General features: G+C 39.8%; 1 protein-coding gene across 4 annotated transcripts; it reads left to right on the forward strand.

Moving 5' to 3' along the window:
* Positions 1-18,347: 18,347 nt before the first annotated feature.
* Positions 18,348-56,301, forward strand: LOC124788332. Of its 4 annotated transcripts, none has more exons than XM_047255580.1 (3): positions 18,348-18,438; positions 29,962-30,625; positions 55,473-56,300. In XM_047255580.1, the coding sequence occupies exons 2-3, from the start codon at positions 29,975-29,977 to the stop codon at positions 56,028-56,030; spliced, it is 1,209 nt and encodes a 402-aa protein (XP_047111536.1). In that variant the 5' UTR covers positions 18,348-18,438; positions 29,962-29,974; the 3' UTR covers positions 56,031-56,300. The 4 variants fall into 4 exon arrangements, with proteins under 4 accessions (XP_047111536.1, XP_047111537.1, XP_047111538.1 ...); XM_047255581.1 differs by lacking the exon at positions 18,348-18,438 and adding an exon at positions 18,574-18,715 and having other exon boundaries at positions 55,473-56,301; XM_047255582.1 differs by lacking the exon at positions 18,348-18,438 and adding an exon at positions 19,043-19,251 and having other exon boundaries at positions 55,473-56,301.
* The last annotated feature ends 15,788 nt before the right edge of the window (positions 56,302-72,089 follow it).

A 72,089-nucleotide genomic window follows, 5' to 3' on the forward strand; every position in this document is an offset into this window, starting at 1 on the left:
TGGAACTGATCAAGTAAAACTGACTGTAAAAGTCAACAATCTCATAACTTCCCTGAACGGAACCAGACCTGATGCAACAAAGTGGGTAGCAATGATTGCGTTATTTCAAAGAAGACATACTGTACATAAACAATGGCATTGCAGATGGTGCATCTGTTGCAACTAACTTGTTTGTTTCACCATATTCTTCAGTTAAATACTGTCTTATCTAGGAATAATTGTGTTGTTGTTTTTTAATTGACACCTAACGTTCTCTGGCAACATACTGATCCAAGAGAAAGATCGTAATGCTTTCAGATGAGTCAGCCTTGCGTATAGAAATTCAATAGCAAAGATCACATAGCCAATGGAAGAAGAATGAGGTTTATGAAATCACCAAGAGAAAATGGCAGAAAGTACAGTACCAACTGCAACGGATTTAGTTTTTAAAAAATCATGCTCTCCAGGGCGAAAGAATGTGGAAAATTTTGAAAATCTAAGCATTTATCTGCCGACTGTGAAGAGATGTGCTGGCTATTACTGTGTGACTACCATTCTGTGTTTTTGGAAATGCTTCCAAACTAACTTTATCAAAGTGTTCAAATTATGTTTAAGTCTCATAGACATTCATGGCAGTTTTAGATAAATTTGACTGTAAGAAACGTCAAGGAACATCAATAAGCTTGGTGTATAAACTGCTTTGATATCACCAATTAAAAACCAAGAACAGTTCGTTGAACGGAACATATGTCAGAATATAGAAGATCTTTGATTTCCACACAGAGGTAAAGTAAGGGTAAAAGAAAAATTGCTGCCAAACTAGATAAAGAAGATACATTCAGAAGAGAAGGACCTACTTTACCTACCTTCAAGAAACCTCATTTGTAAAGAAGTCTTGCCTCACACTTTGGAGTTGTGTCTTTTGAGGCTAAGGGATGGAAATTGTAGGTTTACTTTTTGCTGCTCTAAGACATGACTTAACACTTTACTATTGTAACAATTGCCACATTTGATACATTTGACAGTCCTTCTGCAAATACACCTATATCACACAATTTTACAGAACTGTTCAATACGTTGCTAGTAACCTTATGAATGTCCTTAGAAATAATGACAGGTTACTAAAACGCTTTCGGCTCCTGCACACCATGATATAAATTTTCCTTTTTTCAGTCTTAATAGCCAGTAAAAAAGTAATGAAAGTATGAAAAAAATATATAACTCACCTTCACATAAGATTATTGGGCATTCTCTATGCACATTCAAAAGAAGTAGCTGATGAAGAAGATGAGTGTATTAATGAGGAAATCAGTTGGTTTCAGAGAGACCTGAAGGAAATTTAAAGATTATTTGTAACCTACCAAACCCAAAGCAGAAGGAACGAATAGACATCCATGTGAATCATGATAAGACTTCAAGATGGAATGCAGTGGTCGTTTAGTAAACTATTTCCCTTCATTTTAACAAAAAGGTGACATCAAATCTTATCATATTGCAACGCCCCTGATTGTGATTTAAATTAATCCATGCAACTATTATATTCATAGTAACATTTGCGTTGTTTGTTTTCGAATATTTTGCAGTCTATTACCTGCTCACTTTTATCCCACCTCCTCTGCTTCAATTTTCATTCAAACCAATCAAGAAGGTGTATGAAAGGTACCTAGAACTCTGTCTGTTGAATTCTATAATTGATCGAAAGCACAACCACTTCATTATTTTTTTAATACTCTGTAAAACTTTTCTAACGATAATAGATAGTGAATAACCAAAGGAGTTAGACTTCCCTACATTATTTGTAAAATGCTCTTCACCTATTCAAAATACGTCCAGTGAAATTCAGCATACAGCATACAAGTGAATTATTGGAGGTGTGTATTAAATCAAGAACAACAATAAAAGGTCTAGCAGCAGTAAATATGATATCCTTTTATATTCTTAAAAATCTTTGAAAGTGCAGTATTATCCTCTTGGAATGAGGTGTTAGCTTCATTACTGGTCTTTTGAAAATGGAAGTTGTTAAGTGGTGTGTACTGAATGAAAAGGAATTCAGAAGTTTGAATATTTTAATTTAATGTTCTAATGGAATAGACTGGTCTCAGGATAACCAACAGAAATTAGCTCAAGAATGCCTCAATATAGGACTCAATAGTAAATGTTGGAATGGATACAGAAAATTGTTTGAATCTTATTTAAAGAGAATGAAATTTGCTGATGAGACACTAGTGAGAGCTGTTTATTGAAGTTAATGCAATGAGAAGATATGTTCATGTCATGAGATGAATGATGGGAAGGCAGTGACCTAGAATAATTCCATTCTCATTTACTCATATCAGTTAAGTATGTGGAACACCACAACAAAGAGGAAACAATCGAATAATTATAATAAACAAGTAGCCATAAGTAATGGAGCAGTAAATGTAAGCAATTTAGCAATAAAAATAGTCTTTATGCCAAATAAAAGTCAGAATTTTGATGACTGTTGTACTAAAAAAATTGTTAAAGCTACAATCTCTTAAAACAGTGATTCAATATTTCAGAAAATACTTCACCTAATTCCTGGAGCTCCATTTTAATTTTAGCTAATGCATTCTGTGGCCTTTTTTTGTTAAGGGATTCTAATGTTACATATACTTTATCTAATTTGTATATTAAGTGGAGTGGAGCAGTTCCCATTACTCTTTTGTATGTGTTAATGATAACCAGAAATTTTCTTCTAAGATCAACCACACTGTTACCTATGTCTTTCTTGATGCTTCATTATTTTTATCCACTTCATTTTTTAAATGAGTCTTTTATCAGACTACTTCATCACTGACCTGTTATAAATCTTCTTAGAGTTGATCTTATTCATCCTGAGACACTTCTGCATGTTACTTGAGCTGATTTATAGTTATTATTAAATATATTTTTGCTAAATTGCTATTATTTTTCTCTGTTTTTGTCAGTTCGTTTATCACAATTAAAAAATTCTCCTATTTAAGTTCAGTTTTTCTATTCAACAGATTATTAATGTCTTTTTAAATTATGGTAACTTTATTTTAGAATGAAATTTTCACTGTGCAGCGGAGTGTGTGCTGATATGGAACTTCCTTGGAGATTAAAACAGTGTGATGCATCGCGACTCGAACTTAGGACCTTTATCTTTTTCAGGCAAGTGCTCTATAAACTGAGCTACCAAACCACAACTTGGAACCCATCCTCACAGCTCTCATTCCACCAGTATTCTATCTATTTTCAACATTCATAGAAGCTCTCCCACAAAACTTGCAGAACCAGCACTCCTGGAAGAAAGGATATTGCGGAGACATGGCTTAGCCACGGCTTGGGGGTGTTTCCAAAACGAAATTCTCACTCTGCAGCAGAGTGTGCGCTGTTATGAAATGCCCTAGCAAATTAAAATTGTTTGCCAGATTGAGACTCGAGCTTGGGACCTTTGTCATTTGCAGGCAAGTGCTCTACCAACTGAGCTACCCAAGCACGACTCATAACCTGTCCTAACGGCTCTAATTCCGCCAGTACCTCGTCTCCCATCTTCTAAGCCTCACAGAAGCTCACCTGCGAACCTTACAAAACTAGCACTTCTGGAAGAAAGGATATTGTGGAGACATGGCTTAGCCCCAGTCTGGGGGATGTTTGCAGAATGAAATTTTCACTCTGCAGCAGAGTGTGCTCAGATATAAAACTTCCTGGCAAATTAAAACTGTGTGACAGACCAAGACTCGAACTCATGACCTTTGTCTTTTGTGAACAAGTGGTCTACCCACTGAGCACTTGCCTGCAAAAGGAAAAGATCCCGAGTCCGAGTCTCGATCTGGCACAGTTTTAATCTGCCAGGAAGTTTGAACTTTATTTCAGTTATCCATAGTAATTCATGATGTAATTTTTATACTTTACCATAGCAGTAGTGTCGTTTTTGATCTTTTATTGGTACTCTCAAAGAAAATTCTGATGGATATTCATAGGCATTTGTATCCTTTAGACTGATTTTCGTTAAACTGACAATCAATATGAACAATGATTAGGTTTCTTGACATTTCCTAGAATTTTTCTGTTCATCACCTCTGTCACACAATTTACATAGCGGTACTTTGCTGACTCAGAATATATTCAGAGAGTTTACATATTAGGTGCCTATCCCACTCAGTCTGCAAATGTGTCGCCTCATTTGTGGCTAGAACAGTAAATGGTTACAGTGACAGCATGACACAGTGATTGTAGTATAATTGTACTCAACAGTGGAAGTAACATTGGAGCTGGAGGCTGTAACAATTTGACAGAACCTGTGCTGTCAATCATGGATATGACTACTATAGCTGTACAAAGCTAACTTCTCACACTGTACAGTCATTTTCGAAGAATCTGTGTTTTCATATTAGTTTTCTTAGACCTGTCACATTAGAATGGATGGCACAGTATTTATTTTGTGATTTGGTTTACTTTTGTCTTAACTGGTCTTGGTCTACAGGCTGTATCAAACTCGTCATGTTAGGTTGTAAGAAGAATGCACCAATGCCATCACATTGTAATTTTTCCTCATCAGATTGTGAACTAGTGTTGGTAAGGTTAAGTTTGGTTTGGAAGACAAGCACTTTTTCTTTAGGTATTTTTTGATCTCTTCAAAAAAAATCTTGGAAAAAACATTTCTTAAAAATATTTTTCTGCATCCAAGGAGATTTTTGGTGGACATACGTAACAAGCAGTGCAGAAGCAGTTACATTTTTTTGAAAGTTCTAGGCTTAGCACACTTCTGTATTACCAACAGTTTCAGTTTATGGTTTCCACTTTCATTGGCTGCAGCAAGAACTGTTAACTTGGCTTTATGCTCTTTGTAGTCAGGGCAGCCTTTTCTTCTTTTGAGGCTAGAGTTTTAGATGGGAGCATTTTATAATTTACCTCTCTTTCATCGCAGTTCTACAGTTGATCGGTAGGAAGATTTCCTTCTTATGCAATTTTTCTTAATTTCTCACGAAATTGTGTAACAGTTTGAGAATCTGCAGAAAGTTTTTCACCACAAATTCCAAGCTGCCTTGCACTGTATCGCTTCTTCCAGGGATCCAGCCATTCTAAATTTGCAGTAAAATTGTCCTCATATTCCTTTAACTCACTTCTAAAAATAAATCTTTTTCTTGCAGAATAGGCCCTGAAATTGGATTTCCTTTTTGTCTTTGTTGAGTAAGCCAAAAGAACAAAGCTTCACTCGTTTTTTCATACTCAGATTTCGTCACTGATTTTCGTCCAGATGACGAAGTAGAACACTCGTTTGATGGAAACTTCTGAATTTTGTCTGTGTTTCTAATCCAATATCCAACTGACACTTCACCGACTCCATACTCAGCAGCGAGTTTTTTCATGTATCCGATTTTCTAGTCTTTTCAAAGCCCCCAGTTTGACATTCAACAGCACAAATTTCCTCTTACTCCTATCATTCATGGTAATGTATGAATTAAAACATTAAGAAACACACAGTTAACTATGTACTGTGCACTGTACGTACAGGATGTTTCAAAAATGACCGGTATATTTGAAACGGCAATAAAAACTAAACGAGCAGCGATAGAAATACACCGTTTGTTGCAATATGCTTGGGACAACAGTACATTTTCAGGCAAACAAACTTTCGAAATTACAGTAGTTACAATTTTCAACAACAGATGGCGCTGCAGTCTGGGAAACTCTATAGTACGATATTTTCCACATATCCACCATGCGTAGCAATAATATGGCGTAGTCTCCGAATGAAATTACCCGAAACCTTTGTCAATGTGTCTGGCGGAATGGCTTCACATGCAGATGAGATGTACTGCTTCAGCTGTTCAATTGCTTCTGGATTCTGGCGGTACACCTGGTCTTTCAAGTGTCCCCACAGAAAGAAGTCACAGGGGTTCATGTCTGGCGAATAGGGAGGCCAATCCACGCCGCCTCCTGTACGTTTCGGATAGCCCAAAGCAATCACACAATCATCGAAATATTCATTCAGGAAATTAAAGACGTCGGCCGTGCGATGTGGCCGGGCACCATCTTGCATAAACCACGAGGTGTTCGCAGTGTCGTCTAAGGCAGTTGTACCGCCACAAATTCACGAAGAATGTCCAGATAGCGTGATGCAGTAATCGTTTCGGATCTGAAAAATGGGCCAATGATTCCTTTGGAAGAAATGGCGGCCCAGACCAGTACTTTTTGAGGATGCAGGGACGATGGGACTGCAACATGGGGCTTTTCGGTTCCCCATATGCGCCAGTTCTGTTTATTGACGAAGCCGTCCAGGTAAAAATAAGCTTCGTCAATAAACCAAACGCTGCCCACATGCATATCGCCGTCATCAATCCTGTGCACTATATCGTTAGCGAATGTCTCTTGTGCAGCAATGGTAGCAGCGCTGAGGCGTTGCCGCGTTTGAATTTTGTATGGATAGAGGTGTAAACTCTGGCGCATGAGACGATACGTGGACGTTGGCGTCATTTGGACCGCAGCTGCAACATGGCGAATGGAAAGCCGAGGCCGCTGTTGGATCACCTGCTGCACTAGCTGCGCGTTGCCCTCTGTGGTTGCCGTACGCGGTCGCCCTACCTTTCCAGCACGTTCATCCGTCACGTTCCCAGTCCGTTGAAATTTTTCAAACAGATCCTTTATTGTATCGCTTTTCGGTCCTTTGGTTACATTAAACCTCCGTTGAAAACTTCGTCTTGTTACAACAACACTGTGTTCTAGGCGGTGGAATTCCAACACCAGAAAAATCCTCTGTTCTAAGGAATAAACCATGTTGTCTACAGCACACTTGCACGTTGTGAACAGCACACGCTTACAGCAGAAAGACGACATACAGAATGGCGCACCCACAGACTGCGTTGTATTCTATATCTTTCACATCACTTGCAGTGCCATCTGTTGTTGAAAATTGTAACTACTGAAATTTCGAAAGTTTGTCCGCCTGAAAATGTACTGTTGTCCCAAGCATATTGCAACAAACGGTGTATTTCTATCGCTGCTCGTTTAGTTTTTATTGCCGTTTCAAATATACTGGTCATTTTTGAAACACCCTGTACATATGTTATAATGGAAGTTTCAGGGAAAGTATACCATCACAGGTGATAGTGCACATTCACTGGCCCATTTAGTGAAAATGGTTACTGATTCCAGTTCTGTCAAACAATACACATTGATTAGGGACAGTGTACTATCACTAGTGAATGTATACCTTCACTGCCGAGAGGTAAGGAATGTGAACCAGGGGTGTAATAACAAAACTGTCGTACTTCGAAAATTGCATTTACCACCTGTAGTTTGAAAACATAATCACATTATCTACAATTCATTTATTGCAGAGAGGAGGGGTACCATGGCACTTTGAGCTGCACAACACATTTTTGTTTTTGCAAAAGCATCTCAGAGTCTGCCATTTTTGCTGGCAGTTGCATTTGAAGAATCCCTGGCCGCTTCCCGTCGACTGAGACATCAAAACTGCCCTCAGAGTAACAGTTTTCTCTGTTGGAACTTCCCCCTCTGAGATTATTCTTAGAGAGCAAATGCTGAACTGGGACCTGAAACAAAATGTTGTGGTTGTATCCACAGAGGCATATCGTATCGACCCTTCCATAATTATTTAAAAACAAACAATTTATTACCATGCATATAGTTGGCTCAACAGACCATCTCTCATCCCGATTCGGTAGAAGCCATCAGCCATTGTCTCGAGGACGACACCCAAGATCGAACTAGCATTTCCTCTTCCTCTGTCGAAGTCGGGTACTGCACCTCTCATAGTACAGCCCTCTGCCACTGTTGGAAAGTAGCGATCTGAACACTGCTTCATTCTTTGTGCTCGTTCTTCTAAGTACCTGTACGCTTCAGTTCTGTGTTTTTTAATAGCGTGAGATGACTCGTCTAAATCAGTCAGGCAGCAAAAAGTATTGTCAGGAACACTTTGATTCTCGCCGGCCGGAGTGGCCGTGCGGTTCTGGGCGCTACAGTCTGGAGCCGAGCGACCGCAACGGTCGCAGGTTCGAATCCTACCTCGGGCATGGATGTGTGTGATGTCCTTAGGTTAGGTAGGTTTAATTAGTTCTAAGTTCTAGGCGACTGATGACCTTAGAAGTTAAGTCGCATAGTGCTCAGAGCCATTTGAACCATTTGAACTTTGATTCTCTCTGTTCTCAACCTCTGTTCCTGTTGGTATGTTATCCTCTTGCAGTGGAGATTTACTGTGATCATTATCCGGCAACGTTTCAGTTACTGTGTCACTGCTAACATTCACTTGGTTAATTATATTTTCAAGGTCATCCTCAGACTGAACATGCATCGATACTTCAGGAGGTAAACTTGTTGAAGACAAACTATGTTTAGGAGGGTAACCAAACATCGCTTTGTAAGGAGATATTTTAATTCCAAAATGTACAGCGCTATAGCTGCACAAATCTTAATACACAGCTCCACTCTGCAGTGTTGCGCTCCTGCATCCATGTAGTTAGCATATTTTCTATGTTTTGATTTGCTCACTCTACGCTGCCTTGGCTCTGACCGTGTCTAGGATTACCGTGGACAGGCCTAAAATTGGGCCATAGTTCAGTTAAACTGCTAATTACTTTGTTAATGAACTCTCTACGATTGTCAGACTGCAATACTGAGGGAGCGCCTAACAATGCAAAAATGTGAATAATGTCATTGGATACCTCTTCAGCTGTTTTGGACTTCGGTGGCCAGGGAGCAACGAATTGAGTGAGGTGGTCCTGATAAACAATAACGAATATGTAATCTCCATCTGTTTACAATTGAAAGTCGATGACATCAAATTGACATCTGGAATTTAGCTCCTTGAACAGCATTGGGTTCACTTCTTTTCCTTTTTCTGACCTTTTTGCTTTCGTATACAAGGCTCACACAAACTAAGATAAATTTGGACATCTCTGTATCTTATATTACAGAACTTTGGCTTCAAGCATTTCATCATTTGATCGCATCCACTGTGGCCAGCCATTACATGATCATCACACAGTTCTTCATCATAAACATAATATTTAATCTTACCTTCTTCAGTTACCAGTTGTATTAATTTGGTTACTCCATTCACTTCCAGCCTTCATATCTCTTCAATAACTTGTAGTCGTTGCCATCCATTTTTCGTCCAGATTTTAGTGATTTAGCCTTGCTGATAAGTGACTCACACTTTTCTCTGTCCATGAAGACAGAATAATAACAGAGATTTCCCCATTCCACTCTAAAGTGCTCGCAGAACTTCACTGATTCAACCACAGCAGAAGCAGAAAGCTGAATATGAAAGCAGAGCTGACCATTCGCAGCATAGTAGACAGACCCATTGGGGACCTCTAGTACAGAGCCAAGTGGAGGGTCTGAATCAGAGGCTCAGACGGTTGGTATTAAAATCCATGGAGAATAAATAAAAACTTTGAGGTTCGCCAATGACATTGTAATTCTGTCACAGACAGCAAAGGACTTGGAAGAGCAGTTGAACGGAATGGACAGTGTCTTGAAAGAAGGATATAAGATGAACATCAACAAAACCAAAATGAGGATAATGGAATGTAGTCGAATTAAGTAGGGTGATGCTGAGGGAATTAGATTAGGAAATGAGGCACTTAAAGTAGTAAAGGAGTTTTGCTATTTAGGGAGCAAAATAACCGATGATTGTCGAAGTAGAGAGGATATAAAATATAGACTGGCAATGGCAAGGAAAGCATTTCTGAAGAAGAGAAATTTTTTAACTTCGAGCATAGATTTAAGTGTCAGGAAGTCGTTTCTGAAAGTATTTGTATGGAGTGTAGCCATGTATGGAAGTGAAACATGGACGATAAATAGTTTGGACAAGAAGAGAATAGAAGCTTGAAGCTTTCGAAATGTGGTTCTACAGAAGAATGCTGAAGATTAGATGGGTAGATCAGAAACGTGTCGTGAAAAAATAAAACGGTGACTGGTAACAGTAAACTTGTTGTTTCATTTAATGAGGAGGTATTGAACAGAATTGGGGAGAAGAGGAGTTTGTGGCACAACTTGACTAGAAGAAGGGATCGGTTGGTAGGACATGTTCTGAGGCATCAAGGGATCACCAATTTAGAAATTGGAGGGCAGCGTGGAGGGTAAAAATCGTAGAGGGAGACCAAGAGATGAATACACTAAGCAGATTCAGAAGGATGTAGGTTGCAGTAGGTACTGGGAGATGAAGAAGGTTGCACAGGATAGAGTAGCATGGAGAGCTGCATCAAACGTTTCTCAGGACGGAAGACCATAACAGCAACTACACATGCAAATAGTTGGGAAATGTCTACAGCCTATTCATATGGCCGAAAAAACTCAGGGTGACTGGACGATTATTGTCAAAGAGCTTTTAAACAGAACTGACTTTCCAAATTGCATTGATTCTATGGACAGAAAGCATGTAAGACTGAAGAACCCTGTTAATAGTGGCTCAGAGTTTTATAATTACAAGAATTTCTTTCGACAACGGTTTTTAGACTCGTATGGCGTCAGTGGGAATTCTAATGTATTCAAGAAATCAGACTTCTATGAAACACTAAAAGCTAATCAGTTAAACTTTACAAATCCTCAAAAATTACCTCATGACAAGGAAGGAGAACATCAGACTTAAAGTTTTGTAGGAGATGAAGCATTTGCGCTATCTAATGCAGCCTTATTCGAAGAGAAATCTAACAATGAAACAGTGTTTTTATAATTATAGAATGTTGGAATGTACTTTTGGGATTATGGTTGATAAGTAGAGAATATGTCATCGGACTGTTGATGTGGATACACATACTCGTAAAAGGATGTATTCTACACAATTTCGTAAGAATGAAATGAGAATGTATAAATCGATGATGAGTCATATGAATTCCTTCTGGAGCACTGAGGGCCGACAGGAATTGGAGTTGATATGTGTGGGATGCAGGTTAAGGATTACTTTGCAAACTACTTTGTGACTCCACAGGGATCAGGACCTTGCCAATATGACAAAATATAAATTATGGTAGTGACATTGTCTACGTGAATGAATTAAAATTAGTGGACTTTGAAGTACCTTTGTTATTCTTTCCTGGACCAGGCAATTCAGTCTAGTTCCGAATGACGCTGCAGCACACTTCACCCCATAGTTTCTCTTCCACGTTATTCTTTTAATATCCTGTTGTAGGGAGCTGACCTATTTTTTCCTTCTGCAATAAGCGATCTCAATACAAATTAAAATGTCTTCCGCAACGCAACTCCCATTGTCAGACAGGCTGCTGGCGAGCAGAACGTGTCTGTCTGCGAACACACTGCGAGAGCGACTGAGAAACAGCGTCGCCAGTGCACGTGAGCTCGTGCCAGTGCGTGTGATCCATTCAACATCTGCGACTGTCACGTCTCACGTGAATTAGAGCAGGCTGCGTTTCTGAAATCGGCACTGCTGTTTAATCACAGGTGCGCGCGCTCATATTTCAGCCACAGTGTTTCATTCCTGAGACAAAACTGATGGCACGACAGAAAATCGCCTATGCGCGCCTAGCGTAAGTGGGACAGTTTTGTCTGCATTGTACATGGAAAACTGAAAGAAAGTTCAAAATGCAATACATTCGAAAGTGTGTAAAACGTACACCCAGACATCGCATGGAAATGAGTTTTTATTCTAGTTTTACGAAAATTTTAATTTTCTTAAGACAGCTCGAATTACACAGAACCCTGTAATACCAGGGCTCGAATTATCAGGACTCTACTCTATACTTAAAAGTAGTTAGATCATGTTTAACATTTCGTTGCTGAAGTGTAGATAGACGATAAGGACGTTTTGTTCATAAACACAGGTCAGCCTTGCTATGCAACTGGTATACACCTCTGACTGTCTGTCACACTCACAAGCAAGTTTGGCATGAAAATAGAACGTTTATGTCAAATACATAGGTTAAATGAAACAAGTCATAGCAATAAATAAATAAAAGTCTCACTTCATAGCTTTTTAAAAAAACTCTTTCTTCTACTTCCCACCATCTATACAACTGTTAACAAAGATTGCTGCAACACTACAAAATTTAGGTTCCTACTTGCACAACAAGTTACTTACTAACTTGTCGCTACTGACAGTAGCTTCTTCTTTTCTTGTATTTATTTATACATTCTTTCCTATAGATTACCTTCCTTAGTTTGGTTGACAGATCGTCTTCTGCTATAGGTTTCTTGGAATCAAAAATTATTTTTACTGTAGTTAGGATATTCTTCTTCAAGATTATTCTAAATAGTATGTTCTATGCTATAACTGATTTTCTTTTTGAACTACTTTCGAACATTCAGCATTCACTCAATGATAGTCACCAGCTAAAAAATCAGTTTTCTTCCTCTGATTGCTGAAGTGGATCCAATCAACAGAGTTTTAGTCCTATTCAGCTTACCCAGAATGGAATCTTCCATTTTTTATGTCTACTACAAAATGAAGAACAAATATTCTCCAACAGTATCAAGTCCGTTAATAAAGTAATTTAATAATTTTCTTGAATCTTTTATTCATTCTTCTCAACATTTCGCCTGTTTGGAGCTAACAATTCTAGATAGCTATCAACTGACAACTAACCAATGAAATACAATATTCAGCAATTACGTGTAATTCTTATTCATGAATAATAATATTTTGCTCATATTTTCTTGAACATTTGGTGGAAAGCTTCTTTTTTGGATGAGAAATGGCTAGCTGTGAGTCTTTCCTTGTCCACTACTTGCTCTCAGGACAACTTTGCAACTGCTCATTGCTTACTGCCACTCATTTCCTCAAAAGTATCATAAATGTAAACAACTGATTAGTTGATATAAATTAATATAAAACCATCACATTAATCTAGCAGAGCTTTTTCATATATAAGTACATGTATACTGTATGATCAAAAGTACCAAACTTAAATAAGCTTTAACAGCAAAGATGCAGAAGCATATGCAAACCACCAGGAATTGTTGCAATACTATGAAATGAGTTAATTTCGGTCTAGCACCCGTAATTGCAATGTGAACAGCTAATGTGATAGTTTGTGTCTGTGCAATTCTCACACGTATTGTCTCCAAAGGGTAAATTGTTATGTTTCTATGTGTGTTCACTTTGTTTGTCAGGCACACTCCTAAGTTTTCTCATCTTACGTCATAGATATTATAAAAAGAAATAAAAGAAGTAATATTGCAAGAAAGGTTTAGTATTTGATATCTGTTATTTGCTTCACTGATTTTACACCACCACCGTTCTGTTCCTCAATGCATATTTTAAGGGAACCAATACATAGTAGTGGTTAAAAACGATAATGTTTTTCGCCCATCAAGTCAAACTGGTTAAAAAAAAGATATGTATTAATGGAATTTGAAACTTTGGTATGTGTTCATATACTCTCCAAAGTATTTTCCTGAAAAATTGTTATTAGCACATTTGTTTTATTTAACATTGAGTGTTTATCTCTCATGTCCCAATTTGCTGTGACAGTAAGATTTTATGTTCAACCTTTCCTCCATTAGTTAGAATCACAGTCAATAGTGATCTGTTGCGCATACTGTGGATGGATGGATCATGGGAGGCATATGCCAAGGTAGGGCAGACACTTGTCAAACTCAGATTCAAAGGGGGTTGAATCATCCATCACCTTGCATAAAATGGCGACTCTACCAGGAAGTTTTTAATCAGAATTAAAAGCTCTTTTGAAATGTAGCTAGAAATTTTTTGGGCAACTTAGTTCTACATCTTCTACAGCTGAAATTCCATGTCATGATCTCTTCCCAAAAGGTGACACATCATGATGCAAGTTCAACAGGGAAAAGGTGACAGGGGACTCTAATTCACCTATGCACAGTCTTTCAGCAACTTTTGTTGGTGCTATAAAGCTCATATTTGGATATCTGGACAGCCCTCAGCTACTGAAAAAGAGTTGGGATAGAGAAACACAAAATCCAAATGAGTGTTTCAGCAGCTTGATTTGGAATCGTCTATCAAGAACTGTGTTTGTAGATATGTAGACACTAAAAATATGAGTCCATGATGCTGTTCTCACATACAACTGCGGAAATATCGCGAATTGTTGGGTATTACAAAAATTAGGTATTATTCCTGGGGAGAATGTGATCCCAGGTCTTCATCATTACATATAGAGTGCAAGATGCTGAAAGACCTTTGAGAGCAATGGCAAAAATTGCAGGACAGTTAGCCAGATGTAGCAATTCAAAGCTGGAGCACACACTGTAGTCAGACAAAAACAAAATTTATGCATTAGGTTGTTTTTAATAATCTGTAAGTGTTTAAACTCAGCTTATTTTCTATAAAAATGTTTTCCCAGCTATAACATTTTTGTGTAAGAAAAGTTCCTTTTTCTGAAGAGCTATTCAAGACAGTTCATTGATTTTCAGTATGCATTTAGATAACAACTGTCTTCACCTCTGGTACCAGAAACAATGTAAAATTTTGTATTTTTAAATAAAATTATAAATGAAGAGAAATGTGTCAAAATTTTGAATAATTTTTTTTCTACACATTTTTGGAAAGGAAGCAAGGATATTTTTAGGTAGCGTAGCACACAGCAGGTACCTAATGTCTTACAGAAATTTCATTGCTGTGTGTTCAATAGCCTTCTGACACATTTGACATAAAGGTTTGGTGTAAAATTAACATGGAACAGATAGGAAAATATGCTTCAAGTATTGATTCCTTTAAGATATTGGAATTTTACTGAGTCAATAGACAACAAAATCCTCACTACATGACTACACTAAATCATCACTTTCAGCCATACAATTCTTTGCTACTAAGTCAGCACTTTTAGTTATAAAGATTCATCACATTGATCTGTGTTGCTTAGATTCTTGAACTGTAGACAATTCCTTTCATCAAATATAAAGTGCCTCTTCGATTGAGCATTCCACAGTGAAGTCACCGAATTTTGTTGATGAGGTGTGAATCATTAATTTACTACATGAGCTCAATTTATTAATTGTTAAACAATTCTAAAAACGAAAAAGCAATGTTGTGCAAGAAACACAATTTTTTTCAAATGATAAGTAAATATTTGCAAACTGTTTATTTCAACAACCAGTATTCCAGGTTTCTATCCAGTAATTATGGTGTTCCTCGAGTGTCAATTTTTGGACCAATTTTGTTAATGTTATATATGAATGACTTACAGAGCAGAAGAATAGACTATTCTTCAGACTGTTGTCTATATGAAGATGGTATCAGTTTAAGAGTTACAAGTTCTCTTAATAGCAGCTTAAATGCCTGTACCAAATTCAAAATAGATTTGCTGTCTGATTGGTGCAATGCTAATAGCCTGTCTATGAACATAGAAAAAATTCAGGAACTAAATATTTCCTACAATATTAGAAACACCTTAGAGAAGGCGACCATAAAGTTTCTAGACATTGTGATTGCAAAATAATTTAGGCTGGCAGCCACATGTAAATTATTTAACATGAAAAATTTCTGAGGGAATGTTTATGATCAGAAGGTTACAAGCAACAGTAGATGAGAAAATTTCGTTCTCTGTCTATTATGTTAACATTCATTCTCTTCTCACACACTGGTAAATAACTGCTATTCTGAATGGTCATTTTTAACTCAGAAAAATTCTGTCAGAGTGAGGTGCAAAGTCCCAGCTATAACTCATTGTAAAGATTTATTTATTAAGCTAAACATTATAACCTCCCTAAGTACATGCATATTTCAATCTCTCTTACACATTAAGAAAACCTTGTCCAGTTATCCTATGGATTTTGAGGCCCATAGCTATAATACACAACATTGCAATGACATGAAAAAACTTCTTTTTCTATGCCAAAACTCTAAACTACTTCAAATTCACGTCCATTAGGTTACTTAGTAAACTACTGTACTCAGTCAGGACTCTGGAGCTGAAGGAGTTTGAGAAACTTGTAAAAAATTTATTAATTCATAATTGTTCTATAATTTTGAAGAATTGTGTGATTATAATTTTTATTTATATATGCATACATTGTCTTCTTTGTGTATATTTACTGGCTTGCCTATGCAAGTGTTATACTCATAAAAATGTTTCCTTTTTGGGCAATAAAATTAATTATGTATGTGTGTGTGTGAGTGTGTGTGTGAGTGTGTGTGTGTGTGTGTGTGTGTGTGTGTGTGTGTGTGAGAGAGAGAGAGAGAGAGAGAGAGAGAGAGAGAGAGACAGAGAGAGACAAAGAAAGAGAAGCAAGAAGAGATGGAGGGCAGATTCAGTAATCGCGCACCCTCACTTTTGTTAGTAAATAAGTTGCCGATTGCAGCTCTCCAAAATTTATGGCAGGGATAGCCAAGAACTCGACTCATGAGCTGTGCCCTGGCATGAGTTCTATTGCGTTCATCCTAGTTGCATATTTTCCCCACCACTATGACACACTGTCTGAGCATGGGGAAGGGGAAAATTTGAATTCATCACATTTCAATGGTAATGAAATCGCACTGTATACAACATGTTTCATATTTCACTTTTCTCAACAACATAGATCACAAGCAAAACAAAATTTACTATTATTTAATTATATTTGGTACACTGAAGAAATAATATAACTATTATCTGGTATGAACTCTCAATATACGGACAAGAACAGACAACATCACAGATTTTCTCAGTCACACTGCCACATAATCGCGACTTATTTGGTTTCATAATCGATAAAAGGTCTTTCACACACACACACACACACACACACACACACACACACACACACACACACACACACTCACACACACACACACACTCACACACACACATACATAATGTAAGTGAGCTTAGGAAATTGGTCTGTGCTTCTCAAAATTTGTCCATCCTACAAAGTAATTTTCTGTTTACATGCGAACTCCACAGTGTCAAGTGCATTAAAAAATTCGCAAGCAACTCACCTTGAGAATGAGTGAAAGGCTATCAGCCAAAATATCAGTATATGAGTTAATAGTGTCTTGGATGCACTCTCAAAATATCATGGAATACATAAATAAATTGTTTCATATCTTGCAATATCTTACTGTGTGAAGTGGACAGTTAAGTTCTCATGAATGTCAGATCTGAAATCCATTCCTGTCGTTCTAATTTGCGGATTTCACATAAAAAAACTGTTCTAGGTATGGCCCTGTACTTAACCAATGTACTTTACAACAGGAAATAAAGTCTCCATACTCTCTGTTCAATTCCATTGAAAACTGTCACAGCTGACAGTGGTATAATATGTGCAATTTCAGAAACTTTACTGTTCATACCACCAATTTCTTCATAAGTACTGTGCTTGCAAAGTTAGCAGAAAGTGCTTATTGATGTACAGAACAATGAATCCCGCCTAGCGATCGTTGTAATTTTTTGCTCTTGCAGTACCCATCACTTATGTGATTGCATACTAGCTACTGAATATTCTCATACCTCTCTTCTGTTATCGCCATTCAGTTTTAAAGACTTTTGACAATAGATCCCTAGATTACCTCTTTTTGTGCAAACAGGCAGTGGATTTGTGAACGTCCCTTATACCACGAACAAATAGCGAAGGGTAAACTGCGCTGACACCACGATTCTGCCGGACAGAAGAGAGTTGTGCCGACCGGAAAATGCCACATTGCAACACTAAAGGAAGTATCGCGATGTACCGTTTATTTCCGAGAAGGACTGAGCAAAGCTGAGAAAGCCGAGCCTCAGACTGCTCACTCAGCGCATGTGTGTTTGGTCCTCCGTGGCTGTTCCTGATTTGTGACATTTGCTTGCCTGTTTTGAAGATGCTTACGTATGGCACACCTATAGTATTTAGACTTGGATTAAATTCGATCATGGAACCAAATGACTAATCAACGAAAATGTTTCTTCACCAATGAATATGTGATAGTACCAAGTATACACATTTTGCCTTTTATAATGTAAGCGCTGTCTGGTAAGGCACTTCCCATTTACATGGTACAATAGGGAAGAGCCCAGAACAGAACTATTGATTAGGAACACAACATCGAATAGCAATGGGCAGTAATACTTTTTTTCTGTAGACATATGTTGGGCTAGGTCTAGATAAATGGTGAAATAAATCCTCATATCGTTTAGCCCAGAATACTTGCGAAAATTAAGTCGTCTATTAGGGTCAGTCATGTTACAATTTAGGGAGAGTTTTCCAATAAATGCTAAGTAAAAAGTTCCTGTAACTACACTGTATGAATTGTGAGTGTACCCTCTACGGCTCTTACTTAATATTGCTTAAAGTTGTACCATATTGCAGTAAAAATGCCTCTTATTGTTGGCTATGTTAAAATAATGATTATATATACTTCACTCTTTTTACAGTATAGTTTTATGCTAATTTTTTTTCCTTTCTTCAAGCGCTTTATTTTTATCAGATGTTTCATGATACGCAGTGGTTTATCTTCAGCAAGTGTAATATACAACTGATAATGTTTGGAATAAAATAGTTGGGCGCTACTACAAAGTTAGAGTGGCGGACGAGTAGCGGAAGAAGTTGAAAGCCAAGGGGTAATAAGTGAGTAGAACACTATTATAATTACAATGTTATGCGTTATTGTGTACTACTTTGTTTCGCTAGTTTAATTATTCTTAATTGCTCGAAAAAATATTTCATTATTGTCGTCGTGAGTAGATAATTTGTGGTTGACACTTGAAGGAACCGCGCATTACTCCTTGCGTCTTGCTTTGGGTGCTTGTATGTTTAAAATAGTATTAGTACGCACAAATTAAGTCAAGTGCTGGCTACGCGTTGGTGGTATGTTATTAGTGTGTATTTGAAAGTACACACTCAGGTAAAGATGAATATTCAGTTAATGGGTTTTATTACGACAGAATTTCGATGTCATTATTGCTTAGGCAGATTAAACAATTCTTAACAGGTTGTAGAATATAATTTTCTTAGAGGTTCGGAAATTAATGTTGTGTTAAACTACATAAAATTATTTCTCAGCAAGTCAGTTATAAAGAAACAGCAGTAAAATATTACGCAGGCGAAACATCGTATAGACACAGGTGGCGATCGAGACAAATTTGTTGTGCTTATTTAAATTTGTCAATGGTAGACTGTGTGACGAAACTGTGTTATGGTCTTTGGGGAAAAACCAAAGTGGAAGAACGTCTGAATAAGTGCAATGTAGCGTCACATGGCAGCAACTTCATCCAGTCGTTTGTTACCGACTAAGTGGCATTGTGGAAGTACCGTGTTGCTCGTGGGACCTAAATCGGTTGTCATTACCAATCTGTCACAGTTAAAGGTTCCTTCTTCTGGCAGCGAATCGTCGGTTGAACTTGTTTGTGCGTCATGAAATCATCTGCTCACCAAAAGTCCGTAAATACGCTTTGTATCAACGTATACTTAAGTTCCAGATAATTAATACAATGTTATGATTGAAAACTTAATGACGATAACATTCTAAATGGTGAATTGAGTTCCGGAAACATAATGTACTGTTTGTTAGAGATACTGAGATTTGCAGTAAGTAGTGGAAATGCCGGTAGCGTAATAATTGCGGCTCTATAGATTAAGTGCGCCAGAAATATACGGTTCTTGCCGGATACCTATTAGGGACAGTCGCACAGGCAAGTTCGAAACTTAATGACTTTCCTTTATACTTACTAAATTGCACGTACTAGGGATTCCATTTCTGTTAGCTCGTTAATGCAGAATCTTTGTAGACTCTTACAGGTAGTTGAGGGAAGGGGGGGGGGGGGGGTTTGCAGTAAAGTAGTAGTAGTAGTAGTAGTAGTAGTACCACCATACTTGAAGTGAGTGAACTGTCTCATTTGTACCAGTTAAGTTACACACTGAATGCCTTTAGTTGTGCCATGTAGTATGCTTGTGTATTGTTATCCTTGCAGCGATTGGAAATTGATATTATATAGCCAAAAAATAAACTAGAGAGAAATTTACTAAGGAGAATAGAAAATCGCCAGTGACTGAAACTAGTAGCAAATTAACAAATTGTTCTGATGCAGCCAAGTGTAATGAATTTCATGAAAAATATTTGAAATGTGTTAGTTTGCTTGTGAGTCAGTAAAGCCGGCAACTGTGAATATGGAGTCTTATCTTTGATGACCTACCGGTCTGTAATGCAGGTTAGGTTAAATTTAATGGAAACAGTTTGGTAATGAGCTGGTGAAGCCAGCAAATGTGACAGCATGAAAGTCACTGTAAGTCTTGTTATGACATGAATTTGACAAATATTTGAATTTGACAAGTGGTTTTGCTGTTAAGTCAGAGCAGATGGACGATATTTGTAGGTTTAATATTTCCTGTCATGTAACAGGGTAATATTTTGAGCATACTTTGGTCAGGCAGAAATTATATCAGCCCAGAAGCGAGCTACCTAGAATACACACTGTGTTAATTTGTGTGGTTAAAGTAGCTTTTGGTTCAGGCCTAATAATTTGGGGAGTCTTAAATTAATGTTACTTGCCTGCGATATTTTATTGATATCAACAACGTCTTCAAAATGAAGAGCAGCATCTTTTCAATGAACACCTATAGAAAAATGATCTGTATGTTGCAAGCAAATGCTGGATACTTTCGAAACAGTATGGAGCACCCAACAACATATATTTTCGATAGGCTTGCACAATTCTTGAATGCTGTTAAGGAAAAATTGCTGATTTGCAAACTGAGTTGGAAGAATTTTCCTCCTGCAAATTTTTCTATATACTGCAGGAATGCTTGAGGTCCATTTCAGTTCGTTATAGGGGCATGTGATTCAGTGAAGTCATTGGAAAAGTAAATACACTTTTTTTATATACAGGGTGTTACAAAAAGGTACGGCCAAACTTTCAGCAAACATTCCTCGCACACAAAGAAAGAAAATATGTCATGTGGACATGTGTCCGGAAATGCGTACTTTCCAAGTTAGAGCTCATTTTATTACTTCCCTTCAAATCACATTAATCATGGAATGGAAACACACAGCAACAGAACGTACCAGCGTGACTTCAAAAACTTTGTTACAGGAAATGTTCAAAATGTCCTCCGTTAGCGAGGATACATGCATCCACCCTCCGTCGCATGGAATCCCTGATGCGCTGATGCAGCCCTGGAGAATGGCGTATTGTATCACAGCTGTCCACAATACAAGCACGAAGAGTCTCTACATTTGGCACCGGGGTTGCGTAGACAAGAGCTTTCAAATGCCCCCATAAATGAAAGTCAAGAGGGTTGAGGTCAGGAGAGCGTGGAGGCCATGGAATTGGTCCGCCTCTACCAATCCATCGGTCACCGGACTGAAATGTGCAGGAGCTCCATCGTGCATGAACCACATGTTGTGTCGTACTTGTAAAGGCACATGTTCTAGCAGCACAGGTAGAGTATCCCGTATGAAATCATGATAATGTGCTCCATTGATTATAGGTGGAAGAACATGGGGCCCAATCAAGACGACATCAACAATGCCTGCCCAAACATTCACAGAAAATCTGTGTTGATGACGTGATTGCACAATTGCGTGCAGATTCTCATCAGCCCACACATGTTGATTGTGAAAATTTATAATTTGATCACGTTGAAATGAATCCTCATGCATAAAGAGAACATTTGCACTGAAATGAGGATTGACACATTGTTGGATGAACCATTCGCAGAAGTGTACCCGTGGAGGCCAATCAGCTGCTTATAGTGCCTGCACACGCTGTACATGATACGGAAACAACTGGTTCTCCCGTAGCACTCTCCACACAGTCTCATGGTCAACGTTACCTTGTACGGCAGCAACTTCTCTGGCGATGACATTAGGGTTATCATCAAATGCATGAAGAATTGCTTCGTCCATTGCAGCTGTCCTCGTCGTTCTAGGTCTTCCCCAGTCGCGAGTCATAGGCTGGAATGTTCCGTGCTCCCTAAGACGCCAATCAATTGCTTCGAACGTCTTCCTGTCGGGACACCTTCGTTCTGGAAATCTGTCTTGATACAAACGTACCGCGCCATGGCTATTGCCCCGTGCTAATCCATACATCAAACGGGCGTCTGCCAACTCCGCATTTGTAAACATTGCACTGACTGCAAAACCACGTTCGTGCTGAACACTAACCTGTTGATGCTACGTACTGATGTGCTTGATGCTATTACTGTAGAGCGATGAGTCGCATGTCAACACAAGCACCGAAGTCAACATTACCTTCCTTCAATTGGGCCAACTGGCGGTGAATGGAGGAATTACAGTACATACTGACGAAACTAAAATGAGCTCTAACATGGAAATTAGGCGTTTCCGGACACATGTCCACATAACATCTTTTCTTTATTTGTGTGTGAGGAAAGTTTCCTGAAAGTTTGGCCGTACCTTTTTGTAACACCCTGTAGGTATGTTGGACATGCTTTATTTATAAGGGAAAGCCATTAAATTCCTTTGGTAGTGCAAAAAATTTTCTTATGAAGATGTTTCATCTCTGTTTTGTTTACCTAGCTCAGTAATCCTGATGTGGATTTCCCTTGTGTTAACCAAATCATTTCATGCATATGCCTTGTTAGTTTCATCTATTGGCTGTCACTGAAATTTCCGTTTGTATGCCCATCATGAAGACTTGCTGACTGTAGTAAAATCCTATACTTTGTTACTTTATTTGTACGGGCAGTTACTGACTATTGTCAGTTTTTCTTACTTTCGTTGTCCTCCACACCTATTCCCTTCTTTCTTCAATCAAAATTGAAGAAGTTGGATTTCCTCTTGGGTAATTTTGCATTTTTCCGTATCCTTTCTGTGTTTTTCTTTATCTGCAGGTTAGCTGTTTTCAATTTTGCAAAATAATTAATTTTCTTGCGAGTCTGTGACAGTCTATTCTTTGTTGTTTGGTTTTATGTTCTGTCAGCAAGTGATGTGTAAATGTAACTTTCATTGAAACAGATGTGTAATTGAATAAATGAATGTAGCAATATGCTAAGCAACCCAGCAGACAAAAAATTTGGTTCTGTCATTGCCTGGAGGAAGGTCATTTTCCGTGTAATTTGTAAATAGCAAAAATTAGAACTGAAATGATGAAAATGGCATAACATCTGGAAATAGAGCCTATTCGATGCAAAGGTTTATAGCAGTAGAATTGAGGGTTGTGAGCCAACTGTGACTGTAGACTGAATGCTGTGCATGTAGCTCTCAGTTATCAGAACCATAAAGAGCTTTACCCATGTGTTAATAAAATATTTCATAAATCTTTCATAAGCATTGAGGGTTTCTTCAGAGCACTTTGTTCTGTTTGATACAGATAGGGCTTTTTTCTTTCCGTTTTTTCTCCAGCTGGTTGCAAAAAGTGTTTGATTTATTGTAAATTAATTGGGATACCGAAAGTAATGAGCCTCAGTGTTTTTACGTCAATGTTTTAAGATTTTGAAGGAATACCCTCATGGGAAATGTGGAAGCATTTGATTTCACCCGTCTGCTTTGACCCATGACATGACAAATATGGTGGAAATGACCAGCGCCTATGATGTCATTAGTTAAAAAAGACAACAAACACAAAAATACACCTAAGAACGAAACACACACACACACACACACACACACACACACACACATTCCACAAAAAACCTAATCAAACTAACAGGACAAGAGTGGGAAATCGGGGTTTTTTGGGTGGGGACAAACTAAATATAAACACAGGCCACTACACCAAATGACAAAAAACACTAAAAACAAGACACCACAACCTTCCCAAATTCCACTCTAAACAAAATCCACTGGAATCGATCACTTCCCTTGACGTATATATGTCAATAGAAACAACTGATACCACACTATGAATCTCAAAACTTTCACCATCACCACACTTAATCGTACCACAAAAAAAAACCTAGAAAATCAAAACTGCAATCGAACACTTCCCTTGACCTATTATCCTTAATACACCTCCACATATAGCCGTACCTGGTTAGAGACGCCGGAACTTTAGTAAGCCTCATTTCTTGACAACACACTGAACACTTCACAACTTCAGCCAACAGGCCAAATAGCTGAAGAAATTTTATTAGAGACAACGCACTGTTCCCATCATCACTGACAACCAAAATCGTTAACTCACTGAAAAATATTCCGCTGAAAGCACAGTCACCACCGATACCACACATGTGCCATGCTAACACGCAAGTGAACCCCATATGCCCCATAACACACTACCCATAAACACACCACCAGGTAGAACCACTGACCGCAACAGTACGCCACCAATAAACATGCCACACACGCAAACTAAACCAAAAACATCACCTAACACACAACACACAAACACACCACCAGAGAGCACCATCGATCACATCAAAACGACGCCTACAAACACGCCACTCTCACAAACTAAAGTCCGCGCCGTCGTGATGTCATACGTAACAGCCTTACGTCACGGGTCAAAGCAGATGGGTGGAATCGAATGCTTTGGTTGACCCCCTAATGATGATTAGATATTGATCCAGACAGGTGAGCTCTTTTGTGTGCATCAGAAATACAGTACTTTTCTAGGATTCACTTAGCAAATGGATTTATAGTTTATGCTGTGGAACAGTATACGATATCAGACACTGAAGCTGATGAGATGTAAGCATGCTACAATATTCCTCATCCATTCTGTCTCCTCGAGTGCTTTTAAAGTTATTCAGTACGTGATCTTGGTTCTCCACCTGCATAGAATGGTGAGCAAGTAGTAATTCTGTTGGGTGCATTGGAGTTAAAACAAATTTGGCTGCAGATGAAGTTACGAAGGATACCTGCATGGGAATACAGCATGACAAAGTGCTGCACTTTTATTTGCTGTCACTTCATAGCCTATGACATAGTACTCTCAAACAATTACAACAGTAACTGCTAATGTTCCTCAGTGTCTTCCATAAATAAGTGTTTTATGTGCTTTGGTGAGCAGAGCAGTTTCATTTGTTCCATGAACACTTGGTTCAAATCAAATAAGAGTTGGGCCCATTAGTTAAGATTAGGTAAAGCTAAAAAAAGAGAGAATCTTCTAGTGATTTACCATGATATAGTCAGGCTTATTATTTACGTGCTAAAATAGGCATAATTCCAAGAAAAAGACATCGAAGACCAAGGAACTTGAAGTGGCACCCACCCCACTGCAACCTTCAAGCTCTGCATCTGAGGATGAGGTGGAGATCGTGGCGTCCGCTGAGGACCTGGATCTCACCGGTTCCTCCGACGCAATGGATAGCGCTTGCACAGGTGCTCAATCGGTGGTGGCGTAATCTGCCTCCCCAGTCCCTTCACTCCTTTCTTGGCCATGGCTAATGTGGAACTGCAGCAGTTTTTTCCACCATCTTGCTGAGCTCCGACAACTTCTCAGCCTTCACCCGTTCCTCTGCATTGCTCTTCAAGAAACTTTGTTTCCAGCAATGCGCACTCCTGCCCTCCGTGGCTCTCTGGGCTATTATAGGAACTGGGCAGCTTATGAAAGGGTCTCTGGTGGCGTCTGCATCTATGTCCTTCACTCCCTTCACAGCAGAGTCTGTCCCTCTGCAAACACCTTTAGAGGCTGTCACTGTTCGGGTGTGGACTACACAGGCTGTTACTGTCTGCAGTCTGTATCTTCTACCAGATGATGTCCCGCAGCATGTCCTGGCTGCACTGATAGCCCAATTGCCGCCACCTTTTCTGTTACTGGGCGACTTCAACGCCCATAACCCTCTGTGAGGTGGAACAGTGGCAACAGGCCAAGGCAGCACCGTTGAGCATGTATTGGCACAGCTCGACCTTTCCTTTTAAATGATGGTGCCTTCACACATTTCAGTGTGGTGCATGGCACGCAATTAGCCATCGACCTTTCGATCTGCAGCCCCAGCCTCTTACCGTCTGTCCAATGGAGTGTGCATGACGACTTGTGTGGTAGTGACCACTTTCCGATCTTTCTGTCACTGCCACAGCATCACTCTTCTGGGCACCCTTGCAGATGGGCTATGAATAGGGCTGACTGAGACTTGTTCTCCTCCATTGCCACTATTGAGCCTCTTTCGAAGGATGTCCTTGATGCGGTGTTTCACTCGGTCACCACCGGCATTGTTACTGCCGCAGAATCTGCCATTCCCTGTTCTTCTGGGTCCCTGCGCTCTCACTGAATGGAGCAGTTTTTACTGACTCCGACATACTTGCAAACTGCTTAGCAGAGCATTTTGCTCTGAGTTCCGCTTCTGCAAATTACCCACTGGCCTTCCGCTCCCTGAAAGAGTGGTTAGAACATCGGAGCCTTTCCTTTCACAAGCGCCACCCTGAATCCTACAATGTTACGTTCAGTGAGTGGGAATTCCAAAGTGCCCTAGCCACTTGTCCTGATACGGCTCCCAGGCCAGATCGCATCCACTGTCAGATGCTCAAACACCTCATGGCGGACTGCCAGCAACACCTCCTAGACCTTTACAATCGTATCTGGGTCGAGAGTGAGTTCCCGTCGCAATGGCGGCGAAGCATCGTAATACCTGTTTTGAAACCTGGCAAGAACCCACTTGAGGTGGACAGCTACTGCCCCATTAGCCTCACCAACATTCTTTGCAAGTTGCTCGAACACATGGTGAGCTGGCGGTTGAGTTGGGTACTCGAGTCTCGGGGCCTTCTGGCTCCGTCTCGGGGTAGGTTCCGTAAGGGCCGCTCTGCTGCCGATAATCTGGTGAGCCTGGAGGCTGCCATCCATACGGCCTTTGCCCGCTGTCAGCACCTCGTCGCTGTCTTTTTTGACATGCAGAAAGCATACGATACGACATGGCGACATCACATCCTCTCTACACTTCATGGTTGGGGTCTTCGGGATCTGCTGCCGATTTTCATAAGAAATTTTCTGTCGCGTCGTATCTTCCGCGTGCAAGTTATGGCCTCCCATAGTTCCCTCCCGAGTTCAGGAGAACAGGGTACCGCAGGGATCTGTCTTAAGTGTCCGCCTGTTTTTAATTGCAGTTAATGGGCTCGCTGCGGGGGTGGGAACGTCTGTCTCAGCTTCCTTGTATGCTGACAACTTCTGCCTCTACTATAGCTACATTGGCATTGCAGCTGCTGAACGTCAGCTGCAGGGCACTATCCGCAAGGCACAATCTTGGGCTGTAGTGCATAGCTTCCAGTTTTTGGCTGCCAAGACCTGCGTTATGCATTTCTGCCGGCGACGCACTGTTCATCCTGAGCCACGGCTTTATCTTGACGGCGAACCTCTTGCTGTTGTGGAGACACATCGGTTTTTGGGTGTGGTTCTTGATGCCCGGTTGACTTGGCTCCCTCATATCCGGCAGCTTAAACAGATGTGTTGACGGCATCTTAATGCTGTGTTGCTTGAGCCACACCAGCTGGGGAGCCGATTGGTCTACCCTCTTACGGCTCTACCAGGGGTTAATTCAGTCCCGTGTGGATTATAGTAGCCTGGCTTATGGTTCAGCATCCCCTTCTGCGTTGCGGGTGCTAGACCCCTTCCTTCACAGTGGGATCCAACTTGCCACTGTAGCTTTCCGGACCAGCCCTGTGAACAGCATACTTGTGGAGGCAGGTATCCCTCCACTGAGGTTACAGCGCCAACATTTACTGGCCGCTTATGCTACACATGTTTGTAGCTTGCCTGGGCATCCCAGTTATCATCTCCTGTTCCCTCAGTCTGTCGTCCATCTTACAGAACGTCGGCCCCGGTTGGGTTATACAATTGCAGTTCGCGTCGGGGAGCTTCTCTCCGGGCTTGGGGTTTTCCTCTTCCTCCTCTTTTCCGGGCCCCTCTGCATACACCCCCATGGTGTGTGCCCCGCCCATGCCTTCAGCTCGAATTGGCACAGGGCCCAAAGGACTCTGTCCCTCCTGAGGCCTTCTGCCGCCACTTTCTTTCCATCCTTGCCACATATCAGGGCTCTGGCATTGTCTACACTAACGGTTCATTGGTTGCTGGTTGTGTCAGTTATGCTCTCTCTAGGGGACCATTACAGACACTTATTGCCGGCTGGCTGCAGTGTTTTCACTGCTGAGCTGGTTGCCATCTCGTGCCCTAGAATATATCCACTCCTGTTCAGGTGAGTCCTTAGTTATCTGTAGCGACAACCTGAGCGGTTTACAAGCTATCGACCAATGTTTCCCTTGCTCTCATCTGGTGATGGCTATCCAGGAGTTCCTCCATACTCTTGCCCATTGCGGCCGCTCTGTGGTCTTTGTGTGGACCCCTGGTCATGTCGGCACCCCGGGCAATTAACATGTTGACATGCTGGCCAAACAGGCTGTCGGTGCACCAGCATTATCGATTGGGCTTTTCGAGAGTGACCTCAGGGCAGTTTTGCAGCAGAATGTACTTCGCACCTGGGGTGAAGAATGAAGCACCCTGCCTTCACCAAACTAACTTTGGGCCATCAAGGAGGCTACCAGTGCGTGGCGTTCCTCCTTGCGGGTCTGTCGCAAGGAGTCTGTTGTCCTCTGCCGGCTGCGCATTGCGCACACCCGGATGACGCACAGCCACTTATTGCACCGTGAGGACCCACCTCTGTCGCTGCGGATCCACTTTGACGGTGGTCACATTTTGTTGGCCTGTCCCCTTTTTGCTGTGCTCAGGCAGACGTTTGCGCCACTGCCAGATACACCCCCTGCCCTTTCAATAGATGACACTGCCATGGCAGGTTTAGTTTTGCGTTTTATTTGGGCAGGGGTTTTTTATCATTTAGTATAAGCGTTTGTCATTTTCTTGTGTTGAGTCTGGCCTTTGGCCTACGATTGTAGACTGGGTTTTTTAGTGTGTTTCTCGGTGGTGGGCTTTTCCTTTTTTGTCTCTCTGGTCGGCTGACCACGGTCACACTCTGTGGGATTTTAATTCCTTTTGTCTGATCTCTGAGTCTTTCTTGTCCTGTGTCGTCTCTTGTCTCCATTGTTCGTTTTTCTTCTGTGTGGGTGTTTGAAGTTTTTGGAAAAAGGGACCAATGGCTGTAGCAGTCTGGTCCCTTCAGTCCCACAAACCAACCAACTTTTTAAAGTTTTTGCTGCTAGAATGTGTAATTTATCAATCAAAATAAGGGATGGGGCGAAACTCCCAGTAAATGTTTACATGTAAACATGCATATCATTCATTGCTTTTATTACAAAGAATGAAAGGGTCAGTCTCTCTCTCTCTCTCTCTCTCTCTCTCTCTCTCTCACACACACACACCAGTACAAAAACATTGTCAGTAGGTCATCGCTTTGTTGTAATGCGATGCACTTTACAAATCCGTGTCAAATATCAAGAACAGTTATTGATAACAGAATTATTACTGAAGGTATTAAAACAGTTGGCACGTGTTTCTTAATAATAAATGTATCCTTAAATGTTAAACTGTTATCAATGATAAAAAAAAAAATGCTTTGTCAGTTTTACTGACATTTCAGACAGGCCATATGTTTTGTTCTGCTCCTTTCATCATCTAATTTTGTGCTAGATTCCGATACTAGCAGATTCCTACAGAATCAATGATTCTTGGACTCATGGAAACGATATCGGTGCATGACTCATCTTTAATTAAAATTGTTATGGATAAACTTTCTTTACTCTGATTGTTTCAGTAGTATAGAATAAGCAAAAATACTGCTTACAGGCTACCTACTTAATGTAGTGAATATTTCAAGAATTACTTTTAAACTTGGGTTTTGTTTTCTTGTTTATTATGTACTGCCCTAAGAATTGCCCTCATTAAAAATGCATTGTCCAATTTATTTCACCCAATAACTCTTCCCTAGCTCTTGAGTAGCTTCAACTTTGTTACCCAACCACTACAGAAGCAGGTTGCAAAACATTTTTTCCAATACAGAATATCAGTTTTAAAAAATTTTTAAGATCCGTGTATCAATTAATCTGTAAAATATGTAAAATGCTGGGCATTTATGAATTTTGGTCATTCATCCAGGAATTTATCCTGAGTATTTATCCCAGCTTATAAATGCCCAGGCATTTACATCACCAAGAAGTGCATATAAAACCACCTTGCTGCAAACCACATCGCTCCCCACTTACACTAAACATGAAGTGCTAAAGTTAGGTTAAATTTTAGTATGAAAGTAGTCTGAAATGTATTAGTTTTGTGTTTTGTAGAATGACGAATAAGTTTACAATTTTTTCAGGTTGCCTTTGAAAATGCGGCGAAAAAAACTGAAGCCAACACTTAGAAGCATTTACCATTCCCCAAAATATCAACCAAAGGTTGTGCTGGAGCGTTTGAATCTGACATCCCTGAGCAAATACCATTTGTCAAAACCCAAGAAACAAGTTACACAAGCAGCCACACCCGTCACAAAGGTTCTTCCACTACCACCAAGGCGTAAAATCAGCATAGATTTTCTGAAAACGCAAAGTGTGCAAGAAAATGTTGTCTCCAGTGGCTCAAGTCCTGTCGCAGCTTCTCATCCAAAACGGAAAGGAAGTACAGCATCTCACTCTGATGAACAAGAAGTGCCAGTTATGGGCGCACACAAAACCAACAAAAGTGAGAGACTGAAAGCAAGAGCTCTTTCATCGGGCAAACCTCCTGATCACTCACAGCCTGAATTAGGTTTCCATGTGGATATTGAGGAACCTTCACGTCAGAGGCCTTCTAGCTGCCCACCCAGAGCAGCAGTCTCGTCCACAAGCAGTGTAAAGAAGGGAAATTATGAGGAAGACGGGTTTGTGAACAGTGCAGACGACATATCTAGTCGAGAAGGAACACCTGATGCTTCATCTAGTTCCCGGCTTTGGCCCACACCAAAAATTGTCTCTGTGTCGTCAATGGCAGTACTAGACAGTGAGGTAAGATGGTTGTTGGCCAGTGCTTTCATAAATGATCTGATTGTCAGCTCACAATTACTTAAGACATGTTGATGTTTAGACGTCATTATTTTATTTTTGATTTACCAAAGAATTTGGCAGCAGTTGTCTGTAGTGTCTGAGTAAATGTTAAATTATAAAGTGTTATTTAACTACAAATAGTTATACATCATTAAATTTCAGAGACACATTTAAAGGTTTGTTCCTTTCTACAGTTTTTTGGATTTTCTCCCTCTTTAGTGTATTAGTCTTTGGACAATAATCTAAATTTAATCATAAAAATGTGAGACAGAATTGCTGTTGGGTATTTACCTGTAAGTATTAACTTTCAGTGGGCTACTGCCAATCATTGCTTGATAATCATACCAGTTTCCATTTTTCTACTGTATTTCCTTTATTGCATTGCAGTTAAAGTGTGAAGAAGCCTTTGATGGCTTTGCACACTGCTCCTTGCATAAAACGTATGGTGACACAGATTACACATTATAGTGTGTGGATTGTGTGGCTGGGACTGGTAAAGTGTACATCACTGACAGCTTTCATTTTTTGAAGTTCCTGCTCAAAATCTAAAACAGTAGTGGAAATAGTGCCTGCTAGTATGATCTGTTATGGTGCACCAGTTACACAGATCAATATTTAGGCTCTTAAGGTTCCTCTTGAATTAATCCTTATTCATAGCAGTATTATGGGGCTTTCTGCATGTGTGCACTTCCACAAAATTTGGCAATGTGGTCTAGAGATAACCAATCCATCTGAGTTGGTGACCAGTGATGGTGAGTTTCATAGTATTACTAATCGCCACTTCAGGAACACATGTATAAACGTGTTCCATTTTTATCTTCATAGGGTATCTAAGCTTGTGTTGAACTGTTAGTTTTTTAAAATCACAGTGCTGTAGCACCCATTTATTGCAACCATAGAGCAAGGTAGAAACAAGTGCTGCTCGGACACCATCAGTTTGGTGCAGTGTCGGATCTCTTTGTTGAGGAAGACTGTGTGTGTGTGTGTGTGTGTGTGTGTGTGTGTGTGTGTCACACATCCAAAAACAGTGTGGGCATCAAGCATTATTTTCTCCACATTCTTTTCCAATGATCAGTTAGTTGATAATGCACATCCTAGGGAGAGGAAGTGCTCTACTTGTTCCAAATGTGTGCCGGAAATAGATATTGAAATTGGGAAAGGCAATTTCAAGGGCTAATTCTGTGAGGGCCTTTGTTTTTTGGCTATTGATTAGGCCAAACTGTTTATGTGCACCACTGAAACAATTTAGATGGCTGCAGCTTTGTTGATGTATAACTAGGAGAAGCATTATCATCTGCGTACTGCAGTTCAGTTACCTGGGTGAGATTTGTGAACATTCTAGAATGGAATCCAGACTGATTAAATAGTCCCTTACCAATTCTGTATTTTTCTACACCTGCATTGTTCAGATGGTGTCGCATAAAACACGACTGAGGCATGGGGCAAACAGTGTCGGCATGAGGACACATTGTTGTTTGAGACCATTGGTAATAGAGAATTTATCAGGCATTTCGCACTTGCCCAGACACTCACAAAAGTAAGAGTGTGATTAGAGAAGTCTGGTAAATTTTCGTGAAATGATGGAAAATTTTTGTCGCGGTTTCATGGTTGGCTAGCTCTTGTACAATATACAGTTCATTGACAGGTATATGAACTGGTCAGTGTTGACAGTGATAGAAAATGGAGAAAACAGAATTGAAGGCTTGGACTGCTGCACATATCGACAGAATTGGATAAATTTCACACGAACTCGACACTATTGTGAAAGACTGTTTACTTTTGTACAAGCACCAAAGGTGAAGTGTGCTCTGGCCATCCAAGTGAGGTCACCCCTAAGGAAACCATTGACAAAATCTATGATATGGCAGTGCAACACTGTCAAATCAAAATTCCTAAGGTTGCTGAGACTGTAGGCATCTCAACTACGTCAGTGCATAATATCCTGCATGGAGAATTGGCTATGACAGTGCTGTGCATGAGCTGGGTGCCATGATTGCTCAGGCAAGCAAAAGCACAACTGGCACATTTAAACACACTGTCTGGTGAAGTTTAATCCCAATACATGAGACTTTTTGCTCCGATCTGTGGCTGTCGATGAAACCTGGATCCATGATGAGTCAAAACAATGGACAGAGGCTGGTGAAAGTGCACCCAAGAAAGCAAAGACCAATTTTATCAGCTGGTAGAGTGATGGCCACTGTTTTTCAGCATTTCCAAGGAATAATCCTCACAGATTGCTTGGAAAAGGGCAGAACTGTAACTGGATCCTATTGTGCTTCATTGTCGGATCATTTGATACTTGTTGGCTAAAGAGGAAAAAAAGGTTGGCAGGCAAAAAACCGCTGTTCCATGGAGATAATCCACCAATACACACATCAGCAATAACAATGGTAAAAGTGTGTGATTTGGTCTTGGAATTGGTTCCATGTCCACCCTATTCATCATACTTTGTCCCAAGTGACTTTCCTGTTCCCCAGCTTGAAACTTTGGCTTCCTGGGAAGAACTTCTCATCAAATGAGGAAATTATTGTTGAAGTCAATGAGTATTTTTTCAGAATTTGATAGAACATAATATTTTTCAATAGGATGAGAAAGCTGGAGGATTGCTGAACAAAGTTAAGAAGTAAGATGGATTGTTTACAAAACAAATGTAGTTCCTTTTCTACAAGACTTATCAAACCACCCTCGTTCAGATATTCTCGTAATCATTGGAACTAATAGTCTGTTCCTCAGGAAAGACAGCGTAAGATGGGAAATTTGAAAAAGGTAGGGCAGGCTAGACGGGCAAGGGATTTATAGCATATGAATGCATGGTTTACAGCAATATGTACTGATAAAGTTATTGCATGTGTTCTCACAAATTATCTCGATTGCTTCTTGTATTATGCTATTATCCCAGAAACTATCAGTCTGTGTAATAACTGATGTCTTCAAAGCAATATGATGTCTGTTTTCTAGAGGTTGCTCTGCTGCTGCTGATTTCTCAGGGTACTGAAGGCTAAAGCATCTCTCGTGTTCTACAGTGCTGTTCAACTGTACTGTGTGTCCAGCAGAACTGTCCACACTCACGATGGGGAGCCCATTAGCTCCAGTTACAGCCAACCTGTTTATGAAGTACTTTCAAGGTCATTGCCCTGGATGCAGCTTCTGCAAAGCCTAGTTGCTGTTATCAACATATTATCATCACTTATTGCAGAAAATTTCTGTTCTGAGGATCTTGGTGCATTGAGTGAAAGCTGTATCAGACACTGAAAACCTGTTGTAGGAATTGAGACATTTCAGGAAAGTATCTAAGGAAAATGTATTAAACAACCACCAGCTTTAGCAAGACACCTTTCCAAGAACATGTAAGCTGTAGGACCCTGAGGAAGAGTTATGCAAGATTGTGTTTTTGTCATTTTGTGGCTCATTAACAGGAAAGATTAACCAGATTATGAAGAGGCACAGACGGTTCGGTTTCCAGGACTCCAACAAAAATTTGACAAGTGAATCTTGTGAAAGATGTAGACCTCAGAATTCCAGGAGTATAAAAGATACCATGTGGTCATGGACAGTTTATTCGGACAGACTGTTCGTACTATTGAACAGTGCTGTGTAGAACCTGAGAACTGCTTTCACCTTTGGAACCCTAAGAAATCAGCAGTAGCAGAGCATGCTCTAGAAAATGGACACCACATTGCAGTCAGAGACATATGCTATTACTCTAATAGTTTCTGGGATAGCATAATAGAAGTGAGATAAAAATTTGTGGCAACATCCTTGATAAAAATGGCAGCCTGCAGTTAAGCACAGCTTTGGATCTGGCCATCTGAAAGTTGAAGCAGGCACACAACAAAAACATTATTGCATATCATATGCCGATGGAGTGAGCACCAGTGATGTCATGGAAGGCAGCACAGCTATATAAGGGCAGTAGCACCAACTGAAAGACAGTTGCTGTCACTTGATAATGACTGAGGAGTACTCCGCTGCAAGCTTTTGGTTTTTTGGACCATAGATAGATAGATGCTGAATGAAACGCATGTGGCTGTCAAGAGAAATGCGTGATGCCTTTGATGACTTACGCAGCAGAATATAATTGAATAATCTTTCACAACACCAAAGAAATTCTGCTGTATGTAAAGGCTGTCAGTGGCTCCAAAGTTTGTGTACAGTCCGTAGCAAATTAGGCATGAAATGAAATCGAAGGTAGCAAAGAAAAGTTGAAATGCCGTAACTTCATTTTCAGTTGTTCCTTCATGAAAGAAAAACCTAGGAGAATTGCCCCAATTTAAGCCTCCTAACACTGAAAGGATGAATGAAATAAGTATTAGTGTCAGTGGCTTTGAGAGACAACTGAGATCATTAAAATTGAACAAAGCTCAGGTCTCAGTGGAATCCCTGTCAGGTTCTATACTGAATTTGCTCCTGAGCTAGCCTGTCTTCTAAATGTAATCTTTTTTCGATCCCTTGAACAAAAAACAATGCTCAGTTCTTGAAGAAAAAAAAGGGCACAGGTTAAATGTGTCTACTATAAGGGTAATAAGGCATCTGCAAAACTATCATCCTGTATCCTTGATATCAGTTTGTTGTAGAATCTAGAATTTATTCTGAGCTCAAACATAATGAGAGGTATCTTGAACAGAATGACCTCCTCAATGCCTACTAGTACAGATACCAAAAGCATTGATCATGAGAGACCCAACTTGCACATGACATACTGAAAGCTTTTTATCAAGGCAGTCAGGTAGATACAGTATTTCTTGATTTCCAAGAAGCATTTGGATCAATTCCACACCTATGCTTATTGCCAAAGGTACAGTTCTATGGGAACTTTGTGACTGGATTGAGAACTTTTTGTTAGGGAAGGTGCAACATTTTATGTTGGATGGAGAGTAGCCATCAGATGTAGAAGTAACTTCAGGTGTGCCCGAAGGGAGCTTGTTGGGACCCTTGCTATTCATATTGTATATTAGTGGTCTTGCAGACAATATCAATAGTAACCTCAGACTTTCTGCAGGTGATGCAGTTGTCTAAAATGAAGTACTGTCTGCAAGAAGCTGCATAAATATTCAGTCAGATGTTGATAAGTCTTCAACATGGTGCAGAGATTGGTAACATGCTTTAATTTTCAGAAAGTTAAAATTTTGCACTTTACGAAACGAAAAAATGTAATATCTTATGACTATAACAACAATGAGTTGCTGGTGGCATCTGCCAACTCATACAAATACCTGGGTGTAACACTTTGTAACGGTATGAAATGGAATGATCGTATATTCAGTCGTAGGTAAAGCAGGTTGTAGACTTTGGTTTATTGGGGAAATAAAATCAGTCTACAAAGGAGATTGTTTACAAATCACTTCTGCAACTAGTTCTAGAAGGTGGCCAAGTGTGAGGGACCCATACCAAATAGGACTGAGGGGATATTGAACATATACAGAGAAGGGCGGCATGGATGGTCACAGGTTTGTCTGACCTATGGGAGAGTGTCAGAGATGCAGAAGAAACTCAGATGTAAACTACCCTGAGGAAGTCTACTAACAAAGTTTCAAGAATCTGCCTTAAATGATGACTTCAAGAATATACTGCAATCCCCTACTTACTGCTCACTTTGCAGTTGTGAGGATAAGGTTAGAATAATTACTGCATGCTCAGAAGCATTCAGTCAGTCATTCTTCCTGTGCTCCCTATGTGTATGGAACAGGAAGAAACCACAATAACTGCTACACTGGGCTTTACCCTATGTCCAGCATCTTACCATGGTCTGCAGAATATAGATGCAGGTGTAGATGTAAATGTTGCTGTAGAAGTCGTATTGCGTTGTTACTTGGGAGTCCTGGAAGGGTAGGTAAAGTGTGAAAGTAGCGTGTTGAAGTGTATCTGGTAAGTGTAGGCAAGCATAGTTGTTGTGCGTGCAGTGTGGTGTCCTGTTTGTGTTGGGGGGGGGGGGGGGGGGGGGCTGGTGAATGGAAAAAGGAGAGGATGTAAAGTCTGGTGCTGGCACATAGCCTACTTCTCTCTAGTAGCACCAAGGGGCCCATAGAGCTTAATGTCCACACCTGATTGATGGATCACCACCAACAGTGTCACAGGGTCTCACTTCGTGAGACTCTAGAGAGTTTGGAATTTAATCGTGGACACTGGCGCAAAATCTGGTGATTAGAAACTTCATACTGTCACCCATTTTACCTTGAAGGCAAAGGGAAAGCAGCCAACAGTGTGTGTGCGACCCACATAGTTTCCCACCCAGTACCGGCTATGCCCAACATTGCTTAACCTCAGTGCTCTGACAAGAGCCAGTGTATTGAAGAGGCTCTTGGCTGTACAGATAGTGAGGTCAGCATTGATAAAGAGAATCAGAAGTCGTGAGCTCACTTTGCAAGAGACGACTTAAGTTAATGTGGAGGGGAGATGGACATTATTAACTTCATTTGAAGTGGTCCAGATAAACGGAACATTGTAAATGTTGAAGATGTCAGACCTGTTGAGGATGTCAATTTTTGGGTTTATGCATAGTTCTATGGGGGCAAGACCTACCAAACTAATGAGAAAGATGTTCATACTTTGAGTGAGCTTTGAAGTTTGTAACGAAAGCGAAACAAGGGACATCCTATAAAAGACTGCAGTACTTTAACCCATTAAGTCCCAATTTTTTTAATTGAATTTTTATTCCTTAACTATAATGCACATAATGTATGAATCACAATAAGTACAAAAATAGCCAAAGAATATTTGTACATGCTGATATAATGGCCGTCCTCAAAATAGGAGTCTGGGATCTAACAGTATCGTATAGCATACTAAACTGTATTCAGGTCTTAACTATTTATTTGTTGTGAAATGGTACAAAACCCTTAACACACAGTGTTACAAGGCATTTAACACAATATGTTTTTGGTTTCCCGTTGCATTTAGCTCTTACACATCTTCTTTGCGTGCTTCTTTTGTCAATCATATGACCAATTCCATCAAACCTGATATGATATCACTGTCAACTGACTTGATGGGTATTTCATTGGACATCCAATATTCGGTCTTCCAGTGTCCAATTTCAGGTTTGTAACTGTAACAGCAAGTCTGAAATCCAGTAAATCCCGTGCATTTTTTCCATATACTAGTCTGTAGAAGAGCCAGGCATTTATGAGGGCCCTTTCCAGCATACGTGTAAATAGGACCCAGTACCACTTTTTTCCCTCTAATTACCGTCACATATTTTCCAACTGACTAGTCATGGTGACCAACACCTCCCATGTACATGTTATGTAACTTCAAAACAGCAGGTTGTTGCACTTGCGTCTAATTACTTGCTTGTCTACTGTACCGCGTAGCTGCTCCCAAAGGTTCAACTTTGTCAAAATTTGTACCAATTGTAACGCATCTGTTGTCGTGCCGTTGAACAAATAAGACTTCACCATTCCTGTCGAACTGGTAGTCATAGTTTCCTCGAACTGTCTTTTTCAGTTCGTTGGTGCTCAGTAGTGGACAGTCACCAACTCGATTCTCTCCGACAGTCCCACTTGCTCGAAAACCCAAATTTCTCAGATGAATCAGAAGATCTCTACTAGTGAAGGAATTGTCAAAGTACACACAATGATGCTCGGGGTTTTCAATGCAGTCCAGCATGTTTAGTATTACTCTTGATCCCAATAGTAGGTCATCCCTTGCAGATTGTTCCTCGAATGCCTGGAATCCTTACCCAATCTGTTACCCCGGAAACCATCCTTGTAACCACTGATGCCACTTCCTTATACACAAATATTCCACACGTCCAGGGCCTCGCTGCGATGGAGCACTTCCTTTCACTCGATCACCTGCCACCCTACCTAAAACCTCTTTCCTCATCACCTTAGCCAGCTTCATCCTGACCCACAACTTCTTCACTTTTGAAGGCCAGACATACCAACAATTAAAGGGAACAGCCATGGGTACCAGGATGGCCCCCTCGTACGCCAACCTATTCATGGGTCGCTTAGAGGAAGCCTTCTTGGTTACCCAGGCCTGCCAACCCATAGTTTGGTACAGATTTATTGATGACATCTTCATGATCTGGACTCACAGTGAAGAACTTCAGAATTTCCTCTCCAACCTCAACTCCTTTGGTTCCATCAGATTCAACTGGTCCTACTCCAAATCCCATGCCACTTTCCTTGACGTTGACCTCCACCTGTCCAATGGCCAGCTTCACACGTCCGTCCACATCAAATCCACCACCAAGCGACAGTACCTCCATTATGACAGCTGCCACCCATTCCACATCAAACGGTCCCTTCCCTACAGCCTAGGTCTTCGTGGCAAATGAATCTGCTCCAGCCCAGAATCCCTGAACCATTACACCAACAACCTGACAACAGCTTTCGCATCTCGCAACTACCCTCCCGACCTGGTACTGAAGCAAATAACCAGAGCCACTTCCTCATCCCCTCGAACCCAGAATCCCCCACAGAAGAACCACAAAAGTGCCCCACTTGTGACAGGTTACTTTCCGGGACTGGACCAGACTCTGAATGTGGCTCTCCAGCAGGGATACGACTTCCTCAAATCCTGCCCTGAAATGAGATCCATCCTTCATGAAATCCTCCCCACTCCACCAAGAGTGTCTTTCCGCCATCCACCTAACCTTTGTAACCTGTTAGTTCATCCCTATGAAATCCCCCAACCACTCTCCCTACCCTCTGGCTCCTATCCTTGTAACCGCCCCCGGTGTAAAGCCTGTCCCATGCACCCTCCCACCACCACCTACTCCAGTCCTGTAACCCAGAAGGTGTACACGATCCAAGGCAGAGCCACGTGTGAGAGCACCCACGTGATTTACCAACTGACCTGCCTACACTGTGACGCATTCTATGTGGGAATGACCAGTAACAAACTGTCCATTCGCATGAATGGACACAGGCAGACAATGTTTGTTGGTAATGAGGATCACCCTGTGGCTAAACATGCCTTGGTGCACGGCCAGCACATCTTGGCACAGTGTTACACCGTCCGAGTTATCTGGATACTTCCCGCTAACACCAACCTGTCAGAACTTCGGAGATGGGAACTTGCTCTTCAATATATCCTCTCTTCCCGTTATCCACCAGGCCTCAATCTCCGCTAACTTAAAGTTGCCGCCACTCATACCTCACCTGTCATTCAACAACATCTTTGCCCCTGCACTCCTGCCTCGACTGACATCTCTGCCCAAACTCTTTGTCTTCAAATATGTCTGCTTGTGTCTGTATATGTGTGGATGGATGTGTGTGTGTGTGTGTGTGTGTGTGTGTGTGTGTGTGTGTGTGTGTGTGTGTGTGTGTGTACCCGTCCTTTTTCCCCCTAAGGTAAGTCTTTCCGCTCCCGGGATTGGAATGACTCCTTACCCTCTCCCTTAAAACCCACATCCTTTCGTCTTTCCCTCTCCTTCCCTCTTTCCTGATGAGGCAACAGTTTGTTGCGAAAGCTTGAATTTTGTGTGTATGTTTGTGTTTGTTTGTTTGTGTGTCTGTCGACCTGCCAGCACTTTCATTTGGTAAGTCACGTCATCTTTGTTTTTAGATATGTTTTTCCTACGTGGAATGTTTCCCTGGGAAGTATCCAGATAACCCGGACAGTGTAACACTGTGCCAAGATGTGCTGGCCGTGCACCAAGGCATGTTTAGCCACAGGGTGATCCTCATTACCAACAAACATTGTCTGCCTGTGTCCATTCATGCGAATGGACAGTTTGTTGCTGGTCATTCCCACACAGAAAGCTTCACAGTGTAGGCAGGTCAGTTGGTAAATCACGTGGGTGCTTTCACACGTGGCTCTGCCTTTGATCGTGTACACCTTCCGGGTTACAGGACTGGAGTAGGTGGTGGTGGGAGGGTGCATGGGACAGGTTTTACACTGGGGGCAGTTAAAAGGGTAGGAGCCAGAGGGTAGAGAAGGTGGTTTGGGGATTTCATAGGGATGAACCAAGAGGTTACGAAGGTTAGGTGGACGGCGGAAAGACACTCTTGGTGGAGTGGGGAGGATTCGTGAAGGATGGATCTCATTTCAGGGCAGGATTTGAGGAAGTCGTATCCCTGCTGGAGAGCCACATTCAGAGTCTGATCCAGTCCCGGAAAGTATCCTGTCACAAGTGGGGCACTTCTGTGGTTCTTCTGTGGGAGGTTCTGGGTTTGAGGGGATGAGGAAGTGGCTCTGGTAATTTGCTTCAGTACCAGGTCGGGAGGATAGTTGCGGGATGCGAAAGCTGTTTTCAGGTTGTTGGTGTAATGGTTCAGGGATTCCGGACTGGAGCAGATTCGTTTGCCACGAAGACCTATGCTGTAGGGAAGAGTCCATTTGATGTGGAATGGGTGGCAGCTGTCATAATGGAGGTACTGTTGCTTGTTGGTGAAAGCTTGAATTTTGTGTTTGTGTGTCTATCAACATGCCAACACTTTCGTTTTGTAAGTTACATCATCTTTGTTGTTAGATATATTTTTCCCACGTGGAATGTTTCCCTCTATTATATTTATATATATAAAAAAAAAAACAGAAGCTGTAACTTACCAAAACGAAAGTGTTGGTATGTTGAGAGAGACAATATAAACAATAAAAAACACACACACACACACAAATTTCAATCTTTCGCAACTCGAGGTTGCTTCATCGGGAAAGAAGAAAGGAGAGGGAAAGACGAAAGGAAGTGGGTTTTAAGGAAGAGGGTAAGAAGTCATTCCAGTCCCGGGAGCGGAAAGACTTACCTTGGGGGGGGGGGGGGGGGGCGCCAAAGAGGACCGGTGTACACACACACACACACACACACACACACACACACACACACACACACACGGAGACATATGTAAATTGGTTACACATGTATCATTTAAAGTATTTTCCATTGTTGACCACTACATTCTCCCATCTTTCAGGCGATGTACGAACACTGCGCGTCAAAAAAATTGTTCCTCTTTTGAAGTGATCCCTGAATCGATCCAGTTTGTGACTTTGTGAGATTGGAGGTGTTGATCAGCCAGGTCATGTGCCATTGATCTAAACATGTGATAGAGGGAGCAATATCTGGAGAATATGATGGGTGGAGTAGGACTTCACATTTTAACGTTTCCAAGTACATTTTGATCTGTTTTGCAATGTGGGGTCAAGTGTTGTCGTGCCTTTCGCTGTATTGCATCCATTTGTCTTTTAATGCTCTGCTCAAACCCATTAATTGCATTTGATAAAGAGCACCTGTGATTGTTTCACTTGGTTTTAACACCTCATAGTACACGACGCCGAGCTGGTCCCACCAAATGCAGAGCAAGATCTTGGAGCCGTGAATATTCGGTTTGGCCATCGACGTGGAAGGATGGCCGGTATATCTCCATGATTTTTTGCATTTAGGGTTATCGTAATGAACCCATTTTTCATCCCTGGTCACAATGCGATGCGGAAATCCCTTCAGTTTTTGCCTCTGAAGCAACTGTTCAGAAACACACAAACGCCGTTTGTCCTCTTCCACCACTATGCCAGTCTAAGATGATAAAATCTCCATTCTTGAAGCTTTAAAACCACTCAAGACACGTTCTTTCACTAATAGCGTCCTTACGGTACGTACTTTAGAGCATTCGATGAGACTCGGCCACTGTTTTCTTCATATTGAAACAATAGAGTAACGCCTCCCGAAAATGACGAGAATCAGGCTCGTAAACTGACATTTTCAATCAAAAACAACTTTCTGATGCAGACACAGACTAATGTTTGAATGAGGTTATGTTGACTGAGGTCCAAGCTAACTGCCCGACATCTGCAATTGATTTTTTGACTGCTACTTACTGTTATCACCACCTATTGGCAAATGGTGGAAGCAAAGTTGTACTCCTTGTAAATATTGTTGATGACAGTTGATGGTTTTATACCAGGTAAATAAGTGATGAAACATTCCATGGTACACAAAATAGGTCAGCAAACAGATGTTGGAGCAACAGAAAAACCGTGCCAAATTTAATGGAATGCAGGATCTTAAGATTGGCAACGGTTTAGCTACTCAAGTTAGTGTGGATATCAGTGTGTGACACTTTTAAACTTGGTAGAAAATTCAAAGAGGTTTGTTCGTATGTAAAATATACCAGTGGCAGTAGTAACGTTAGTGAGAACACCATGGAAGTGGAACGACTAAACACAGTTTCCTGTAGTTCTGTCATGAAAGAAGATGCAGTTAATAATTTCATTGCAGAATTCAAAATGAGATGTCAATATGAGTTGTATGGAAGTAGATATAATTGGTATGGGGAACCAACTTAACAAAGGGGCCTTTTGGTTCAAATTGTTTACCAGCTAGGTTCCCTTCAGAGTAAGGTGACAGAATACACTGATATGACAGTCATGGGATACCGCCTAATACTGTGCCAACCTTTTACTGGCATAGTACAGTAGTTCACCCATGGTGTGGATTCAAAAAGTCGTTGGAAGTCCCCTGCAGAAATGTTGAGCCATGCTGCCTCTGTAGCTGTCTGTATTGCGAAATTGTTGCCAGTGCAGGATTTTGTGCAGGAACTGACCTCTCAATTATGTGCCATAAATTTTCAATGGGATTCATGTTGGGGTGATCTGAGTGGCCAAATCATTTGCTCAAATTGTCCACAATGTTCTTCAAACCAATCATGCACAATTGTGGCCTGGTGACATGGTGCATTGTCATTCATAACAATTCTGTCGTCGTTTGGGAACAAATAATCTCAAGGTAGCCAAAAATAACCATTTCCAGTCAAAGATTGGTCCAGTTTGACACTGAAGACACAGTCTGTCCCTATAAACACAGCCCACACCATTAATGAGCCACCACCAGCTTGCGCAGTGCCTTATTGATGATATGGTCACGAGCCCAGGAGAGGCACTGCAGGTGATGTTGTGCTGTTAGCATAGGCATGCGTGTTGGTCATATGCTGCTGTAGCCCATTAATGATACATTTCGCATACTGGTCTGATGGATATGTTCGTGTGTCCCACATTGATTTCTGCAGTTATTCCGTGCAGTGTTGCTCGTGTGTTAGCACTGACAACTCTGTGCAAACGCCACTGGTTTCGGTTGTTAAGTGAAGGCCCATGGCAGCTGTGTTCATGGTGAGAGGTAATGTCTAGTGGTCTCGGCACACTCTTGACACTGTGGATCTCAGACTCTTGAATTCCCTAACAATTTTCCAAATAGAATGTCCAGCACATCTAGGTCAAACTACCATTCTGCGTTCAAAGTCAGTTAATTTCTGTTGTGCACTCATAATTGTGTTGGAAACAAATGATAGCTTTGCCATTGCACAGCCTTTTTTATAAGTTTTGTATGTGATTCTACCTCCATCTGTTTATGTGCACATTGTTATGCCAAGGCTTTGATCACCTCATATCCCCATTTTTAGCAGTTGTAAGACAACCACTCGTTCAACAAAATGTATGTACTCAGATATTAGAAAGATGCACATATCAAACAAATGCACAAGAAAGAAAATTGAAGTAATTTGCTTAATTATAGACACACATAATTGACATTGATTTATGGTACGGTTTTGGAACACACAGTGTGTCCCAACATTATGAAGCGCACAGAGGAAAATGGTCTATCGACACATAACTGGCACAGACTCAGAAAATATTGTTCTTGTGAAACACAGCATGGATCTTTATTCATATGAAGCGAAGAGTGCTGCTGACGGGGGAACTAGAATTTATTCCATTTTTCCAGACGACTCTCCAGCTGCTTCTAATTAAATTGTGTACCTTGAGAGTATTGTCCCAGATCTTGCAACTAGAAGTCCTGTGTCCCTATCAGAAAGTCAGCTAGTGAAACCAAAGCTCTTTCAGGTGTTCCCCAAGGAAGAGTCATACTCAATTTAGGAGACTATCTGCACAGCCCTCTTAGACTGTTTGCAGGTGATGCTGCCAATTAATCATTTAGTGAAGTCATAAGAAGGTCAAAACAAATTACAATATGGTTTATATACGAAATCTGCTTGGTGGGAAAGTGGTGATTTATCATGAACTAAATTGCACAAATTTAAGAGTTCTCAATTCAATTGAATATCTAGGGATTACAATTATGAGTGACGTAAATTGGAACCATCACATTGTAAACATTATGGGAGAGATGAACCAAAGACTGCATTTTATTGACAGAACATTTAGAAGGTGCAACAAATGACCTAGAGAGCCAGCCTACACCACACTTGTCTGTTCTCTTCTGGACTTCAGAGAGCAGCAGCTTATTTGGTAAAATCACAAAATGGGAGGCAATGTCACAGATATAAGGGAGTGGGGCTGGTAATCTATAAAATAGAGGCATTTTTTGTTGTTGTGAGATATTTTCATGAAATTTGTCACCAACTTTCTCCTACAGGTCCCAGGGATTTTCTCTGTTCTCAACTATACAGGGTGTTATAAAAAGGTACGGCCAAACTTTCAGGAAACATTCCTCACACACAAAGAAAAGATGTTATGTGGACATGTGTCTGGAAACGCTTAATTTCCATGTTAAAACTCATTTTAGTTTAGTCAGCATGTACTGTACTTCCTCGATTCACTGCCATGATTTCATACAGGATACTCTACCTGTGCTGCTAGAACATGTGCCTTTACAAGTACGACACATGTGCTTCATGCACGATGGAGCTCCTGCACATTTCAGTCGAAGTGTTCGTACGCTTCTCAACAACAGATTCGGTGACCGATGGATTGGTAGAGGTGGACCAATTCCATGGCCTCCACGCTCTCCTGACCTCAACCCTCTTGACTTTCATTTATGGGGGCATTTGAAAGCTCTTGTCTACGCAACCCCGGTACCAAATGTAGAGACTCTTCGTGCTCGTATTGTGGACGGCTGTGATACAATACGCCATTCTCCAGGGCTGCATCAGCGCATTAGGGATTCCATGCGACGGAGGGTGGATGCATGTATGCTCGCCAACGGAGGACATTTTGAACATTTCCTGTAACAAAGTGTTTGAAGTCACGCTGGTACGTTCTGTTGCTGTGTGTTTCCATTCCATGATTAATGTGATTTGAAGAGAAGTAATAAAATGAGCTCTAACATGGAAAGTAAGCGTTTCCGGACACATGTCCACATAACATATTTTCTTTCTTTGTGTGTGAGGAATGTTTCCTGGAAGTTTGGCTGTACCTTTTTGTAACACCCTGTATAGGGAGAAACGACCATTGTGATAAAATAATGGAAATTTGAGCTCACATAGAAAATTCCCTCAGAGGTATAGGAGAGTGGAATGGTAGAGAGATAGAAGGAAAGTGTTTTTCACCATCTGTCAAACAGTGTGAATTGCAGAGTAACCATATATGTGTTGTTTGTACTCTAGTTGTGTTCTGTCATCACCACATGCCAGTGTCTACTATGACCAACAGTGCATATTATTATTTTCCATGTTTAGTGTTCACACTAATCTCTGTGGCCTATGATGTATTTAGTGAGTGCAGTTACACTTTTTGGGTGGTGGCTAATGTGGTCCAATGATTATGGTTCAAAGTGTTATGGTCACTCACAAATTGCTGCTGCTGCATTGAATTGGTGAATAGTTTGCTGCACTTCGATCCATTGGTCTGCTGTTAGACTTTCTGATTGTAATACCTCTGTCATGTTGTTGCTCATGACTCTGGGTCTGGTGGTTTTTTGTTTTGGTCTTCATTTTTTTCCCCAGTTGATCTTAATATTTCATTGAATCTCCACTTCTGTTTTACAGATATCAGGTTTTTGTGAATTGCTTTCCATCCAGTAAGACAAAAGTGACGTTTTGGTAAACCATTTCATTGTGGTACTGAACCAGTGTATCTAGCTTGATGACAGGTTTCATCAGCTTTTACTTTCCTCTCTCTCTCTCTCTCTCTCTCTCTCTCTCTCTCTCTCTCTCTCTCTCTCTCTCTCTCCCCCCCCCCCCCCCCTCCTCCACCTCCTCCTCCTCTTCCTCCATCATCATCATCATCATCATCATCGTAGTGAATTTCAGGATTTTGTGATGCATCGCAAAGCATCATTCCTGAAGTTCAGGTTAACCTTGCCTTGAATGTACATAATTCAAGCTCAGCCATTAACACCCGCAATTTGGGATATTTAATACCTCCATTTAATTAGCATTACAATTATGTCTAAAGAATATTTAGTGACAATTGAAAATTTGTTCCAGACCAGGACTTGAACCTGGATTAGATTGTCACTAAATATTGATTACATTGCAGATTCATCATATTTGAACAGTTTGCACCAATACTGTTTCATGACGTTGCATCCTCATTGATTTCAACCCTATTGATTTTCATTCTTGTCTCTCTAAGAAATTCCCAATGTGTATCTCACTGTTGTTGTCTGGGTGACTGTTTCTGAAGAAACAATCCCTGTCTCAATTACATGAATCAAAACATGTTATATGTAGGGCTACTGATTGTAAACATACCTGTTCAAAACTAAGTTTTCGATTGCCAGGAAACTCGAAAAAGATCTTCCATTTGTTCTTGTAGTTCATCTGCACTGTCATAAACAGTGTGATATCATCATCAAAACAAAGGTGGTTTGGAATTTTTCCATGAACATGTAGCCTGTTCCTTCTGTTTTCCAATTTAGGGATTTGAAAACTTCTTGTATGACAGCAGAGATCAACATACAACCTTCATGAAACGATAAGCAAATAAAGACCCTAAGCTGCCGACAGGCATTGATAAAGATCAACGGGGTCAGTTGAAAACGTGTGCCCCGACCAGTACTCGAAACCAGGATCCCCTGCTTACATGGCAGATGCTCTATCCATCTGAGCCACCAAGGGCACAGAGGATAGTGGGACTGCAGGGATTTATCCCTTGCACACTCCCCATGAGACCCACATTCCCAGCTTAATGTCCATACACTACATTCGTGGTGCCCCTGCCCATTACACTCATTACTCGTGGCAGACAATCTTACAGAGTCCCGTAAGAGTTCGGGCAATGTGTGTGGATCCAGCACATGAGGAGGAGATCAATGGCCGGTTAGCCTTAACTATATATGAAGATGGTATCTGTCCTTTCGGACATGTCCGGACATCTTCATATACAACCTTCTTTCCCAACTTCTCTTTTCGATTCAGAATTTCCAATCCAACAATTGAAGTATAATGGCAGCTGTAGCATTGAGGTATATATTTTTCAGTTAACTATTGTCAGTTGAGTCAGTGTCTTGTTTCCCGAAAGCTGTTAGTACAGATTTTGTTGATAGTCATCTTTCTCAAAATCTGTCACTGGCTCATTCATTCACAATTAGTTCATGGGGAATACTTCTATATTACTTTCAGTATTGGCATGTGCATTTGCAAAATGTAGCTACTTAAAAAGCACTGCTCTTCCTCTTATACTTCTCAGCTATGACGACTTCATCCTAAGCATTTATGTAATATTAATGATTACAATGAACACTGTCAGCCATCTATATACTTGAAAAGTTAAAAACCTCTATAATGTTAACATTGTCAGAGCTATGTGGAATTTACATTCAGAGCCCAATATGCTAATAAATTATAGGTGGAGTGGCAAATAAGCATTTTGTTCTGAATGTGGGAGATTTTACAGTTAGTGCCCAATGTTACCAGCAACTTGTTATGTAGAATGTTGCATCAGGGTATGAAACTACCCAGGTTACTATAAAGCGGACTAAACACAAGGAACTCCACAGCCTTTTGTAAGTCAAGTGCCAAGTAACAGAGGCTGTGTGTGCGGAATCTCATAAATAGTTCTTGTGTTCATTATCATAGATTTTCACTGTTGGAAGCCAACCAGTTGGCATCCATCACAATACATGTACTGTAGTAGTGGCCCTAGGTGTCTGCAGAACCTATTGAGTAGGTGGCCATGAATTTTATTTTGGCAGTCTTGAGGGGCAGGTGGAGATGGAGAAATTTGGAATGTGGCATTGTTGAGCTATATGAGGTGTAAACGCCTAGTGGAAATGACACAAATTGTAGCTCTGCTCATGACAGTGTTGCTGTAGGATTATCAGTTAGAACAGCTGTTTCTTTAATTCTGTCCACTTTCTCTTTTTAAATCACTTTAATCCGCATCCTTTTTTGGAAAGACATTGCTCTTAAGATTTTTAATAATTAATACTATTGTAATTTTAATCTGGTTTTAAAGTTACTAAATACGGTCAGAGTAAAACCAATTTCTCACTAGCCAAAACATTTCCCACACCATATTAGTATCTCTCGCAGATTGTAAATTCACGTCTGTCGAGCATTTTGTGCAAATGTGAGTTTGGTGCTAGTGCTCGTGGGATTTCGTGTGTACGACACGAGACCTTCAACGCTGGTTCATTTGTTAGTTTCAAGGCAGCAAAGAAAGTTACCTTTTGCTGTAGCGGAGATAATACCATCACAGTCACTAGTTCCTTCCGAACAGAATGTGAATGGCAGTAACAAATTACCAACACTTGCTCCTGCGACATCTAGAACTTCAGTCGAAGAGTTTCAAAACAGACTCATTGAAACTTTTTTAAGGAACTGATGAGATAGTAAAATCTAAAATCATATGATCTGTGAATAATCATGTCTCATTCATTAGTAAGAAGTTCTGGAAACACTGTAGAATAATTTCAAATTGTTTCCTGACAGCGTGATTGCAAAAAAAAAAAAAATCCATTATGCAAGGATAAGTTATGTATAATTACTTATGGATTTGGCCCTCATTTCCAGAATCTCCTAACAAAGTCAGGGAAATTGGATTCTTTTGTGTGTCATATGATGAGAGTTTGAACAAAGCTATCCAAAAGGGGCAGATGGATTTTTGGTGGTTTGTTTCTGGGATGAACAGTATGTCTGTATCTGCAAGATATTTAACAAGTCTATGTTTTTGAATTCTGCCACATCTGCTGCTTTACGGTCAAGTTTTCTGAGGGATGTTAATGGTTTGAATTTGTCACTTCAGAATATACGAGAGTAAGTCAATTATTATCCGCAATTTAGTTATTTTTGTGGTAGTACTGTTGTTTTGTTGATGCGTGCTTTGGTTATTTGTTGTTACATCTTTATAATTTTCAAGCTGCTAGATTAGTTTCGTTACCACTGCCATGCCGTTAATCAATGCTGCTCTGCTGTCTATTTGCAACAAAGAAGAGCAACATTCAGTGATCCGCTTTTTTGTGGTCAGAAGGCGTATCAGGGGCCGAAATTCATTGAAGACTTTTGGTACAATATGGGAACAGCGTTTTGCCGTAACGGAGTGTCTATGAATGGATTGAAAAATTCCGAAATGGTCGCACAAGTTTTATGCACGATGAAATAGTTGGATGACTGTTTACCACCATAAATGAAGAAACCATTGAGCGTTCACGTGAAATGATTCTCTTAGACCGATGATCAGCTATTGACAAAGTGACACATCGTCTGCAAATTAGTCACAGTTCTGCTTAAGAAATCATCGACAGCAGACTTGGGTTTCATAAAGTTTGTACAAGATGGATCCCAAAATAACTCACACAGTTGCAGAAACAAACGCGCATGGACATCTGCAAAAAACATTTGGATCGCTATGGTAATGAAGGGGACAGCTACTTAGACAGAATTGTTGCTGATGGACGAAACATGGATCCTTCATTATGAGCCAGAGAGTAAACGGAAGTGTGTGGAATGGAAACATCTGAATTTGACATGCAAGAAAAAGCTAAAGACCCAACCAACTGCAGGAAAACTGATGCTTACGGTTTTTTGGGACACACAAGGTCCAGTACTGGAACATAATTAGGAAAGGGGCACAATAATCAACAGTGTACGTTACATTGAGATGATTACTTTTGCCTCGGACAAAGCAGTGAAAGAAGTAGTGCATTCCTGGCTTGCAGCTCAACCGAGAACCTTCTTTTATGAGGGCATCAGGAAGATTGTACAACGATGGACCAAGTGCATTGAAACGCAAGGAGACCATGTCAAAAAATGTTGTTGCAAGTTTCCTATTTGATTACAATAAAATTTTATTTATAATTACTTTGCGGGTAATAATGGGCTTACCCTTGTAATTCAAATTTCAGTGGATGGGCCAAATGTGAACTTGAAGATTTTGCTCGATTCAGGATCTTGCATTATTTATAAGCATTTCTAATCAATGAAGAAGATAATCAATGACAAATGTTTCATTGTGGCACTTGCTCAGTTCATGTAATGAACAGAGCTCTGAAAACTGCTCAAAATAAAATTGGTTGCAGTATTAATGTATTTGTGATAGTGATCTTGTACTTCGTGAAGGATTTTTTTCAAGTAAGGTAACTTTCTCAAATATCACTGAGTTTTCCAAGTTTCTTCGCAAATTTTGTTCTATAAGATGGATTGGTAATAGTGAAGTCATGAAGAATGTGATTGAACTTATTTCTCATTGAAGTATGTTGCTGAAACACATTAAAGCTCATGTGAAAGTAGGAACTTTAAACAGTTAAACCTTACTTAGAAGACAGATTCCTTTGTGTACAACTCTAGTTTCTTAAATCCTTATCAGCTGAATTTGCTTAGTTTTTAAGTGTTAGTCAAATGACTCTCTCTGCCCATTTTCGTACAGAGATGTGTTCAGTTGAATGTATAGCACTGATTCTCAGTTCATAAAGAAAACTGTTGTGGAAATGGCAACAGATTCTGACAAAGTGTGTAATCGTAAAACAACTCATTTCGTGGATATGGATTTGTTGCAACTGCTGTGGGCAAAAACTACACAGAAAAGGAAGTCTTTATTTCCAAAAATGATTGCACAGATCGTTGTTGTTGTTGTTGTTGTTGTCGTCGTCTTCAGTCCTGAGACTGGTTTGATGCAGCTCTCCATGCTATTATATCCTGTGCAAGCTTCATCATTTCCCAGTACCTACTGCAACCTACATCCTTCTGTATCTGTTTAGTGCATTCATCTCTTGGTCTCCCTTTATGATTTTTACCTTCCACACTGCCCTCCAATACTAAATCGGTGATCCCTTGATGCCTCAGAACATGTCCTACCAACTGATCCCTTCTTCAAGTCAAGTTGTGCCACAAACTTCTCTTCTCCCCAATCCTATTCAGTACCTCCTCATTAGTTATAAGATCTACCCATCTAATCTTCAGCATTCTTCTGTGGCACGACATTTTGAAAGCTTCATTCCATACAAGGCTACACTCCATACAAACACTTTCAGAAAAGACTTCCTGACACTTAAATCTATACTTGATGTTAAAAAATTTCTCTTCTTCACAAACGCTTTCCTTGCCATTCAGTTATTTTGATCCCCAAACAGCAAAACTCCTTCACTACTTTAAGTGTCTCATTTCCTAATCTAATTCCCTCAGCATCACCCGACTTACTCGACTATATTCCATTATCCTCGTTTTGATTTTGTTGTTTATCTTATATCCTTTCAAGACACTGTCTATTCTGTTCAACTGCTCTTCAAAGTCCTTCGCTGCCTCTGACAGAATTACAATGTCATTGGTGGACCTCAAAGTTTTTATTTCTTCTCCATGGGTTTTAATTCCTACTCCAAATTTTTCTTTTGTTTCCTTTACTGCTTGCTCAATATACAGATCGAATAAAGTCAGGGATAGGCTACAACCCTGTCTCACCACTCCCTTCCCAACCACTGCTTCCCTTTCATGCCCCTCGACTCTTATAACTGCCATCTGGTTTCTGTACAAATTGTAAATAGCCTTTTGCTCCCTGTATTTTACCCCTGCCCTTCAGAATATCTGTATCAGAAAACTGCTGAGAAGAGTCCTTTGAAAATAGGTTGTCAAAGGTGGCTCATAGGTAGCACTCAGTTATGCAGACCTGCATTTTGAGAAATTCTTGAGTGACAATTGCAATGGAAGAATTTGTGTCAAAAATCATGTCTGCCTCAATGGCTGATGTAGTGAATAGAGATGTGATGAACTTACTGCAAAGTGTACCTCATGATTTCATAGATTTTGTCTAGAAGCTGATATGTGTGTTCGATGGAAATGATGCAGCTAAGAGGCCTTTCCATTAACAAAGAAGTTTTAGTTTTGACGGGATGATAAATATATCTGAAAATAGTCATACCCCATCCTGTGTGAGAGTTTAATGTTCTTATAGCATGTGATGAATGGTATACTACAGTTCATACATACCTACATTATGTGCATATTTTCGAGCGGTCATGAATGTAAGTAAAGAGGTTATGGAAAGTCATGAAAATGTCTTGGCTTTGATTCTCGTATAAAATCTGTAGAGTCGTGTTATATTCTGAGGAGGTAGGGCTGTTGATAAAATATCAGTTTTTTTTTTTTTTTTTTTTTTTTTTTTTTTCAATTTTCCATAAATGTTTGGAATTGTTCTTTTGAAATTGTAGAACAACATAATTTTACTTTCACTAGGTGAAGGAATGTTACTACTTATCGAGCTTTCATCACATTCAGTCTTTCTCTTTGACTGTGTGAAGCAAGTGTAGGTGGGACAAAGAAGAAGTCAGGTTGCTCTGGGGTGTGGTGGTGTTAATGGAATAACAAGATTTTCTATGTGCAGAAATAGCACACCAGTTGCGTTAAAAAAAAAAAGGGGGGGGGGGTTTAATGCAATTAGTGTTCTCTCTCTTCACATCAGCATTCTTCAAAAACAGTTGCTGAAAATGAACAAAAATCGAAATAACAAAATTGGTCTTCATGGTGGGTGGAGGTGTGTGAGGAAAAATACTAGTGGAATCGGTGCTTAGTGCTACTAACAGAAACGTTTAACTTCACCATGCAGTTTTGACACTACAGCTGCTAGGTTGCTAGTGTTTGCAGAAATGAAAAAATGGGGAAGTTGACATGTAGTGTTCCAAGCAAATCAGATTAGTGACAAAACCAAATGACGGCTGCATGAGACAACTTTTATTATCCCACTTACATGCAGTTACCATTGTGAGCCAAGAATGAACATCATTTTCTTTTAAATTCTTGCCCTAAGGGGGATACACAGATGCTAGCTTGTTGATGTACAGAATATTTAATGATAAATCAATACTTAAATGTACAGCTCTAAAACTGGCAGTATATTTACAATGTGCAGCTGATATTTTTATAGGCCAGTATGTTGATATTTTTTCTGTTGATATATAAAGAGCTGATAATAAAAATAATATTTTTTTAAATATTAATATATCGGATTGCCAATACTTTTAGAAAGGTCAGCAGTCCTACTCTTGAAGCTAGGGAGTACTCATGTGTCATCTGAGGCTAAAGTGTGTCTGTGATGTCAGCGGCTTTTTCTAGCCTACTGATGTGACAGTTTGTTAATATTGGTCATAGCCATTTGGGTGATCTTATAAGGTAGCCAGTGAGAGTCACTGAAACTAATTTTTTTAGGAGAAGATATAAATTGATGTCATTTGTTTTTGATTTGGAGAGTGCCTTATTTTCGTGTTTCTGTGGTGACTGGAAGAAAAAAGATGTGATGAAAACTGACCAGTAGCATACCCTTAGGCCAAGGTTAGTTTGGAATGTGATAATTTACATATTAGTAAGAGAAGTTGCCAAATCTCAAAGTGGAAAAAATGAGTGCCATAATAGATTGACATGTAATGTAGCCAGAGGTAAACATTCATGAGTGCAATGGCCTACCTGTGTGTCTTATGTCCAATTTTTATGAAAATTCTGATCATGTGATTAAATTCGAACCTAAGACAATGAAGTAAAAGTTAACTTTACTTACAAGCCATGGGAAAGTACAAATGATAATCTCATTGACTATCTACATCATGATTTGTCTTGTGGACTTCCCATGGTTTGTTGTGTGAATGAATGCTAATAGCAGCAAGCAGTGGGAAAGCTGTCAACACTGCAAGTGCTGTTAGTCATCTGATATCAGCTGCTGCAGATGAGTCATGCACAGAAATTCTCATTTGCCCAGCAAGCATAGGCTTTTGGGACCTACACTAAGAATGTACTACATGTTGGTCTGCTTCTCCATACCATTGTTTTACTTTGGTGAACTGTCTCTCACAGGCACAGTATACCTGTATACTTCCTATGTCCAGTTTTTCTTCTTTTCAGCTGACACACCATCAGTATTACATCAAAGCCTGGGAGAATCTGTTACACATGCCATGTGCTGGCAGTGAGCAAAAAAACGAAATGTCTATCCATCCCTGAAGGATTAAATTCTTGTTCTGTAAATGACAGTGATTTTGTTATAACGTTTCACAGATGCATTTTTCTAGTGTAGCTCAGATGTCTGTTCGGGACTCAGGACCGGTAGAAATACTTTTGAAATTGATCTTGTAGTACCCTTAGTGGTTCACATCAGTTCATTGAGTTGTTTGTACATATTTTTTGATATTATGTAGTCGTATAGCAAAGCAGTACTTAGTTGTGTAATATTTAAGTTCCAAGACAGATGTTGCAGTTTAAGTGTAGAATGATTTTGGGAAGTCCTGCATAATGTGTGTGGGATATTTAGTTCAGAGTTGGGGGAAATAGCACTACAAAAGTTTTCCATGAGTTGGTAGTATTCTATACGTCGTCATAAATAAATATAGGCCTATTATGTTTCATGATTCCTAACTCTGTTTTAATGCCATTTTTATGTGCTGTCAATTGCAACATTCAACTAAATGTTGATTCTCCCCAAATTTAACAGACATTGAGTGGAATGTGGTTGGTATTTACAGATTTTATGTAGTGCTTCATCTACTTCATTAGTTAGTAAGAGTGCTTTTAGTTCGGTCAGTTCTTCCATGAATTTATTTTGTAAGATATAAGCCGATAAGGTTTCCTTGTTTTACCATTCGGCTTGTATGATTTAGATACTCAGCTTAACTTGCTATGTTTTACTAACATTTGTTCTTGGTTTATGTAAGATCATTTAGTATTTACAAAAGCTGAAATGTTTCTGACTAAGCCACTGAAAACAAATTCCACAGGCCAAACAGCGGCTTCGGAGGCCAATCATTCCATCACAAGCTGAAGCAGCATCTACAAGTACCGGTACTCTCGATGTGGAGGCAGACCAGAGCATTCGTCAGCCAACTACCACCACATCCAGCCCCACAAAAGATCAGACTACAGCTGAGCCTCCAACCAAAGTAGTACGGCTAGCAGATGATGCTGAGGATGCTGTACCAGAAGCAGAGGCCCCGCAGCCTGCCCAGCTGGGGTTCTGGGACAGGGAGCGTAGGATTGCTGGCATGAGAAATTCTCTCTTCCGCCTCCAGGACGTTGTTACGAGGGTTTCTAAAGTGTCACAAGCACAAGCAACTAAGATACGGGAGTTGCAGGCAAAAGCAGAGAGTGTTCCTCAGGTGATGTGTGACCCACGTTGTGTTGAGTTACAACGCACTCTGGCCATACTTGGTATTGGTGATGAAATTTTTGTTAAATTAGCTGGCATAATTAGTGACTCCCAACCTGGAACAGAGTTTTTTAATCCTAAAGCTGCAGCTATCATGAATCTTATAAGAGATTATACATCTTTGTATTGATGTATTGGACTGTTTTTCCCATTGGTAGTAAAACTCATATTTTATAAGGCTGTATAATTTTTTTTACTGATTTACTTGCTTTTTACAGTTAGATGTATCTGACAGTGAATATATTTATATGCCACATATATACTCACTGATAAAACTTGAGTGCAGCATGTAACAATGTACAGTTGTGAGTAATATTTGTGTACTTGCCTCAAAGGCAAACTATCAAAATTTAGATGGTCTGAAGATTTCCTTAATTTTTAAAAGAAAATGTGAAAATTCTGCATCATGACATTGTTAATAAATGAAATTCATTTGAATCTCCACATATTTTTCCTTTCCTTTACCTGCCTTCTATAGTTCTCTTTAGAGTTGGACATGTGTGTGTTACTCAGAATGTTATTCATTTCATTGTAAACCTTCTTTTGTTAAAATGATTTTTGTGCATCTTCGGGCTTCCACTGCTACAGTTCCATCTCCCTTTTTTGTATTTGACACGTGCCCTTGAATACTGATAGAAATGCAGATGTACTAAAAGGCAAATCAGCTAGGAAAAAATGTAGATAAGATTAAAAATTAACTAATTTTAAAAAATGACAAGACTGAGGAGTCATAAATTCATACAAAGGAGTTACAATGTAGCATATAATAACTGCAAAACACACGAGACTTAAAGAAACACTGTGGTCGTGGAACTGAAAGTGTCATGTATGCTAGTAAAAAAAAAGTTTGAAAATTTGTGTGTGTGTGTGTGTGTGGGGGGGGGGGGGGGGGGGGGGTGGCTTACTAGTACCCTGTTTTATGAAGTCATTGACAGGGATTTGGAACTAGTAAGATGGAAGGCAGGAAGAATCTGGCAGAAAAGAGGTGCCTGGAAAACATGTGAGAAAATAGTTTAAGTGTAAGCAGGTAGCTCCCTTGTGTTCTCATAGTCACAATGTGTTTTCTGTTTTTCACTTGTGTAAATAAAGAAAACCACACACACACACACACACACACACACACACACACACACATATAAGTTGAGAACAGCCATGCGTGCTGAGATTTTGTAACTTATATATGATGCTATAAGCAGTGTTAATAGACCTAGACATGACGGTGTCATGACATGACTTTGTGTGTTTTGGCCTCAGGCTACCACTTGCATTATAGAGCTAGCCATTAGAGCTTACCCGCACATGTATCGGCTGCAAGAAACTTTGTTGTTAGTGTTCAACAATCAGATAGGCCAGCAGTCTCGCCTTAAATGCTGCCAGCCACTGGTCGTGTTGTTAATGTAATCTTAGGCTGATGCTACATCAAAGGAATAGAAATATTTTACAAATAGTTGTTGAAAGTAAGTAATACGTTTATAGTGCTTCTGAAATTTAGCATTTTAGTTTTGAAACAATAATGAAAAATCGTGTCGGCTTACTGAGTTATGCAGAGAGTACACTTTAAAATTGAATCCTGAATACTCTTAACTTCCTTTGCCTTTTATTTTATTTGTGGCTGAAGCAAGCTGCTTACAGCCAACCATAGGTTCCAGCACACATGTGATCCGTTGTCCACATCGGATGCCCCACTGTAAGTGGTTCACTTAGGATACAGAATTCAGTATATCTAGAACAGATTAATTTTTCCCAGTATTTCACAAGCAGCTATAATTCTGAAGCCCTGTTCTATAATTGAGTGGTGTCACATCTATAATTCTGTCAGTTACCTGCAGCTTGGTGTCAGCATCGTGCAAAGCTAGTGAAAGTTGTCTACAATCAGGTACAGTATACTCCTGATTATTTATCAATCTAAAAAAATGCAAATTTTTCTCATGCAAATAATAATAATAATAAACCTGGTGCATGACAAGTGCCACTTACATTGTTCAAATCACTGCCATGTGAAAACAGAGTACCATTTCCATTGTTATTGACCAGTGTGTTCTATGTAAATCAAAAACAGTCAGTTTTCTTATGTTAATCAGTGTGTGTCAGTGAAGCAAGTTAAATGAAATTTGTAAAAGATAGTGTGGTCAAATGAAAGAAACTTGTTGACATTGAAACAAAAATGAGAAGTGATTGAAAGATTTGAGAAGGGTGAAACTCATACAAAACTAATTGCTGATTATGGTATTGGAAAGACTGTTCAAGGGGAAATGAGATTCTAGTTCGGGACCAACTGCAGGAAAAAGCATGAAAAGACCTACATTTGATGAATAAGATGCTTGCTCTTTTGCAGTGGTTTAGCCAAAAACAAGCAGAAGCTGTCAGTGTTTCAGGTGTGATGTGTGCTGAAAAAGCTAAGTTTTTTCATGGAGCTCTGCGGTTAGAGGGAGAATTTAATGCCTCCTCTAGCTAGCTAACACGATTCAAATGCCAGGGGATTCACAAACTTATTGTGCAAGGAGAGTGGAAGTTCAAATGTCATGGCTGCTGATTCCTTCTGGAAAAAGTTACAGAAATTTGTGGAAGAAGAGAATTTTACACCAGACGAAATTTATAATGCAGATGATGAAAGTGGCCTATATTGGAAATGTCTGCATGCCAGAAACCTGGTTTTTTAAGAGCAAAATTTGTGCTCCTGGGTGAGTCATCTAAAGAACACATGGCAATTTTTTGCACTGCTAATGCTCCTGGGAACCAGGAAGTGAAACTACTATACTATTGATTATAAAAAAGTCTAGATCATTCAAAGATATTGCAGCTAAGGGGCTCCCTGTGCATTATTATAATCAAAAAGGACCCTGGATGGAGAGTGAAATTTTCAAAAACTTATCCCACCCACATTTTGTACCACAAAGTTGGCTATTTCTAGGAGAGGAAGGATTGTCACAGAAGACTGTGCCTGATAACAGCCCTTCACTTCCTGATAACAGGATTTGCGTATGATGGTCTCATCATAACTAAATTTTTACCTCCTGACGTGGCAGCCAATGAACCAAGGTGTAATTGCATAGGTGAAACAGCACTACAGGGTTGGTCTACTGAGAGTGCTAGTTGATGAAGATGATTGGTGGCTTTCTGGAAGAAGTTGACAATTCTAGATGCCATGCATAGGATTTTTAATGCCTGGCGGGAAGTCAAGCCACGTACACTAGTTTGACCATGAAGGAAAATCCTTCCTGCTATAGAAGAAAGTGATTTTCAAGCTTTCGGTGATGAGCAGTTGCACAAATAATGAATGTGAAGATGAAAATAAAGAAAATTTCAAGGAGCAGCTGAAGATTGACGTATGGGAACCTGGCTTCCAGTACGCGACGGATGCCGTAATTTTGACCACTACTTCACAGCAAAAAGGAGAGAACAGTGAAGGTGGAAAGGGGATGAAGACAGTGACCTTGTTAGTCATTGTATTGCATTGCAGTGTGTAGATGCACTTCTAGATTCTAAGAGCCAGAGGGGGTTTCAGTACAATGACATTACTGCTTCAAGAAAAATTTGAAATACTGTGTGAAAAAGCAGACCAATGACACAGGCTACTTCAAGAAATAGGTTGGCCTACAGTACCCATGGACAGAACTTGGATAAACTTTCAAACAAAGAATCCCTGTTTGAAAAATCTGTTACTTGTGTGTTTTGATTATTCGTATATCTTTTCCCCCACATTACCCCAAATAATTAGGAGTATACTGATTATTTGTGCTTACTTCTAGATAAGCTCAAGTACTGTGGTATGAATGGGACAGTGCTCAAATGGTTTAAATCACACCTAACTGGAAGAGTGCAGAAAGTTGAAATAAACAGTTCACATAATATGCAAAAAAAAAAAAACTGGTGATTTCTCAAACTGGGGAACAATCAAGAATGGGGTTCTGCAGGGTTCAGTCTTGGGTCCTCTGCTGTTCTTAATATATATTAATGACTTGCCATTCTATATTCACGAAGATCCAAAGCTGGTACTTTTTGCCGATGATACAAGTGTAGCTATCACACCCAACAGACAAGAATTAACTGGTGAAATTGCAAACGATGTTTTTCAGAAAATCATTAAGTGGTTCTCTGCAAATGGGCTCTCATTAAACTTTGACAAAACACAGTATATACAGTTCCACACAGTAAATGGAATGACACCATTAATAAATATAGACTTCGATCATAAATCGGTAGCTAAGGTAGACTATTCAAAATTTCTAGGTGTATGCATTGATGAGGGGATGAACTGGCAAAACACACTGAGGATCTGCTGAAACATTTGAGTTCAGCTACTTATGCTATTAGGGTCATTGCAAATTTTGGCGATAATACATCTGAGCAAATTAGCTTACCACGCCTATTTTCATTCTCTGCTTTCGTATGGCATCATATTCTGGGGTAACTCATCACTGAGTAAAAGAGTGTTCATTGCACAGAAGCGTGTAATCAGAATATTTGCTGGAGCTCATCCAAGATCATCCTGCAGACACTTATTTAAAGAGCGAGAAATCTTCACTGTAGCCTCACAATATATATATTCACTTATGAAATATGTTATTAACAATCTGAACGAATTCAAAAGTAATAGCAGTGTACATGGCTACAACACTAAGAGAAAGGATGATCTTCACTACTCAAGGTTAAATCTAACTTCGGCTCAGAAGGGGGTAAATTATGCTTTGGTCACTTACCTAATAGCATCAAAAGTCTGACAGATAGTCATATAGCATTTAAAAGGAAATTAAAAGAATTTCTTAATGGCAACTCCTACTCATTAGATGAATTTTTGGATATAGTAAGTGGGTAATTTCCCAACCCCCACAAACAAAATAATAATAATAATAGTGTGTCATGTAATATTTTGTGTAATGTAATATCTTGTATAGACACTTTTATTAACCTGACACGTTCCACATCATTACGAAGTGTCGTATTCATGCTCTATGGAACAAGTACTAATCTAATCTAATCTACATCAGACAGAACTGAGAAAGTTACAGATCTCAGCCCTTTCTTCCTGGGCTGTGCACGTGATCAGCATTTGAGGAGATGAGATGATCTGGAGCTTTTAAAGGGATACTCATTCAGTTGTCCTTTGAAATAAACATTTTGCTACTGCTGCCATACACAATTTTAGTTTCCAATGCATTACTGTGATGTGAGAAATTGTTTAACTTGTTAGAACTGCTGTTTCGCTTTGGTTTTCTTCCTTGTGATTGACGTGTAAAGCATAAATATACTACTGGGAATGAACATGAACAGCTTATTTCTAAACCTGCGCCAAGGATTGTCTTAAAGCCTACCTCTTCATACAGGTATGTTGCCTTAAGTCTGGCTACTAGCTCTCTGTTTGTTTTACCTTCTACAAATTCGTAAAGCACTGCAGAAGGCATGTGCAATGTTGGGGCATGTATTATTTCTTAGCAGAACTGAATACTTCATATCACAGAAGAAACAGAGACTGACACTAGAGAGGCATGTCAGTATTAGAACACAACGGTGAAAGTGAATGTTATAGTCTGGTGTAGAGGGCGCACTAGCAGAGAATATGATTTAGTTGTAGTCTGAGCTGGTATTGTGTAATCTACTGCTTAATCAGTATGATTGGAGTATTATGCACAGGACATGGTTCACATTCTCTCTTATCTGGAGTGTTATACCCACTTTCTCTTTCCAAGATAATCATTCTGTTTGGTCTGCAGCACAAGGAGGATGTTGATTTGTGTATGTCTGTAGACAGAATGTAAGTATAAAGGGCAAGTCATATTGTTAAAACTTCTTGTTTCTATGTGTAAGTACTGCTTGGACTATCCGTATGCAGTTGGAGATAGTGTTTACTCATTTGTTACTTTGTATTCCAGCTAAGACTTTCCATTAGTGTGTTGATTAGGAGGTAGTAGATTACCACTCCTTAAAAAGTGAAAGAGTTTGTAGCTTTTGCTCCAAAGGCAATTTACTGAGAATTGCAATTTTTAAGTTTGACACTGCTCATTTAACCATATGTAATATCAAAGATGTAGGTAAAATATCCGTGAATTAACCAGAAAAATCTATTCATTATCCTGTATATTCTGTTAGCAGATGATGTTATTCAGTTATGGGACTGTCATCCTTTTTGACACTGAAACAATGTTTGACCTCCTGTACTGCGGGAAAAATACTGAGAACTCATGACGTTTATCATGTCGGTCTACAAGGAAGTCATCTTCCAATTAATTTGTTTGTGGATGAACAGATCCACAACATTTTTCCCCCCAAACGACTTCCGTGCAATGGACTAAGAGAATACTTTGTAACAGTTCATTAGTAAACTCCCAAAGAATGAAAACAAATAGTTCTTGTGCTCTGAATATTTTGTTGTGAGACTTTTTATGGGGCAGCACCAATGAGAAGGTGAGTTTAGTTAAAACAGGTGATTGTAAAAATAAAGCCAGTGTTTGCTATCTGGCATAATAAAAGGACAATGAATGATTTTCTAATAACCTCTTTCTCCGGACTGACAATTACATCACTTCACTATCACTAAACTGCTTAAGATTCTTTGTGATATCATCAGTGAAATGCAATGTAGAAAATTGACAGGGTTCCCTCAGTTATATTATCTTCCATTTAATATCCTACTGATAGCTTCGTATTTACATGAATACTTGATATTTTGAAAATAAAATAAATACATCTGTAACAGAGATCCATTTGCAATACTGTATTACCTTCCATGCAGATTTATAATGCTGTTTACAATGCTGTTAATAGCATTTTTCAATACTTGAGTCTGGATAATCATATAACTTGTAGAAGTGGCTCATAAGATATACCGGGTGATTATAATTAAAGTGCAGTTACTCACGGAGTGCAGTGTGGACTATAATTATTGTATGGCAGCGAAACTTGATAGATATTCTAATGCATTAATGATTATCGCTGGAATAATTTGGTTCCAGTTTTGGCCACCAGATACAAATCTAGCCCTTTACAGCATCTCATTGATGTCTTCGATGCTCCTATTGAACAAATTGTGTAATCAGCGGTTAATAATAAAACCAGTGTTATGCCTTTCGCACTTGTTTGACCTTTTCTATCCACATCGTGATCATAATCCATTATATACGGAAGCATTTCTATCAGGTGCTGTAAATGCTTTTTTTTTCTTGCATTCACAGTGCCAGATTTGTACTTGGTGTAACCGCCCACAATTTGCAATTTTCCTTTGAATTGGTAATTTTTTCCAATTCTCTGGTTCAGTTAGACTGAAGCTTGTTGAAGACCTTCACACCAGAATACATAATTCTAAACTGAAACCTAGACAGTGAGACAAAGTCTATGTGACTCTTGAACCTGTATTGTGCAATAGTACCATGACTTGTAATTATCAATGCCACACGTGGGCTTACAGTTAGTGGAATAGTGATATGGCTGCTGAATCAACTTTCATGCACGATATTTTGCTACAAAGTTAAACGTACTATCAGGTTTTCAAATTGCAATGGAATTGTATTTATTCCAACAAACATGGTCTGTTACTCTCATTATTAAGGGGATGGAGTGGGGAAAACAACTTTCTTTGTTAAGTATGAACCTTAAATTAAGCAAAATGCAGTTTTTTGGTTGCTTGTTTGCAATTTAACAATTACGAATAACCGTCCTTCCATAAAGTGTGGACACTATATAATGTGGCAGTAGGCCATGAGCGTTAAAACAAAAACGAAAAAAGGGAACTTAGACTGCCTGAGGAGCGAAGAGCTGTGCTGGCGGAACAAGTCACACCTCCCTTTCTCAGAGCTGGCAGCCTACAACTGTTTTTTGTGCTGCTGCAAAAGCAGAAATTACATTTACTTGGTCATAGTGATAGCCAATCCATTCTGATACTGCGAGAATTGAACACCGCGATTGACTAGGATTAGTCAGTTCACTCATTTCAAAATAAAAAAAAAAAAAAAAAAAAACAATAAGCAAACCAAAGCAAAATTGAGTACACAAAATGTGGTATTGTCCAAAGATTGTGGTGCCACACCACAGTCAGCAGCGCACATCACTACCACAGACATTAGTGGTGTCCTGCTGAAATCTACAAAAATGAACGGGAGACGCTTCTGAAGACATGCCGTCTCTCTCAGCACACATCAGTGCCCTTGCACAGAGGTCAATATACAGGGTGTTACAAAAAGGTACGGCCAAACTTTCAGGAAACATTCCTCACACACAAATAAAGAAAAGATGTTATGTGGACATATGTCCGGAAATGCTTAATTTCCATGTTAGAGCTCCTTTTAGTTTCATCAGTATGTACTGCACTTCCTCGATTCACCGTCAGTTGACCCAATTGAAGGAAGGTAATGTTGACTTCGGTGCTTGTGTTGACATGCGACTCATTGCTCTACACAGCACATCAGTACGTAGCATCAACAGGTTAGTGTTCATCACGAACGTGGTTTTGCAGTCAGTGCAATGTTTACAAATGCGGAGTTGGCAGATGCCCATTTGATGTATGGATTAGCACGGGGCAATAGCCATGGCGCGGTACTTTTGTATCGAGACAGATTTCCAGAACAAAGGTGTGCCGACAGGAAGACGTTCGAAGTAATTGATCGGCGTCTTAGGGAGCACGGAACATTCCAGCCTATCACTCGCAACTGGGGAAGACCTAGAACGATGAGGACACCTGCGATGGATGAGGCAATTCTTCGTGCAGTTGACGATAACCCTAATGTCAGCGTCAGAGAAGTTGCTGCTGTACAAGGTAACGTTGGCCATGTCACTGTATGGAGAGTGCTACGGAGAACCAGTTGTTTCCATACCATGTACAGTGTGTGCAGGCACTATCAGCAGCTGATTGGCCTCCACGGGTACACTTCTGTGAATGGTTCATCCAACAATGTGTCAATCCTCATTTCAGTGCAAATGTTCTCTTTACGGATGAGGCTTCTTTCCAGCGTGATCGAATTGTAAATTTTCACAATCAACATGTGTGGGCTGACGAGAATATCGCTTAACCAAGGGAGACTTAGGGTCCTACACTGACAAATTGATAAAATTTGGTGTTGCTTAAAGTAGTTTTTGGTAACTGATCTGGAGTTCAGGGTAAAAACGTGTCTACAGAATCTGTGTGTCCAGGAAAATAATACGCTTTGACCCAGATGTCCAGCGATTTCGAAGTTTTTGTCTGGGGTCAGCATTTTAAGTGTTGGTAGGCATACCCGGCAAATTTAGCTTTCTTGATTATTGTAAGTGGTACTCGTACATAAATATACATCCAATGTATATTAATAAATAATGACACCCATTTTAAGTTAAATGATATTTATTGGTTTAGATAGTAAGCTATTTGCCACTCTTATTCTTTTGTTAAAATGTGTTCGAAATACATTGCAACCTATATTGCTACATAATTATAAAAAATTATTGAATCTGTTGAAGTAATGTATTTGCTGATTTCTGAAGTCATTTTATCCAGTGTAATATGATACCCCCTTTGGGGGGGGGGGGGGGGGCTATACCGCCCCCCCCCCCCTTGCCACTGCACCTGATGGTGTTCACTGATTTGTGGAGCACTCAACTGTTTCAGTGAATAATGTGTTCTCCCATGTAACGATAATGTGTTCCCCCTCCATTGTAATATGTGGAAGTTAAAATTTGGCTGGAAACTTCGAAGAATTTATGCAGTTTATATGAAACCAAACATGCAGCAAGGTATTAAGCAAAAGGCAAAAGTGATGTGAATATAGAATTTAGCTGCTGATGTGATGATCTGTACCAGGACCAAGACCAGGAGCAATGATCAAACTGCTTTTTTAGCAGAAGTAAACATTCCAACGTAGACAATTACCTGTGTCTAATTCAGATATGCCACAAGAAGATGAGTGCTTGCTTGAGAAAGAAAAAAGTGATAAATTATTTACTCTTTTGCAAGTCAATGTCTGTTGTGTAAGAAATAAACTTTTAGACCTCAAATTTTTGTTGCATTGACAGTTTCATTCCTCAAGGATATATTTTAACTGACATAAGATGTAGGAAACAGAGTAAATATGATGGTGCTGGAATTTACATCAAGCCTGGTCTAAAATTTCAAAATTAGACATTACACCACATTTTTCATAAATAGGTGCAGAATTTAGTTGTATAAGACTGACTGAAGAAAACATAATAACCGTTAGCCTATATGTCTCCAAATAGAGATCTGTTGTTGTTGGGGTCTTCAGTCCAGAGGCTGGTTTCATACAGCTCTCCATGCTACTCAATCCTGTGCAACCTTCTTCATCTCCCAGTACCTACTGCAACTTACATCCTTCTGAATCTGCTTAGTGTATTCATCTCTTGGTCTCCCTCCATGACTTTTACCCTCCACACTGCCCTCCAATACTAAACTGGTGATCCCTTGATGCCTAAGAACATGTCCTACCAACTGATCCCTTCTTCTAGTCAGTTTGTTCCCAAAATTTCTGTTTCCCCCAATTCTATTCAGTACCTCCTCATTAGTTATGTGATCTACCCATCTAATCTTCAGCATTCTTATGTAGCACCATATTTCGAAAGCTTCCATTCTCTTCCTGCCCGAACTATTTATCGCCTACATTTCACTTCCATACATGGCTACACTCCATACAAATACTTTCAGAAACGACTTCCTGACACTTAAATCTATACTTGATGTTAAAAAATTTCTCTTCTTCAGAAATGTTTTCCTTGCCATTGCCAGTCTACATTTTATATCCTCTCTACTTCGACCATCATCAGTTAATTTGCTCCCCAAATGGCAAAACTGATCTACTACTTTTAAGTGTTTCATTTCCTAATCTAATTCCCTCAGCATCACCCGACTTAATTTGACTACATTCCATTATCCTCATTTTGCTTTTGTTGATGTTTATCTTATATCCTTTCAAGATAATTTCCATTCCGTTAAACTGCTGTTCCAGGTCCTTTGCTGTGTCTGACAGAATTACAATGTCATCAGCGAACCTCAGAGTTTTTATTTCTTCTCCATGGGTTTTAATTCCTACTCCAAATTTTTCTTTTGTTTCCTTTACTGCTTGCTCAATATACAGATTGAATAACATCAGGAATAGGCTACAACCCTGTCTCACTCCCTTCCCAACCACTGCTTCCCTTTCATGCCCCTCGACTCTTATAACTGCCATCTGGTTTCTGTACAAATTGTAAATAGCCTTTCGCTCCCTGTATTTTACCCCTGCCACCTTTAGAATTTGAAAGAGAGTATTCCAGTCAACATTGTCAAAAGCTTTCTCTAAGTCTACAAATGCTAGAAATGTAAGTTTGCCTTTCCTTAATCTTTCTTCTAAGATAAGTCGTAGGGTCAGTATTACCTCACGTGTTTCAACATTTCTACGGAATCCAAACTGATCTTCCCCGAGGTCGGCTTCTACCAGTTTTTCCATTCGTCTGTAAAAAATTCGTGTTAGTATTTTGATAGTTCGGTAATTTTCACATCTGTCAGCACCTGCTTTCTTTCCAATTGGAATTATTATATTCTTCTTGAAGTCTGAGGGTATTTCGCCTGTTTCATACATCTTGCTCACCAGATGGTAGAGCTTTGTCAGGACTGGCTCTCCCAAGGCTGTCAGTAGTTCTAATGGAATGTTGTCTACTCCCGGGGCCTTGTTTCGACTTAGGTCTTTCAGTGCTCTATCAAACTCTTCACGCAGTATCATATCTTCCATTTCATCTTCATCTACATCCTCTTCCATTTCCACAATATTGTCCTCAAGTACATCACCCTCTGTATACTCCTTTCACCTTTCTGCTTTCCGTCCCTTCCTTAAAACTGGGTTTCCATTTGAGCTCTTGATATTCATACAAGTGGTTCTCTTTTCTCCAAGGGTCTCTTTAATTTTCCTGTAGGCGGTATCTATCTTACCTCTAGTGAGATAGGCCTCTACATCCTTACATTTGTCCTCTAGCCATCCCTGCTTAGCCATTTTGCACTTCCTGTCGATCTCATTTTTGAGATGTTTGTATTCCTTTTTGGCTGCTTCATTTACTGCAGTTTTATATTTTCTCATTTCATCATTTAAATTCAATATTTCTTCTGTTACCCAAGGATTTCTAATTGCCCTTGTCTTTTTACCTACTTGATTCTCTGCTGCCTTCACTATTTCATCCCTCAAAGCTACCCATTCTTCTTCTGCTGTATTTCTTTCCCCCCATTCTTGTCAGTCGTTCCCTAATCCTCTCCCTGAAACTCTCTGCAACCTGTGGTTCAGTCAGTTTATCCAGGTCCCATCTCCTTAAATTCTCACCTTTTTGCAGTTTCTTCAGTTGTAATCTACAGTTCACAACCAATAGATTGTGGCCATAGTCCACATGTGCCCCTGGAAATGTCTTACAGTTTAAAACCTGGTTCCTAAATCTCTGTCTTACTGTTATATAATCTGTCTGAAACCTTCCAGTATCTCCAGGCCTCTTATATGTATATAACCTTCTTTGATGATTCTTGAACCAAGTGTTAGCTATGATTAAGTTATGCTCTGTGTGTCTACCAGGCGGCTTTCCCCATTCCATATTCACCTACTACATTTCTTCTTTTTCCTACTATAGAATTCCAGTCACCCATGACTATTAAATTTTCGTCCCCCTTCACTATCTGAATAATTTCTTTTATCTCATCACACATTTCATCAATCTCTTTGTCATCTGCGTAGCTAGTTGTCATATAAACTTGTAATACTGTGGTAGTCATGGGCTTCGTGTCTACCTTGGCACAATAACACATTCACTATGCTGTTTGTAGTAGCTTACATGCATTCCTATTTTTTATTCATTATTAAACCTAATCCTGCATTACCCCTATTTGATTTTGTACTTACAACCCTGTATTCACATGACCAGAACTCTTGTTCCTCTTGCCACCAAACTTCACTAATTCCCACTATATCTAACTTTAACCTATCCATTTCCCTTTTTAAATTTTCTAACCTACCTGCCCGATTAAGGGGTCTGACATTCCACGCTCCGATCCGTAGAAAGCCAGTTTTCTTTCTCCTGATAACGACGTCCTCTTGAGTAGTCCCCACCCAGAGATCCGAATGGGGGACTATTTTACCTCCAGAATATTTTACCCAAGAAGACGCCATACTCATTTAACCATACATTAAAGCTGCATGCCCTCGCGAAAAATTATGGCTGTAGTTTCCCCTTGCTTTCAGCCGTTTGTAGTACCAGCACAGCAAGGCCGTTTTGGTTAGTGTTACAAGGCCAGATCAGTCAATCATCTGGACTGTTGCCCCTCTTCAGGAACCACATGTTTGGCTTCTCAACAGATACTCCTCTGTTGTAGTTGCACCTACGGTACAATTATCTGTATCACTGAGGCACGCAAGCCTCCCCACCAACGGCAAGGTCCATGGTTCATGGGGGCGAGGAGGGGAGGGGATGGAGATACATATAAATGTATTTTTGAACAGTTTGAATTAATGATTAACAGATTTTTAAGAGTAAAATAAAGGTTGTTTATTTGTGGAGATTTTAATATTGAAATGGGAGATTCAAAACAACAAGACTACAGAACATTTTTGAATATTTTAAGATGTGAAGATAATGATGCATGTTTAGACGAAATTATTGTTAATTTGCACGGAAAGAAATGTGTGGCTGACACAGTATTTGCAGATCACATTCCATTGTTTTTAACACTTTATCATACACAACCAACTTTTTCAAATGAATTTAGTGTGGCATGGCTAAAAGGTCAAAGAGAGGAGCACATTATGTTACTCATTGACAAGTTAAAGAAAACAAATTGGGAATCTGTATATGAGTGTCAAACAGGAAAAATTAGATTTTAAAATGATTTTGATGACTTTTTTAAAAAATGAACTGGCAGAAATTCGAGAAAATTGCTCATACTCTATTGAATATATGACAGTGAGGATAATTGAAGGGCTGCGCAGAGGATTTGGTTTACAATGCTTTTGGGAGTAAAAAGTACTACAAAGCTAAGCTGATAAAATCCAGCAAAGTTGCATGTGAAAGTAACATAAAAGGTGCTCCAAATAAGTGTAAAGCAGCATGGTATGTCAAATTTTGCATGATCCACCCAGATTGAATGAATACTTTGTCACATCAGTCACAGAATTTGGAGCAAAATTAAGGCCACAGACACATCTGCAAGGGACCTTCCTGGTCCCCAACCGTCTGAAGGGCCTTTGTTTCATTGGGATTAAATCACACCTGATGAGGTCAGTAAAACTTTCTCGAAATTCCAAAAGTATGGTCCACTGCTGGATGTCTAATTATGTTGTTAATGAACAATTTGTAACGTGAACATTTTTCTCTGAAAATTTTCACTAACATATTTCAGAGTATGGTAAGCAAATTTCCTTGATCAAGCAGTTGTTCAGGTACACTGCTTTGTAATTGGAGATCTGGATTAGCATGTGTGATTGTTTTTCATTTTGCCATTTGTTTTTCTTCTTATCGTATTTAGCTGGTGGATGTTTTGTAGACCCGAAAATTTACAAGTTGGATGTGCAAGATAAGTGTCCTTTTAAGAGGAATTTGTCCCCATAAAATTGTTGGGCTGTGGGCAGGTTCCTGTCTGCAGTTAGTGAGGCCGGCCTTCTCATTTCCCCAGCCTGCTCTTCAGAAGCGTTGTGGAACACATGTTCTGTCAAAAGAAACACAGAATTCCTCACAGAAGCCTTTTAGCCAGATAAGAGTCTCTACGCACTTATGGTTTCCCTCAGGGCATGTAAATGTTTGTTGTGTTATCTCAGAGTAATGTTCGGTTTGAACTTTCAGGATAGTGCCTTCTGATTGGGTCATACTGTCATTTCAGGAGAGCCCACTTTCACGCTATGCCTATGATCAGAGTTTTTCATTCATCAATTTCAGAATAATGTAATCGAGTGGGAGACTGCTTAATGCTGTTACATATTTGTCATTCATCTGAACTCGGAATCTCGGCACTCATTGGGCAACAACTTCCAGTTCTGGCAGCAAGACAGCTGACTTATGGATTGCTTTTGGAAAACACACTTCTTTTCAGGCAGTGGTAGAGTAAACACATCGCTTTAGAGTTTTGTTAAGTACAGTTTGTTTCAGGTCTTCGCACAGTGATGACTTCACTTAAGGCTTTCATAGAGTAAAGTCTTCATGTTAGGCAGGAAAGATGACTGGTGATACAAGCCTTGCTACCGCTGGAAGGATGTCTATATTAAAGCGCTAAATAGAAAGAGAAGGCAGACTTCATATTCTCCAGCTGCGACTGCCATCAGCTACCTAATTCACAGTCTGTGTGTTTTGGTAAGATGAGCCACTGTCACAGCCATCGATGTCTACATCTACATCTACATCTACAACTACTTTGATACTCAGCAAACCACCATGAAATGATTGGCAGAGGGTACATCCCAGTGTAGCAGTTACTAGACTTTCTTCCTGTTTCATTTATGAATGGAGTGTGGAAAGAACCATTTGAATGCCTGTTTGTGTGCTGTGATTATTCTAATCTTATCCTCATGATCCCTATGTGAGCAATACACAGGGGGATGAAGTGTATTCCATTCCTAGAGACATCATTTAAGGCCAGTTCTTGAAGCTTTGTAAGTAGACTTTCTCGGGATAGTTTACGTCTATCTTCGAGAGTCTGCCAGTTTAGTTTTTTTACTATCTCCATGACAATATTCCACAGATCAAACAAACCTGTTACCATTCATGCTGCCCATTTCTGGATACATTCAATATCCCCTGTTAGTCCCATTTGGTATGGGTCCCACACATGTGAGCAATATTCTAGGACCAGCTGCATGAGTAACTTGTAAGCAATCTCCTTTTTAGACTGATCGCACTTCCCTAGTATTATACCAATAAAGTGAAGCCTACCACTTGCTTTACCTGTGACTGAGCCTATGTAGTCATTCCGTTTCATATCCCTACAAAGTGTTACACCCAGGTATTTGTATGAGTTGTCAATTCCAACAGTGACTCATTGATATTATAGTTGTATGATACTATGTTTCTTTTGTTTTATGAAGTGCACAATTTTACCGTTTTTAACATTTAAAGCAAGTTGCAAATCTCTGCACCACTTTTAAATCTTATCAAAATCTCAATGAATATTTATGTGTCCTCTTTAAGTCGGTACTTCATTATACACATATTTTGCATCACCCCGATTCCCAGAACTCCTAAAGATAGACGTTCATCGTGGATATTGTATCACAGA

This window comes from Schistocerca piceifrons, chromosome 3 (assembly GCF_021461385.2).
Source record: "Schistocerca piceifrons isolate TAMUIC-IGC-003096 chromosome 3, iqSchPice1.1, whole genome shotgun sequence".
Classification (NCBI taxonomy): domain Eukaryota; kingdom Metazoa; phylum Arthropoda; class Insecta; order Orthoptera; family Acrididae; genus Schistocerca; species Schistocerca piceifrons.

What these genes read in the sequence shown, in the direction of transcription:
- LOC124788332 (XM_047255579.1), top strand. Translation starts at nt 19,225, where the DNA reads ATGAAATCATCTGCTCACCAAAA. An exon ending in AAATCATCTGCTCACCAAAA is followed by an intron (nt 19,248 to 29,961) that starts GTCCGTAAATAC and finishes CAATTTTTTCAG; the next exon opens with GTTGCCTTTGAAAATGCGGC. An exon ending in TGGCAGTACTAGACAGTGAG is followed by an intron (nt 30,626 to 55,472) that starts GTAAGATGGTTG and finishes CAAATTCCACAG; the next exon opens with GCCAAACAGCGGCTTCGGAG.